Below are 72089 nucleotides of genomic sequence, written 5' to 3'. Positions count from 1 at the left end.
AAGGAGTAAGCGTCTTTTAATTTCATGGCTGCAGTCACCATCTGCACTGATTTTGGAGCCCCCCAAAAATAAAGTCTGACACTGTTTCCACTGTTTCCCCATCTATTTCCCATGAAGTGATGGGACTGGATGCCATGATCTTCGTTTTCTGAATGTTGAGCTTTAAGCCAACTTTTTCACTCTCCTATTTCACCTTCAAGAGGCTTTTTAGTTCCTCTTCACTTTCTGCTATAATGGTGGTGTCATCTGCATATCTGAGGTTATTGATATTTCTTCCGGCAATCTTGATTCCAGATTGTGCTTCTTCCAGTCCAGTGGTTCTCATGATGTACTCTGCATAGAAGTTAAATAAGCAGGGTGACAATGTACAGCCTTGACATACTCCTTTTCCTATTTGGAACCAGTCTGTTGTTCCATGTCCAGTTCTAACTGTTGCTTCCTGACCTGTATACAGATTTCTCAAGAGGCAGATCAGGTGGTCTGGTATTCCCATCTCTTTCAGAATTTTCCACAGTTTATTGTGATCCACACAGTCAAAGGCTTTGGCAAAGTCAATAAAGCAGAAATAGTTGTTTTCCTGGAACTCTCTTGCTTTTTCCATGATCCATAGGATGTGGGCAATTTGATCTGTGGTTCCTCTGCCTTTTCTAAAACCAGCTTGAACATCTAGAAGTTCACGGTTCACGTATTGCTAAAGCCTGGCTTGGAGAATTTTGAGCATTAGTCAAAATTAGAATTTTGAGCATTAACTATATGCATTAGTCCTGAATAATTAATTTCAAATTGGAAATGCATTGCTGGTGCTAAGTCGCTTCAGTCATATCCGACTCTGTGGGACCCCATAGATGGCAGCCCACCAGGCTCCACTGTCCCTGGGATTCTCCAGGCAAGAACACTGGAGTGGGTTGCCATTTCCTTCTCCATGGAAATGCATTAGTGGTGCTTAAAAAAATAATTACTGCACCTGAATCAATGTACCTAGGGAGTTGACCTTTCTGAAGGTAAAATATAATTTAGAATTTAAAACATGAACAACAAATATATTATTAGGCATATTTGCAAGTTGAAAAAGAGTTGTGAGTGTCTATTGAAATATGAACACAAGCAATTCAAGTTTTGCAAGTAATTTAGACTTTGAAACTGATAGCACAACTGCAATAAAATGACTATCTGGCTTGAAAGATTTAATAACTGCAGAAAGAACCTCTATTTCAGAACACACTGGGGATGTAAACTGGTTTATTCCATTGTGCTGCTGCATGAGGGCTAATAAAATAGAAACAACAGAGCACTTTTAGAATATGATTCCAATGCAGTGTTCATATACAACTCAGTTTATTGAACAATTTAAGTGTGACGCCTGGAAGCCAGAATGAAAATATCTTTCACTGGTCAGTCCTGAAGTGTGGGTGTGAAGAGAAATTAAGGAGAAGAATCAGAAAATAGACACTTACCACATTATACTCTTATCTGCCATACCTCTATTCATGGCAGTTTCAATTGTTTTTTCTCTAGTGTCCATAAGAATCTTAGTCACAACACATCAACACAAAAGACAATTGAAAGGAGTCTTTGTGTGTACATACATGTATATATATACATATATGCACATATACCTCTACATATATGTGTGTGGATATAGGGATATACTTATGTATACACATATACATACATATGCATGCATATATGTGTGTGGACATATGAATACATATATAATCTAAATTGGAAGTGGTTATTGTTAGAATGGGAAAGACTAGAGATCTCTTCAAGAAAATCAGAGATACCAAAGGAACATTTCATGCAAACATGAGCTTGATAAAGGACAGAAATTGTATGGACCTAACAGAAGCAGAAGATATTAAGAAGAGATGACAAGAATACACAGAAGAACTGTACAAAAAAGATCTTCATGACCCAGATAATTACAATGGTGTGATCACTGACCTAGAGCCAGACATCCTGGAATGTGAAGTCAAGTGGGCCTCAGAAAGCATCACTACGAACAAAGCTAGTGGAGGTGATAGAATTCCAGTTGAGCTATTCCAAATCCTGAAAGATGATGCTGTGAAAGTGCTGCACTCAATATGCCAGCAAATTTGGAAAACTCAGCAGTGGCCACAGGACTGGAAAAAGTCAGTTTTAATTCCAATCCCCAAAAAAGGCAATGCCAAAGAATGCTCAAACTACCACACAATTGCACTCATCTCACATGCTAGTAAAGTAATGCTCAAAATTCTCCAAGCCAGGCTTCAGCAATATGTGAACTGTGAACTTCCTGATGTTCAAGCTGGTTTTAGAAAAGGCAGAGGAACCAGAGATCAAATTGTCAACATCTGCTGGATCATCGAAAAAGCAAGAGAGTTCCAGAAAAACATCTATTTCTGCTTTATTGACTATGCCAAAGCCTTTGACTGTGTGGATCACAATAAATTGTGGAAAATTCCGAAAGAGATGGGAATACCAGACCACCTGATCTGCTTCTTGAGAAATTTGTATGCAGGTCAGGAAGCAACAGTTAGAACTGGACATGGAACAACAGACTGGTTCCAAACAGGAAAAGGAGTATGTCAAGGCTGTATATTGTCACCCTGTTTATTTTACTTATATGCAGAGTACATCATGAGAAATGCTGGACTGGAAGAAACACAAGCTGGAATCAAGATTGCCAGGAGAAATATCAATAACCTCAGATATGCAGATGACACCACCCTTATGGCAGAAAGTGAAGAGAAACAAAAGCCTCTTGATGAAAGTGAAAGTGGAGAGTGAAAAAGTTGGCTTAAAGCTCAACATTCAGAAAACGAAGATCATGGCATCCGGTCCCATCACTTCATGGGAAATAGATGGGGAAACAGTGGAAACAGTGTCAGACTTTATTTTTGGGGGGCTCCAAAATCACTACAGATGGTGACTGCAGCCATGAAATTAAAAGACGCTTACTCCTTGGAAGGAAAGTTATGACCAACCTAGATAGCATATTGAAAAGCAGAGACATTTCTTTGTTAACAAAGTTTCGTCTAGTCAAGGTTATGGTTTTTCCTGTGATCATGTATGGATGTGAGAGTTGGACTGTGAAGAAGGCTGAGGACCGAAGAATTGATGCTTTTGAACTGTGGTGTTGGAGAAGACTCTTGAGAGTCCCTTGGACTGCAAGGAGATCCAACCAGTCCATTCTGAAGGAGATCAGCCCTGGGATTTCTTTGGAAGAAATGATGCTAAAGCTGAAACTCCAGTACTTTGGCCACCTCATGCGAAGAGTTGACTCATTGGAAAAGACTCCTATGCTGGGAGGGATAGATGGCAGGAGGAGAAGGAGACGACAGAGGATGAGATGGCTGGATGGCATCACTGACTCGATGGACGTGAGTCTGAGTGAACTCCGGGAGTTGGTGATGGACAGGGAGTCCTGGCATGCTGCGATTCATGGGCTCACAAAGAGTCGGACACGACTGAGCGACTGATCTGATCTGATCTGATTGTTATGACCTGAATATTTCTGTCCCACCCATATTCATATGTTCAAACTCTCATTCCCCAACATGATACTGTTAGGATATGAGGCCCTGGGGAGGCAATTAGGTTTAGATGAATCATCAGAGTGGAACCCCTATGAAGGGATGAGTGTCCTTACAAATCTCCCCCTCTCTCAGCACCCATCATGAAGAGGGGCAGCTGTCTGCTGTATAGCCAGGAGGAGGAGAAGGCTCACCTTGAACCCAGTCTGCCAGCATATTGATCTTGGACTTTCTAGTCTCCAGAACTGAAAGAAATAAACATCTCTTGCTTAAGACACACGATCTTTGGTATTTTGTTACAGAGACTCAAACTGAATTAGACAGCAATGCTTATACAAATTGAGTATCTCTTCCATGCTATTTGTCTGGAACTAAAGACATTTTTTAAAATGTATTTATTTATTTTAATTGGAGAATAATTATTTTACAATATTGTGATGGCTTTTGCCATAATTAGTAAGAATTGACCATATGTATATAAATGTCCACTCCATCCTGAACCCCTCTCCCATCTCCCTTCCCACCTTACCCCTCCAGACTGTCACAGAGCACGTGTATTGGTTGCCCTGCTGCATACATCAAACTTGCACTTGTTTTTAAAGGCAATTAAAAAAAAAAAAAAAAACTGAAATGCATTAATCTGAATTCTAGAATGAAATATTTATCTTTCCATGTAATATATTATTATTTTTATAGTTTCATTTTACTCACATGTGAATCAAGATTTTACTCTATAAATTTTAAAGTAGCTTCTTGGTTTATAAATATTTGATTTTTATGAGTAACACTCATAGAAAATGAATTAGTATCTTTTAAAAATTCTTGGGCATAATAAAATGTAGTTTCTCAAATTTTGAACAGAATCTCCCTCCAAATATCAGAAAATAAGTTATAATTTGCTTCAAGATTTTGCTTTTATTCTGCTGCTGCTGCTGCTGCTGCTAAGTCACTTCAGTTGTGTCCGACTCTGTGCGACCCCAGAGACAGCAGCCCACCAGGCTCCGCCGTCCCTGGGATTCTCCAGGCAAGAACACTGGAGTGGGTTGCCATTTCCTTCTCCAATGCATTAAAGTGAAAAGTGAAAGTAAAGTCGCTCAGTCATGTCCGACTTTTAGTGACCCCATGGACTGCAGCCTACCGGGCTTCTCCATTCATAGGATTTTCCAGGCAAGAGTTCTGGAGTGGGGTGCCATTGCCTTCTCCGCCTTTTATTCTACCATATATCAATAGATGTGTCTATACTTGACTAGGGCTTCCTTGTGGCTCAGCTGGTAAAGAATCTGCCTGCAAATGTAGGAGACTTGGGTTCCCCCTGGAGTTCAATCTTCTCCTGGGAAAATCCCCTGGAGAAAGGAAAGGCTACCTACTCCAGTATTCTGGCATAGAGAATTCCATTGACTGTATAGTCCATTGGGTCACAAAGAGACGGACATGTATGAGCAACTTTTATATGCATGAGCAGTGTTGAGGTTATAGTACTTTGATAAAGAACATATATTTATCTACTTCCAAAGTTTGAAAGTGACTGAGCTGCATTATTGTTAAGCCACTTAAAGGAAAAGGCTTTGATCTGAGGCCAAACTAGATTCCTGCTGTATCTTGTTTATCCCAGCACACTCACTCCCTACCCTTCCTAAGTTATTCATTTGAGTAATACATCTGAAATTAAAACTGAGTGTTTAGGCCAAACATATATCCTGGACTTTTGCCTCACAGATACTTGGGGAGAGAAAATACCAAAGAAAATAATTGCTCAGTTTCTGTAGAGGTTGATTGGGTTACCCTCCCACCCAAGTAAGAAACATGGTTCAGTAGATCTCACTCAACAATCAGTAACTGCCAATTTTCCTCCTGGTCCAAGATAAATAAAAGGGTGAGTGAAGTGTCTAGCATTCTTGCCACCTCTTCTTAAGATCCTCTGCTTCTGTTAGGTCCATACCATTTCTGTCCTTTAATGAGCCCATCTTTGCATGAAATGTTCCCTTGGTATCTCTAATTTTCTTGGAGAGATCTCTAGTCTTTCTCATTCTATTGTTTTCCTCTATTTCTTTTCACTGATCACTGAGGAAGGCTTTCTTATGTTTTCTTGCTATTCTTTGGAAATCTGCATTCAAATGGGTGAATCTTTCCTTTTCTCCTTTGCTTTTTGCTTCTCTTCTTTTCACAGCTTTTTGTAAGGACTCCTCAGACAGCCACTTTGCTTTTCTGCATTTCTTTTTCTTGGGGATGGTCTTGATCCCTGTCTCCTGTACAATGTCATGAACCTCCATCCATAGTTTACCAGGCACTTTGTCTATCAGATCTAGTCCCTTAAATCTATTTTTCACTTCCTCTGTATAATCAATAGGAATTTGATTTAGGTCATAGCTGAATGGTCTAGTGGTTTTCCCTACTTTCTTCAATTTAACTCTGAATTTGGCAATAAGGAGTTCACGATGTGAGCCACAGTCAGCTTCCAGTCTTGTTTTTGCTGGCTCAGATAGGCAGATGACACCACCCTTATGGCAGAAATTGAAGAGGCACTAAAACCCTCTTGATGAAAGTGAAAGAGGAGAGTGAAAAAGTTGGCTTAAAGCTCAACATTCAGAAAACGAAGATCATGGCATCTGGTCCCATCACTTCATAGGAAATAGATGTGGAAACAGTGTCAGACTTTTTTTTTTTTTTTTTGAGCTCCAAAATCACTGCAGATGGTGATTGCAGCCATGAACTTAAAAGACGCTTACTCCTTGGAAGGAAAGTTATGACCAACCTAGATAGCATACTGAAAAGCAGAGACATTACTTTGCCAACAAAGGTCCGTCTAGTCAAGGCTATGGTTTTTCCAGTGGTCATGTATGGATGTGAGAGTTGAACCGTGAAGAAAGCTGAGCACCCAAGAATTGATGCTTTTGAACTGTGGTGTTGGAGAAGACTCTTGAGAGTCCCTTGGACTGCAAGGAGATCCAACCAGTCCATTCTGAAGGAGGTCAGCCCTGGGATTTCTTTGGAGGGAATGATGTTAAAGCTGAAACTCCAGTACTTTGGCCACCTTATGCGAAGAGTTGACTCATTGGAAAAGACTCTGATGCTGGGAGGGATAGAGAGCAGGAGGAGAAGGGGACGACAGAGGATGAGATGGCTGGATGGCATCATTGAGTCGATGGACATGAGTCAGAGTGAACTCCGGAAGTTGGTGATGGACAGGGAGGCCTGGCGTGCTGCAATTCATGGGGTCACAGAGTTGGACACGACTGAGCGAGTGAAATGAACTGAACTGAACTGAGGGCTTCTCCATCTTTGGCTGCAAAGAATATAATGAACCTAATTTCAGTGTTGACCATCTGGTAATGTCCATGTGTAGAGTCTTCTCTTGTGTTTTGGAAGAGGGTGTTTGGTATGACCAGTGCATTCTCTTGCTAAAACTCTATTAGCCTTCGCCCTGCTTCATTCCAACTCCAAGGCCAAATTTGCCTGTTACCCCAGGTGTTTCTTGACTTCCTACTTTTGCATTCCAGTCCCCTATAATGAAAAGGACATCTTTTTTGGGTGTTAGTTCTAAAAGGTCTTGTAGGTCTTCATAGAAGAGTTCAACTTCAGCTTCTTCAGTGTTACTGGTTGGGGCATAGGCTTGGATTACCGTGATATTGAATGGTTTGCCTTGGAACGAACAGAGATCATTCTGTCGTTTTTGAGACTGCATCCAAGTACTGCATTTCAGACTCTTTTGTTGACCATGATGGCTACTCCATTTCTTCTAAGGCATTCCTGCCCACAGTAGTAGATATAATGGTCATCTGAGTTAAATTCACCCATTCCAGTCCATTTTAGTTCACTGATTCCTAGAATGTCTCTTGCCATCTTCTATTTGACCACTTCCAATTTGCCTTGATTCATGGACCTAACATCCAGGTTCCTATGCAATATTGCTCTTTACAGCATTGGACCTTGCTTCTATCACCAGTCACATTAACAACTGGGTATTGTTTTTGCTTTGGCTTCATCCTTTTATTCTTTCTTGAGTTATTTCTTCCCTGATCTCTAGTAGCATATTGGGCACCTACAGACCTGGGGAGTTCCCCTTTCAGTATCCTATCATTTTTCCTTTTCAAACTGTTCATGGGGTTCTCAAGGCAAGAATATTGAAGTGGTTTGCCATTCCCTTCTCCAGTGGACCACATTCTCTCAGATCTCTCCACCATGACCCTCCCATCTAGGGTGGCCCCACACAGCATGGCTTAGTTTCATTGAGTTAGACAAGACTGTGGTCTGTGTGATCAGATTAGCTAGTTTTCTGTGATTATGGTTTCAGTGTGTCTGCCCTCTGATGCCCTCTTGCAACACCTACCTTCTTACTTGGGTTTCTCTTACCTTGGACGTGGGATATCTCTTCATGGCTGCTCCAGCAAACCACAACCACTGCTCCTTACCTTGGACGAGGGGTATCTCCTCACAGTCACTTCTGACCTTGGACATGGAGTAGCTCCTCTCAGCCCTCCTTTGCCCGTGCATCAGTGTGAACAAAGCTAGTGTACATGATGAAAATCCAGCTGAGCTATTTCAAATCCTAAAACATGATGCTGTGAAAGTGCTGCACTCAATACGCCAGTAAATTTGGAAAACTCAGCAGTGGCCACAGGACTGGAAAAGGTCAGTTTTCATTCCATTACCACAATGCCAAAGAATGCTCAAATTACCACACAATTGCACTCCTCCCGCACACTAGTAAAGTAATGCTCAAAATTCTCCAAGCCAGGCTTCAATAGTATGTGAACCATGAACTTCCAGATGTTCAAGCTGGTTTTAGTAAAGGCAGAGGAACCAGAGATCAAATTGCCAACATCCACTGGATCATCAAAAAAGCAAGAGAGTTCCAAAAAAAATATTTATTTCTGCTTTACTGACTATGCCAAAACCTTTGACTGTGTGGGTCACAATAAACTCTGGAAAATTCCTTAAAAGATGGGATTGCCAGACCACCTGACCTGCTTCTTGAGAAATCTGTATGCAGGTCAGGATGAACCAGTTAGAATTGGACATGGAACAACAGACTGGTTCCAAATAGGAAAAGGAGTTTGTCAAGGCTGTATATTGTCACCCTGCTTATTTAACTTATATGCAGAGTACATCAAGGGAAATGCTGGGCTGGAAGAAGTACAAGCTGGAATCAAGATTGCTGGGAGAAATATCAATAATCTCAGATATGCAGATGACACCACCCTTATGGCAGAAAGTGAAGAAAAACTAAAGAGCCTCTTGATCAAAGTGAAAGAGGAGAGCAAAAAAGTTGGCTTAAAGCTAAACATTCAGAAAAGTAAGATCATGGAATTTGGTCCCATCACTTTTTGGTAAATTCATGGAGATACAGTGGAAACAGTGGCAAACTTTATTTTTTGGGGCTCCAAAATCACTGCAGATGGTGACTGCAGCCAAAGTATCCTTACTCCTTGAAAGAAAAGTTATGACCAACCTAAACAGCATATTGAAAAGTGGAGACATTCCTTTCTCAACAAAGATATGTCTAGTTAAGGCTATGATTTTTCCTGTAGTCATGTATGGATGTGAGAGTTGGACTATGAAGAATGCCGAGTGCCAAAGAATTGATGCTTTTGAACTGTGGTATTGGAGAAGACTCGTGAGAGTCCCTTGGACTACAAGGTGATCCAATCAGTCCATCCTAAAGGAGGTCAGTCCTGGGTGTTCATTGGAAGGACTGATGTTGAAGCTGAAACTCCAATACTTTGGCCACCTGATGCGAAGAACTGACTCATTTTGAAAGACTCTGATGGGAAAAAGATTGGAGGTGGGAGGAGAAGGGGACTACAGAGGATGAGATGGTTGGATGGCATCATTGACTCTATGAAAATTAGTTTGAGTAAACTCCTGGAGTTGTTGATGGACAGGCGTGCTGCAGTCCATGGGGTCACAAAGAGTTGGACATGACTGACTGAGTGAACTGAACTGAAGAGTCTAGTAGCATCGCTCTAGCAGATGTTGCTTAACTGGAAAAATAAGGAGCAGGTAAGACAAGTATGCATCTCCTGCTCAGTGGAAGGGATTCTTCCATCAGGGTCTAACTTCAATATGGCCAAGACTACCCTGAAAATCATGTGTGTGTGCATGTGTATGTACATGAAAGCATGCATGTTTCTGAGATTCCAGAGCTTTAGTTATAGTCTCAGTGGAGTCAGTTGTCACCAGTTATTGAAGATACACAGATATGTCCTATTGAGTCGTTTATTTATTCTGCTGTTCAGTAAAATTAAATGGTTGGAATAATTTTTTCCTTTGTTGAACCCAAATGAATATATCAAATTTTTCAGATATTTTGACATGGAGCAGTAACACAGTCCAGATCTAATTATTTATATTTAAATTTTCTTAGTTGATCTCAGGTATGTGTAAATTCTGTACAATATGCTGGCCTTTTCCCTAAATGTGATGTTTGCACCTGTATCTCACACAGAGTGGAGTCATTTAGTTGATTAGCCAGGCCTACCTGTAAATGTTAATATGAACTCAAGTCTTTATGGTAATTTTACACAAAAACTCTTTGTTAATCATTTACATGAATAAAGAATGGCATGTTTCAAAGCAGGCACAGAAGGATTCTGAGAGATTAATAGAAGTAAATGTGGGTTAGTGGTTACCATGTTGAAATAATTAATACCCTCCTTGCCATCCTCTCACCCTCCACTGCTTTCTCCTCCAGGTGTTTTTATCAAATAAAAGTTCATGTGCCTCACTCACCCAGTGAAACAACATGTCAGAGACTGAAGTAGAAAAAAATTTAGTAATCAACATGCCACCTACTCCAAAAATGGGAGATTTGGTTTTCTCAAATCCTTCTTGCTGGCTGGCTGGCTGGAGCATAAGGGTTTCAAAGACAAAAAGGGTAAAGGGGAGGGATCTTTGTGTTTTGTTTGTTCTTTGATTTTATTGACGTATATTTGATTTACAATTTTTGTTAATTTCTGCTATACAGCAAAGTGATTAAGCTATATATATATATATATACACACACACATTCTTTTTAAAATATTATTTTCCATTTATCATAGAATATTGAATATAGTTTACCATAGAATATTAAATATAGTTACTTGAGCTATACAGTAGGACCTTCCTTGCTGTTTATCCATCCTATATATAATAGTTTGTATCTACTAATCCCAAACTCCCACTCCAACCCTCCCCACTGCCTTCCCATTTGGCAACACTAAGCCTTTTCTCTATGTCTGTGAATCTGTTTCTTTTCCACAGATAGATTCATTTGTGCCATATTTTAGTTTCCACATATAAGTGATATCATATGGTATTTGTATTTCTTTAACTGACTTCAGTTAGTATGATCATCTCTAGGTACATCCATGATACTGCCCATGTGTGCATGCTTAGTCAGTTCAGTCATGTTTGAATCTTTGTGATCCTATGGACTGTAGCCTGCCAGGCTCCCCTGCCCATGGGATTCTTCAGATAAGAATACTGGAGACGGTTGCCATGCCCTCCTCCAGGGGATCTTCCTGACCCAGGGATTGAACCTGCATCTCCTACATCTTCTGCATTAGCAGGCACGTTCTTTACCCCTAGTGCCACCTGGGAAGCCCTTTGTTGCTGCAAATGACTATTGTTTTTTTTCTTTTTATGGCTAAGTAATATTCCATTGTATATATGTATTACATCTTCTTTATCCATTCATCTGCTGATGGACATTTAGTTTGTGTCCATGTCTTGGCTACTGTGAATAGTGCTGCTACAAACATAGGTGTGAATGGGTCATATTTTTGGCTCTATTTTTAGTTTTCTGAGTAATCTCTAGACTGTTCACCATAGTGGTTGCCCCAGCTTACACTCTCATCAAAAGTGTAGGAGCGGTCTTTTCTCAAGGAAAGAAGTCCTTTGGATTTCAGCTTTTGGTTAAGGTCTCCCTTGCAGATTTCATGTCCCTATCATGTGACCAGATGATTGTGATTGATCTATGTGCTCAGGTAAATCAAATTAGAGCCTACGATGGATTAAGTATTTCAATTCCTGGTTAGCTGTACTGTTATTTTCAAGGTCATTTAGTTTCCTTTGTTTCTGATTCCCTCACTTCCCTAATTAGTAACTGTTAGAGTCTGTTCTTTGCAACTCAAGGCAGACAGGACTAGGAGATGAAAGCTTTTTTCTACAAACAAGAAATGACGGTCAGGGAGGGTATTTGGTACCTGGGAGGGCCCCCAGGGTTCTGCTCAATTTCAGTATTATTCAACTTCATCATCCTTTAGAATGAAGATGCACAGAGGAATTTTTGTTACACAAACTAGGGTACTTTTCCTCTTCATATTCAAGTATGACATTATTTATATAATTGTAGATGAAATGTCAGGACATTTTCCCCATGCATTCACTTTGACAAACATTCATTAAATAGCTGCTATCACCTGTGCTTTAGCGCGCCCGTCGCAGCCACCTGCCCTTTAGCGCACCTGTCGCAACCGAGACTACCAGACTGCGACGGCGCAGGAACAGCCGAGAGGAGTTACCCTGCGTCCGAGGTCAGGGACAGCGACAAGAGGAGTTACCCCGCGTCCGAGGTCAGGGGCGGTGGCACAGAGGAGATACCCCACGCCCCCATTCCCGAGGCCAAGGGTGGCGGCCGGGAGGAGCAACCCCACGCCTGAGGCCAGGGGCGGTGGCCCGGAGGACCAACCCCATGTCCAAGGAGCCGTGGCTGCACGGGCGCAGGAGGGCCTAGAGGAGCTATCCCATGCTGAAGGTCAGGAAGGTCAGCGGTGAGGAGATACCACTCATCCAAGGTAAGGAGCAATGGCTGCGCTTTGCTGGAACAGCCATGAAGAAATACCCCACGCCCAAGGTAAGAGAAACCCAAGTAAGATGGTAGGTGTTGCAAGAAGGCATCAGAGGGCAGACACACTGAAACCATACTCACAGAAAACTAGTCAATCTAATCACACTAGGACCACAGCCTTGTCTAACTCAGTGAAACTAAGCCATGCCCATGGGGCAAACCAAGATGGGCGGGTCATGGTGGAGAGATCTGACAGGATGTGGTCCACTGGAGAAGGGAATGGCAAACCACTTCAGTATTCTTGCCTTGAGAACCCCACAAACAGTATGAAAAGGCAAAATGATAGGATACTGAAAGAGAAACTCCCCAGGTCAGTAGGTGCCCAATATGCTACTGGAGATCAGGGGACAAATAACTCCAGAAAGAATGAAGGGATGGAGCCAAAGTAAAAGGGATACCCAGCTGTGGATGTGACTGGTGATAGAAGCAAGGTCCAATGCTGTAAAGAGCAATATTGCATAGGAACCTGGAATGTCAGGTCCATGAATCAAGGCAAATTGGAAGTGGTCAAACAAGAGATGGCAAGAGTGAATGTCGACATTCTAGGAATCAGCAAACTAAAATGGACTGGAATGGGTGAATTTAACTCAAATGACCATTATATCTACTACCGTGGGCAGGAATCCCTCAGAAGAAATGGAGTGGCCATCATGGTCAACAAAAGAGTCCGAAATGCAGTACTTGGATGCAATCTCAAAAACGACAGAATGATCTCTGTTCATTTCCAAGGCAAACCATTCAGTATCACAGTAATCCAAGTCTATGCCCCAACCAGTAACACTGAAGAAGCTGAAGTTGAACAGTTCTATGAAGACCTACAAGACCTTTTAGAACTAACACCCAAAAAAGATGTCCTTTTCATTATAGGGGACTGGAATGCAAAAGTAGGAAGTCAAGAAACACCTGGAGTAACAGGAAAATTTGGCCTTGGAATACAGAATGAAGCAGGGCAAAGACTAATAGAGTTTTGCCAAGAAAATGCACTGGTCATAACAAACACCCTCTTCCAACAACACAAGAGAAGACTCTACACATGGACATCACAAGATGGTCAACACCAAAATCAGATTGATTATATTCTTTGCAGCCAAAGATGGAGAAGCTCTATAGAGTCAGCAAAAACAAGACCAGGAGCTGGCTGTGGCTCAGACCATGAACTCCTTAGTGCCAAATTCAGACTCAAATTGAAGAAAGTAGGGAAAACCACTAGACCATTCAGGTATGACCTAAATCAAATCCCTTATGATTATACAGTGGGTGTAAGAAATAGATTTAAGGGCCTAGATCTGATAGATAGAATGTCTGATGAACTATGGAATGAGGTTCGTGACATTGTACAGGAGACAGGGATCAAGACCATCCCCATGGAAACGAAATGCAAAAGAGCAAAATGGCTGTCTGGGGAGGCCTTACAAATAGCTGTGAAAAGAAGAGAAGTGAAAAGCAAAGGAGAAAAGGAAAGATATAAACATCTGAATGCAGAGTTCCAAAGAATAGCAAGAAGAGATAAGAAACCCTTCTTCAGCGATCAATGCAAAGAAATAGAGGAAAACAACAGAATGGGAAAGACTAGGGATCTCTTTAAGAAAATCAGAGATACCAAAGGAACATTTCATGCAAAGATGGGCTCGATAAAGGACAGAAATGGTATGGACCTAACAGAAGCCGAAGATATTAAGAAAAGATGGCAAGAATACACAGAAGAACTGTACAAAAAAGATCTTCACGACCCAGATAATCACAATGGTGTGATCACTGACCTAGAGCCAGACATCCTGGAATGTGAAGTCAAGTGGGACTTAGAAAGCATCACTATGAACAAAGCTAGTGGAGGTGATGAAATTCCAGTTGAGCTATTCCAAATCCTGAAAGATGATGCTGTGAAAGTGCTGCACTCAATATGCCAGAAAATTTGGAAAACTCAGCGGTGGCCACAGGACTGGAAAAGGTCAATTTTCATTCCAATCCCGAAGAAAGGCAATGCCAAAGAATGCTCAGACTACCGCACAATTGCACTCATCTCACACGCTAGTAAAGTAATGCTCAAAATTCTCCAAGCCAGGCTTCAGCAATATGTGAACCGTGAACTTCCTGATGTTCAAGCTGGTTTTAGAAAAAGCAGAGGAACCAGAGATCAAATTGCCAATGTCTGCTGGATCATGAAAAAAGCAAGAGAGTTCCATAAAAACATCTATTTCTGCTTTATTGACTATGCCAAAGCCTTTGACTGTGTGGATCACAATAAACAGTGGAAAATTCTTAAAGAGATGGGAATACCAGACCACCTGATCTGCCTCTTGAGAAATTTGTATGCAGGTTAGGAAGCAACAGTTAGAACTGGACATGGAAAAACAGACTTGTTCCAAATAGGAAAAGGAGTATATCAAGGCGGTATATTGTCACCCCGTTTATTTAACTTCTATGCAGAGTACATCATGAGAAACCCTGGACTGGAAGAAACACAAGCTGGAATCAAGATTGCCGGGAGAAATATCAATAACTTCAGATATGCAGATGACTCCACCCTTATGGCAGAAAGTGAAGAGGAACTAAAAAGCCTCTTGATGAAAGTGAAAGTGGAGAGTGAAAAAGTTGGCTTAAAGTTCAACATTCAGAAAACGAAGATCATGGCATCCGGTCCCATCACTTCATGGAAAATAGATGGGGAAACAGTGGAAACAGTGTCAGACTTTATTTTTCTGCGCTCCAAAATCAGTGCAGATGGTGACTGCAGCCATGAAATTAAAAGACGCTTACTCCTTTGGAAGGAAAGTTATGACCTACCTAGATAGCATATTCAAAAGCAGAGACATTGCCAACAAAGATTCGTCTAGTCAAGGCTATGGTTTTTCCTGTGGTCATGTATGGATGTGAGAGTTGGACTGTGAAGAAGGCTGAGCACTGAAGAATTGATGCTCTTGAACGGTGGTGTTGGAGAAGACTCTTGAGAGTCCGTTGGACTGCAAGGAGATCCAACCAGTCCATTCTGAAGGAGGTCAGCCCTGGGATTTCTTTGGAAGGAATGATGCTAAAGTTGAAACTCCAGTACTTTGGCCACCTCATGAGAAAATTGACTCATTGGAGAAGACTCTAATACTGGGAGGGATTGGGGGCAGGAGGAGAAGGGGACGACAGAGAATGAGATGGCTTCATAGCATCACTAACCCGATGGATGTTGGTCTGGGTGAACTCCAGGAGTTGGTGATGGACAGGGAGTACTGGCGTGCTACGATTCATGGGGTCGCAAGGAGTTGGACATGACTGAGCGACTGATATGGTCTGATCTGATCTGATGTAACAGGTGCTGAGCAAGGTTCATTGAGTACAAAGGTGAATGAAAGATCTCAGCCTCAGAGAAGAGCACAGCTCAGCTGTGTCCTCCCTGTGTTTACATGTACAGAATTATTTTCCAACTGTGAGGTATATATAATAAGAAATATGAAGTATATTTTATACAAAGATTTAAAGCACTCATGTTTACAAAGATAATAATAATAGGACAATAAATATGAAGCAGAAATATTTTTTAGTCATCGTCAATTTTTTTGCATGGAAAAAGAAAATAAAGACTATATATTTCTATGTAATATATTCAGATGAGGTGCAATATCTATCAGCAAAATTCTAATTTTTACTTATTTCCTGAGTTGAACCGAGGTATGTAGAAGCCAGCTGATTAAAGTCAAATGATGAAGTGACAGTTGGTCAGGAAATGAAAAACAAGGCATGTTCAACCTTTAAATCCTCCATTGTAACCACCTGAAAACCCAAACACACTTGACAACAATATAAGACCGCAGTTATTAATTTCCTACCTTTACAGTCAAATAAAATAATAAAAAATAATAGTAAATAGCAATTATTATATATTTGTGAAATCCTACAGACAGGACTATCCTCATGTCTTCTTGCTCCAAAACTCAATACAAAGTGGCGGAAATGAGCAATTGCAATTCAATGAAATATATATATATATATATATATACACACACATATATACACATTCTATTTTATTTATTTTTTTAAATTTTATTTTATTTTTAAACTTTACAATATTGTATTAGTTTTGCCAAATATTGAAATGAATCCACCACAGGTATACCTGTTTTCCCCATCCCGAACCCTCATCCCTCCTCCCTCCCCATACCCTCCCTCTGGGTCGTCCCAGTGCACCAGCCCCAAGCATCCAGTATCGTGCATCGAACCTGGACTGGCGACTTAAAGAAATACAATAAAAATGTCCCCAATTATTTTATTATTTTCGTTGCAATGGTGAATGGCGCACTGGGACGGCCCAGAGGGATGGTATGGGGAGGGAGGAGGGAGGAGCGGGAGGGAGGAGGGAGGAGGGTTCGGGATGGGGAACACATGTATACCTGTGATGGATTCATTTTGATATTTGGCAAAACTAATACAATTATGTAAAGTTTAAAAATAAAATAAAATTAGAAAAAAAATAATTCTGTTTGATGAAAAAAAAAAAAATGTCCCCAATATATCATCAGTTAAGGCAGTTTGTGAAGAAACTGTGACTATATAGAACCATATTGTATTCTGTAGATAGAATAAGAAATATAAAAATAAAAAAAACAAAAGTGGTTTAAGTAATTACTATTGTATATTATCTTATATTAAATCCTAATGACATTTACAGTAGTAATGTTTTCATACAGCTCTTAAGCATAGTCCAATAAGAGAATGTTTTAGATGAGAGAAGGAAGACATCAAACTTGGAAAAGCTGTCTTTTGAGTGCCGTGGGGACTAGAGATAATGGTCTGGACTGCCCAAGTAGTTCTACCTGTACACATATAACAAGTGGAAAGGACATACAATGCATGTTTGGCATACTTGTGGTCTCTGGAAGGGTGGAATGTGTCTGGGATTTGGATTTAAACACATACTTCTCTTTTTACTAAAGAATTTGACTTTGACTTAAGCTTTTTTCATTTTTGTGAGTGATTAAAAAAACAAAACAAAACAAAACTGGGGCTCTGTTGCGTAAGTGCTGTGCTAAGCAATTTGGAATCCAGGGTGTGTGTTGTAACTAAAGCTGACCCTGTGTCCTGGGCAGGGAGAGCCCAGCAGTGGTGCTGGGAGCTCATTCTTGTGCTGCTGTTCTGTTTTCATTCTTTGGGCCCCTAAGGTTTTGTTTTACAGGACATGAATTTGGAATAGAAACAACCACCAGCCTCTGTTGAGAAGGCTTTTGTGTCCAAGGGAGTGGGAAAGGGAAAGGGACAGGCTGCAACCTCTCCTGGCTGATGTAGCAGCCATAGCAGTAGACACACTATAATCTCCCCTTTTGTGTCTGGCCCAATGGACACAGCCTTGATGCATCAGTAATGCCGCCACTCTTCAGGTGGAGCTCACGCATAAGTACTACACATGACGCATGACCAAGCCAGTACCTGGTGACACATATGCGCAGTACTACAAATGATCTCAGCTGTTACATAGTCATTATTTACAAAACACGGGGCAAGAGAGCCTGAAGCTTCCCCCTTGGCTAATTTGCTCTCTCCCCACACTCCACCTCTTCAGGGCCTCTTGTCTCACATTTTAAGCACAGCCCATCTTCTGTGATATTCATTTGATGAGTAACACTGACGCTTGAACTTAAATCTTGCAATGATAGTAGATGCTGAAACAACAGTTGCATCCCCAACACATAGCAAAACCAAGCTTACTGACTACATAGTTCAATAAAGAAAATAGACTTAATTTAGATAATTATTCCCTTCAGAGTTCTGACCCTTACATGGGAAAAACCTAAAGAAAATCAATGCTTCTGTTCATGCTTTTGTTGGAATTGTGTCTAGAAATCCTTAATTGGCCAGAATTTGAAATATAATTTGATTGTTAGCATGATGCCACCACATGTGTAGTATTGAGAGAGTCAATTCCTAGGCAGATTGAGAAGTCCAGGGATCCGCAAGCAGAGAGGGGTCTGGAATTCTCAAGGAGGAATTAAGGACATTTTTTTTCCCCTCTGTACATTCCTTAGGATTATATAACAATAATGTATCCTGCTTGAGGACAGTCTCTGGAAAAAACCTTCTGGCTAATTCTGTTATCTTAAAATGTAAATTATGGGGATGGGTCTAGTGGGGTCTTTACAACCTCCAGACATTCTTTTGATTCACTGTAATAAGTAATTAAAAGGTATATAACTTCATTGCTAAAACTAGCAAGGGGTTACTCTTTCTGCCCCCTTCTGATGTCTATGTCACAAGCTTTCTCTATCCCTTTTATACTTTAATAAAACTTTACTACACAAAAGCTCTGAGTGATCAAGCCTTGGCCCTGGATTGAATTCTTCTTTTCCAGAGGCCAAGAATCCCAGCGTCTTTTGTGGTTCAGCAACAACTTTCAGTATATCACAACAAATTCTGTTAATATGAATTCTTTTGATTTGTTTTTCTCAAATCCTCATTATAAAATTAGATTATCCAGTTTTGTGACCATAGTTTTATGTGGAAACCTTTTGAACATTTGACTGAGTTAACTAATAAATTCAATTACTCATTGAATCAAAGTACATAAAAGTCAATAGCTAAATTGGTTGGATTAGTTAAAGATATTTAATGGACTGACACCTTTTTTGTTCATTTAATTATTATATTTGACATATAACATGTTAGTTTCAGGTCTATAACAGTGATTCAATATTTGTATATATTGCAAAATGATTACCAAAATCCTGGTTAACATCAGTTTCCTTACATCAGTTCAGTTCAGTCACCCAGTCATGTCCAACTCTTTGTGACCCCATGAATCGCAGCATGTCAGGCCTCCCTGTCCATTACCAACTCCCAAAGTTTACCCAAACTCATGTCCATTGAATCGATGATGCCACCCAACCAACTCATCCTCTGTCGTCCTTTTCCCCTCCTGCCCTCAATCTTTCTCAGCATCAGGGTCTTTTCCAATGAGTCAGCTCTTCGCATCAGGTGGCCAAAGTATTGGAGTTTCAGCTTCAACATTAGTCCTTCCAATGAACACCCAGGACTGATCTCCTTTAGGATGGACTGTTTGGACATCCTTGCAGTCCAAGGGACTCTCAAGAGTCTTCTCTAACACTACAGTTCAAAAGCATCAATTCTTTGGTGCTCAGCTTTCTTCACAGTCCAACTCTCACATCCATACATGACCACTGGAAAAACCATAGCCTTGACTAGACGGACCTTTGTTGTCAAAGTGATGTCTCTGCTTTTTAATATGCTATCTAGGTTGGTCATAACTTTCCTTCCAAGGAGTAAGTGTCTTTTAATTTCATGGCCGCAGTCACCATCTGCAGTGATTTTGGAGCCCAGAAAAATAAAATCTGACACTGATCCACCGTTTCCTCATCTATCTCCCTACATAGTTAAACTTTTTATTATTTTTTATTTTATTTTTTTACTTTACAATATTGTATTGGTTTTGCCATACATCAACATGCATCCGCCATGGGTGTACATGTGTTCCTCATCCTGAACCCCCCTCTCACCTCCCTCGTATGCGAGACAGTAAAAGAGACACAGATGTATAGAACAGTCTTTTGGACTCTGTGGGAGAGGGAGAGGGTGGGATGATTTGGGAGAATGGCATTAAAACATGTATAATATCATATAAGAAACGAATCGCCAGTCCAGGTTCCATGCAGGATACAGGAAGTTTGGGGCTGGTGCACTGGGATGATACTTATTATTCTTAAGAAGAGAGCTTTTAAGATTTAACTATCTTAGCAGGTTTCAAATATGCTGTGTTATTGACTGCTGTCATCATGTTGTACATTTTATCCCCATAATTATTTACTTTATAACTGGATATAAAAGTTTGTACCTGTTGATGTCCTTCACTCCTTTTGCCCACCCCAACTCCCTACCTCTGGCAATCACCAATCTGCTCTCTGTATCTATAAACTTGGTTTTGTTGTTGTTGTTTAGATTCCACGTAGAAGTGAGATCTCATATCATTCTCTGTTTGATTTATTTCACTTAGCATAATGCCCTCAAATTCCACTGATGTGCTCAAAGGTAGGAAAATTGCATTTTTCATAACTGAATAATATTCCACCATGTGTATATGTATGTATTCTACATTTCCTTTATCCATGTACCCATTTAAAAAAAAATTATTTATTTGACTGCATTGGGTTTTAATTGTGGTGCATGGGATTTTCTTTGTGTCTTGTGAGACACTCTGTCACCTGGAAGTCATGTTGCAGTCTTTGCCTTCATGGGGCTAGAGGAGACACACACCATATGTGGAGTGCCTTTATCTTCCCTGACCAAGTCCAGTCCACAATTTTTCCTTGTGAAATTTCAGGAAAGCCTCCACAGGGGCAACTCCATCCTTGCAGGATTTTCTATTAAGGACCCGCAACATCCCCACAGGCACCTAGCCCACCCCTTCAAGTTCAGTTCAGTCAGTCAGTCATGTCCAACTCTTTGTGACTCCATGGACTTTAGCATCCCAGGCTTGCCTGCCCATTACAAACTCCTGAAGCTTGCTCAAACTCATGTCCATCGAGTCGGTGATGCCATCCAACCATCTTATCCTCTGTCATTTGCTTCTCCTTCTGCCTTCAATCTTTTCCAGCATCAGGGTCTTTTGCAATGAGTCAGTTCTTCCCAGGGCCAGTGGCAGTTCATGCTGCATTGTTTGGCAAATGGGAACTCACCACCTATAATGCCTTTTCAATGCTATCTGATTAAATGTCCACCACTTTCCAGTCTTCCAGCAGAGCCCACAGCGAGGGGATCACAGCCACAAGATACTACATGCTATATGGTGGTCAATGGCTTCCCCCATCCAGTGGAGCCTCAGGCTCTCCGATCTGCTGGGTGTCCTGTTGACTTTTCCAATTGTATTGCTGATCCTGTTCATGATGTCAGTTGTCTCCCTGTTCACCCTGTCTACACTGTTCACTGAACCCAGAATAGGCAAGGTGCAAGCTAAGAGTCTGGAAGGAGACGCGAGGAGCTGTAGGAACTGCAGACATATATATTGTCTCCTGGCTGATGCAGCAGCCATAGCAGCAGCCACAGCATAACCTAACACAACAGAACCTCTCCTGGATAACACAGCAGCCATAAAAGTATTCTCTCCTGGCTGATGCAGTAGCCATAGCAATAGACGCGCTATGTTCTCTCCTCTTGTGTCTGACCCAATAAACACAGCCGTGATGCAGCAGAATGCCTTGATGCTTCAGGCGGAACTCACACGTGTAAGGCACATTACCTGTGGCCAAGCTAGTACTTCATGACGTGCATGCAGAGTGCTATATATGACTTCAGCTGTTCAGTTCAGTTCAGTTCAGTTCAGTCATTCAGTCGTGTCCGACTCTTTGCGACCCCATGAATTGCAGCATGCCAGGCCAGCATCACCATCTCTTGGAGTTCACCCAAACTCATGTTCGTCGAGTCGGTGATGCCATCCAGCCATCTCATCCTCTGTTGTCCCCTTGTCCTCCTGCCCCCAATCCCTCCCAGCATCAGAGTCTTTTCCAATGAGTCACTTCTTCACATCAGGTGGCCAAAGTATTGGAGTTTCAGCTTCAGCAGCAGTCCTTCCAATGAACACCCAGGACTGATTTCCTTTAGGATGGACTGGTTGGACTTTCTTGCAGTCCAAGGGACTCTCAAGAGTCTTCTCCAAACACCACAGTTCAAAAGCATCAATTCTTCAGCACTCAGCTTTCTTCACAGTCCAGCTCTCACATCCATATATAACCATGGAAAAACCATAGCCTTGACTAGATGGACATTTGTTGGCAAAATAATGTCTCTGCTTTTGAATATGCTGTCTAGGTTGGTCATAACTTTCCTTCCAAGGAGAAAGTGTCTTTTAATTTCATGGCTGCAATCACCATCTGCAATGATTTTGGAGCCCCAAAAAATAAAGTATGACACTCTTTCTACTGTTTCCCCATCTATTTGCCATGAAGTGATGGGACCAGCTGCCATGATCTTCGTTTTCTGAATGTTGAGCTTTAAGCCAAGTTTTTCACTCTCCTCTTTCACTTTCATCAAGAGGCTTTTTAGTCCCTCTTCACTTTCTGCCCTAAGGGTGGTGCCATCCGCATATCTGAGGTTATTGATATTTCTCCTGGCAATCTTGATTCCAGCTTGTGCTTCTTCTAGCCCAGCGTTTCTCATGATGTACTTTGCATAGAAGTTAAATAAGCAGGGTGAGAATATACAGCCTTGACGTACTCCTTTTCCTATTTGGAACCAGTCTGTTGTTCCATGTCCAGTTCTAACTGTTGCTTCCTGACCTGCATATAGGTTTGCCAAAAGGCAGGTCAGGTGGTCTGGTATGCCCAACTCTTTCAGAATTTTCCACAGTTTATTTATCTCAGCTCTTACATAGTCATTATTCACAAAACATGGGGGAGAGAGAGCCTCAAAACACTATCTTGGCTAATTTTCTCTCTCCCCACACAGAGAAACATAGGAAAGTAAGTAAATGAACCAAGGAGATGAATTGGGGAACTCTGAAACCCTCCTTGATGAGGGAATGAGGACTTGGCATGTACTTCTTTCTCTTTTCCATGTTCATGTATACAAAGTCACATCCTGTCAACCAGCAAATCCCCACACCTGTTTATTTTTCTTCTTTCTCTTCATCCCTTCCTTTTCCCTTCCTTTCTGTCTGGTCTATTTTCCAACTGTCTACCCTCTACCTCCTTAAATCTAACTTTTAACAGAGTGTCAGAAGAATCTATGGAATTAAAATATCTTGGTCTTAAACTTTTGTGTAACATTCTGTGAATCCAGTTAGGTAATAACTCCACAATGCTGAGCCTTCAAGAGCTCACACACACACAAGAAAGGAGTGCACCTAGAAAGAAAATTTGAAAACTGTTTTGAGTGGGAATCACGATGGTGTGATCACTCACTTAGAGCCAGACATCCTGGAATGTGAAGTCAAGTGCGCCTTAAAAAGCATCACTACGAACAAAGCTAGTGGAGGTGATGGCATTCCAGTTGAGCTATTTCAAATCCTGAAGATGATGCTGTGAAAGTGCTGCACTCAATATGCCAGCAAATTTGGAAAACTCAGCAGTGGCCACAGGACTGGAAAAGGTCAGTTTTCATTCCAATCCCAAAGAAAGGCAATGCCAAAGAAAGCTCAAACTACTGCAGAATTACACTCATCTCACATTCTTGTAAAGTAATGCTTAAAATTCTCCAAGCCAGGCTTCAGCAATACATGAACCGTGAATTTCCAGATGTTCAAGCTGGTTTTAGAAAAGGCAGAGGAACCAGATCAAGTTGCCAACATCTACCAGATCATCAAAAAAAGCAAGAGAGTTCCAGAAAAACATCTATCTCTGCTTTATTGACTATGCCAAAGCCTTTGACTGTATGAATCACAATAAACTGTGGAAAATTCTGAGATGGGAATACTAGACCTCCTGACCTGCCTCTTGAGAAACCTATATACAGGTCAGGAAGCAACAGTTAGAACTGGACATGGAACAACAGACTGGTTCCAAATAGGAAAAGGAGTATGTCAAGGCTGTATACTGTCACCCTGTTTATTTAACTTCTATGCAGAGTACATCATGAGAAACGCTGGGCTGGAAGAAGCACAAGCTGGAATCAAGATTGCCAGGAGAAATATCAATAACCTCAGATATGCAGATGACACCACCCTTATAGCAGAAAGTGAAGAGGAACTAAAAAGCCTCTTGATGAAAGTGAAAGAGGAGAGTGAAAAAGTTGGCTTAAAGCTCAACATTCAGAAAACGAAGACCGTGGCAGCTGGTCCCATCACTTCATGGGAAATAGATGGGAAACAGAGGAAACAGTGTCAGACTTTATTTTTTTGGGCTCAAAAATCACTGCAGATGGTGATTTCAGCCATCAAATTAAAAGATGCTTACTTCTTGGAAGGAAAGTTATGACCAACCTAGACAGCATATTAAAAAGCAGAGACATTACTTTGCCAACAAAGGTCCATCTAATCAAGGGTATGGTTTTTCCAGTGGTCATGTATGGATGTGAGAGCTGGACTGTGAAGAAAGCTGAGTGCTGAAGAATTGACGCTTTTGAACTGTGGTGTTTGGAGAAGACTCTTGAGAGTCCCTTGGACTGCAAGGATGTCCAACCAGTCCATCCTGAAGAAATCAGTCCTGGGTATTCATTGGAAGGAGTGATGCTGAAGCTGAAAGTCTAATACTTTGGCCACCTCATGTGAAGGGTTGACTCATTGGAAAAGACCCTGATGCTGGGAAGGGTTGGAGGCAGAAGGAGAGGGGAACAACAGAGGATGAGATGGCTGAATGGCATCACCGACATGATGGACATGAGTTTGGGTGAACTTCAGGAGTTGGTGATGGACAGGGAGGCCTGGCGTGCTGTGATTCATAGGGTCTCAAAGAGTTGGACATGACTGAGTGGCTGAATTGAACTGAACAAAGGGAAATTTTATTATGGATCCTTTCGTTTGGGGTGAGGACCACAGGTGCATGCTTTGGTGGTGTGCATCCCACCTCAAGTCAGAAAATTCTAAAAGCCTAGTAGTCCTCTAGGTACTTTTTTTGGCTTCAATAAAATATTCTGAACTTTGAAGAAACTTTGAAAATTCCTTAGGAGTTATAATTTTTCCTTTTAAATTTTGATTATTTATTTATTTTTGGCTGTGCTGAGCCTTCATTGCTGTGGAGGCTTTTCTCTATTAGCAGAGAGTGAATGCAATATTCTAGTTGTGGTTGGAGGGTTTCTCATTTGGTGGCTTTTCTTGTTGCACAGCACGGACTCTAGGGTGATCAGGCTTCAGTAGTTGTGGCCCCAGAGCTCTAGAGTCCAGGCTCAATAGTTGTGGTGTATGGGCTTAGTTGCTCCATGGTGTGTGGGACCTTCCCAGATCAGGGATCAAACCCATGTCTCTTGCTTTGGCAGGCAGATTCTTTACCACTGAGCCCACCAGGGAAGCCCTACAATTGTTTTTAATAGTGAACTTCACATTGCATGAAGTATTTATACCATAAATAAATGGTATAAAATGATAAAATTGCTTTAATTGTATATTTTGGATGTTTGCTGAACTCCTGTTTTCTTTTTTTAAAATTTTATTTTATTTAACTTTACAATATTGTATTGGTTTTGCCATATATCAAAATGAATATGCCACTCCTGTTTCATAACATTGTATTAAAACTCTATCTAAGATGAATGAACCTACAGCCTATTATACAGAGTGAAGTGAGTCAGAAAGAGAAAGATAAATATCATATTCTAATGCATATATATAGAATCTAGAAAAATTGTACTGAAGAATTTATTTACAGGGCAACAGTGGAGAAACAAACATAGCGCATAGACTTATGGACATGGGGAGAGGGGATGAGAGGGTGAGGTGTATGAAAGACTAACATGGAAACTTACACTACCATATGTGAAATAGATAGCCAAAGGGAATTTGCTGCATGGCTCAGGAAACTCAAACAGGGGCTCTGTATCACCCTAGAGGGGTGGGATGGGGAGGGAGACAGGAGGGAGATTCAAAAGGGTGGGGTATATATGTGTGTACCTGAGAGTTGGACTGTGAAGAAAGCTGAGCACCGAAGAATTGATGCTTTTGAACTGTGGTGTTGGAGAAGACTTTTGAGAGTCCCTTGGACTGCAACGAGATCCAACCAGTTCATTCTAAAGGAGATCAGCCCTGGGGGATCTTTTTTTTATTATTTTATTTTATTTTTTAACTTTACAATATTGTATTGGTTTTGCCATATAGCAACATGAATCCGCCACAGGTATACACATGTTCCCCATCCTGAACCCTCCTCCCTCCCTGTACCATCCCTCTGGGTCGTCCCAGTGCATCAGCCCCAGGCATCCAATATCATGCATCGAACCTGGACTGGCGACTCATTTCATATATGATATTATACATGTTTCAGTGTTCTTTGGAAGGAATGATGCTAAAGCTGAAACTCCAGTACTTTGGCCACCTGAGGCGAAGAGCTGACTCATTGGAAAAGACTCTGATGCTGGGAAGGATTGGGGACATGAGGAAAAGGGGATAACAGAGGATGAGATGGCTGGATGGCATCACTGACCCGATGGACATGAGTTTGAGTGAACTCCGGGAGATGGTGATGGACAGGGAGGCCTGGCGTGCTGTGATTCATGAGGTCACAAAGAGTTGGACACAACTGAGTGACTGAACTGAACTGAACTGATGGCTGATTCATGTTGAGATTTGACAGAAAACAACAAAATTCTGTAAAGGAATTATCCTTCAGTAAAAAACAAACTAATAAAAAAAGTATCATCTTGGGACAAAAATGATATCAGAAAGTAAAAAAAAATAAATTCTACCTGAGAGACACTGAGATGATCAAAAAGAGACTTTGACTTCAAAAGTCAATAATCTTCTTCTGGAGATAAGACTGTCACAGAGCAATGAAGAAGAGACTTTGTCACTAAGGAGAGAATAGATTTTTAAACAAATAAAAAGAAAAATGGTGATCAAAAGCACAGAGGTTGGAAATTTTCAGCATATTCAGGAAACCAGTGTTCCTGGCAGAAGACCTCCAGAAGCTCTAGTGGCTTTCACAGCAGAATGAATGTAATGACCTGAAGAAACCCTTTTTAAATTCCTGGGTACCCAGATTCTAAATATTTTATCATTCACAGGCGAGACCTCACACCATTCTCCTCAGTAGATGATGATACCTCATTTCAATTTGCTTACTTTACACAATCCTCAGGAGTTTGTTAACTGTATTGTGCCAAGAAGAAAGCATGATGACATCAGAGCAGTGAATCTGTGTAAACTTCATCTTTAACCTTAAGGAACTAGCTGGTCCCAGGAGCCTGTAGGCCCTGCTCTGGGCCATGAAGGAATGGATTGCACCTCATTGCATTCATGAAACATATTCATCTGCGGCTGAAGCTATGTATGAGAAACCACCATTGTAAATTATTTCACATGAAACTTTGCATTGGGCAGAGAAATTATTAAGTGTTTAACATAGGTTTTGACTTATATGTGTAATTTTTTAAATTAAAGTGGAACTTTTCTTACTGCACATGTAATTTTTGGATGTGCAATCAAGGCATACCATGTTCTATTGTAAAGTGTGAAGCACTGTTGTAAAGTTTAAAGCAAGGCTGGAAAGAATAGAATAGGGTGCGATCCTTGTAATATTTTAATTCAAAAAAATAGTATAATAAGAATCACAGTGCCATAGGCAGAATGTAGATTGTAGATTGAGATCAGTTACATTTGCTGATCTTGTCTCTTGTTAATATATCCCTTATGTTAAGCTGAGATCCTTATAACAATCTTAATTTTGTATTTCCCCTGTAAGGCAGTAGACCAAGTTAATTAAACTGAGGAAAGAAATATTTTATTGGATATTTTTGCCAGGTTAAAATCGGCAATTGAATGGAAGCAAAATTACAAGAAAAGGAAATCAGAGTCTTCCAGGGTATATACTGTGAGAAGAAAAAAATAGGGATAATCCCTTCAAATCAAAAGCTATCTTTGGCATAAACAATGTATTTGGAAATTTCTTTCTATTCATAATGAACTAGAGATTGCTGATCTTTAAGAAAAAGTCATATAAAAGTATAGTGGGTGGGATGTAAACATTCAAGTGAGATAACAGAGGGTCTTGAAGATCAGACTTGGAGGAGTTTGAATGATGGAGTTACAGGAGGTGAAGTGATGGCAGTGAGCCTGCAATAATCTCTTTCTACTGCGCCTTTATGAACTACAGATGCTGCAAAATTAAGTTACTGTTTCCTGTGCTACCACGTCGCTAGGATTCTTTTTGAAAATTAGGTTCTATCAGTTTGATGCACTTGTGTGAATTTTGGAACTATGGGTTTTTCTGTGATAATGTCCAACTCTCTGGCTTCATGCATGCCAAGCAGATGACAGTACAGTGGTGTGTTCCACGGGGGTCCAGTTTCCCACTACCCACCTAGGCAGACTCCCCTGGGAAGCCAGTGTGACAGTGTTCTTTTGAAGGTCATTTCTCAAGGCCTGATTCTTACCTGTGAAACCATTTTGTTCCTTTTATTAAATTAACAGAACTTAGAGAGGTTTCTGTGTCTTGTAAAAGAAGCATGGAATTTTCTAGACACTGAGGAGATCCTGGATATTTGAAGGCTTTTGAATGCATTATATAATATCATATACTACATTAACATTCACTTTATCAGCCAGTTAAGACTAAATTGCTTTTCACACTGGACAGTGTAGGCAGGCACCCAAGAGTGTTGAGTGGGATTAGGAAATACTACTGTGGGAGTAAAAACAGATGGAGTCCCCAAGACAACTTGCACTTTAGGAGGAGAGTGCTGACCCCAGGCTTGATGTCTAAGGGTTGCCGTCTCCAATGCAGTAGACTAATGAGAGGGAGACACAGTGCAAATGTCTTCAACCACAGGAACAGACCAGTTGGAAGGAGCTTGATCCCTTCATTCTTGCCTAAACAATTGTAAGTCATTTTTCTCTGCAAATGGAGAAAGAAAGAAAATACACAGCAAATTTGTGTTTGTGAACTATTCTGGATTTTAGCTGCCTTGTCTGGCTGAGAAATCAGAACAGTGAAGGGAAGAAGCAATGACTAATAGGTTGGAATTACTTTTCAACTGCTTGAACAACATTATGTCTGAAAGAATTGATTGTGGATTATAAATTTTAAGTACTGCAAGTTCTTCAGGAGAAAATGCTAAGAAGGAAATAAATTAGTGGATTCCAATTCATCAGTTTTTCTAACTCACACCCTAGGATCAGGGTGAAAAAAAAAAAAGTTGAATACATTCTGTGGCAACCATATCAAAGCAACATTAGACTGTTGACGTCAACATATCCACAAGCAGAGAAATGAAAGAAGCTAGCCATCATCGTGAGAGTATTTGTTCAGATTTCCCCACCCAGTGTTTCTATGTCAGCAAGAAGGGCAGTGGACATGGAGCTGCCTGGACACTGGCTGGAACGTACCGTCCCTCACCTGATGTGACCGGAGCACAGAATGCCTCATCAGAGGCTAGTGTTTGTGGGGTAGGAGCCACCTCTTCCCATTCTCCCTCCTGTGTAGGGTTCATAAGACCTAGTTACATTCACCTAGTGTGTTAATTCTCACCCGTGGAAAAGAAAGAACTCCCCATTTATATATTTAAAGGCTTTCCTGCGGCGTGAAATCTTGTGGGTTCAAAGTGGGCATGGAGCCCAGGAGACTGAGACTCAGTAGGTTTCTGTGCTCCTATTAAAAAGTTGTATTCTCTAGCCCAGAAAATAGAAGCCTTCAAACTTAAGGATAAATACTTTATAAGAACTAAAATTACTTCAGACTAAGAAGAAGGAAGTTATACATTAGTTATGATGGTTTTCACTATTAAAAAATAGCCAGTAAAGCTGAAACTAGTAGGATAAGGAAAAAAGTAACATAAACTCCAAAAAGTTTAAGAAATTCATTATTGGTTGAGGGACGTTTTTAGTATGGTGTGTAGAAAAATAAATGAGGATCATTGTCTTTATATTAAAAAATATACATATCTAATGTATATTGTTGTGGCAGTTTGAGGGCTGGTTAGAAAAGAATTTCCAGGCACAGAGCATTTCAGAAGGAAGTGAATTTATTAGGAACAAAGAGCAGAGATACTGGGGGTACTGGGAGCACAGCCTGCTGACCTCTTGACATGCCAGGGAAAGTAGGCAGGATGATGCTAAAACACAGGGGTGGCTCAAGGGAGAGCCAGTGGTTCTCATGGGTCACTGCTGCTAAGTCGCTTCAGTTGTGTCCGACTCTGTGCGACCCCATAGACGGCGGCCCACCAGGCTTCCCCATCCCTGGGATTCTCCAGGCAAGAACACTGGAGTGGGTTGCCATTTCCTTCTCCAATGCATGAAAGGGAAAAGTGAAAGTGAATTCGCTCAGTCATGTCCGACTCCTCGAGACCCCATGGTCTGCAGCCTACCAGGCTCCTCCGTCCATGGGATTTTCCAGGCAAGAGTACTGGAGTGGGGTGCCATTGCTTTCTCCTCTCATGGGTTAGTAGCCATTTTTTATAGTCTCAAGACAAAAGAAATTCCTGCTAGAAGGTTGGCATCAGGTGATTGATTAGGGCACTATAGGGTGAGCACTGGAGTGAGCAGACAATTCTTACCTTTGTGAATGCATGAGCATAGTTGGCATTTACTCTGTATCTTCATGCATGCTGTCCGATCTCTCTATGCCTCAGTTTTTTATCTGTCTTATATCCCCCAATTTCTTCTCTCCTTCACAGATATGCACATAATAACATCTACTATTAATTGATAATTTTTTTGCCCAGTATGAGGTCAGGAAACCTCTAGTGATGATCAAGGGATGCTTTTGGCAATACTAACAAAGGAATTCAGTCGGTTTTGAATGGGACCTTGGTTCTGGGCTCTACTTCTGTGCAAGGAAGCACTCCTTGGTGCTTGCTCCACTCCTTGGTGCAAGGCCTTGTGCTTGTGGCCTAGGGCAGGACTCCACATATTGGTTAACAGATATCCTTTGGAACAAAAGCTCATAAAATGACTGCAAGTTACTCTGTGCATGTCTGAGTGCATGTGTGTGTTTCTATTTCAGAGTTGCTTCTAGGTATTAAAAATTAACTGCCATTTTAATCAGAAGGAAAAAAGATCATCTATTTGTCTGTATTAAGAACAAAACTACCCATATGGGTATTTTTTCTTATGCAATTAACTTTTAAAGTGGGTACTTAGAGGAATTAGCTGCCATAAATCCAAACTCTTTTTAGTTTACATTTAAAAATTTCATATAGAACGGTTAAATGACTTCTTTAAAGACACAAATAGTTGATGTTAACACACAATTCTTACCTTTGTGAAGCATGAGCATAGTTGGAATTTGCTGTGTATCTTCATGTATGCTGTGTAATCTCTCTATGCCTCAGTTTTTTATCTGTGTCTTATATGCCCCAATTTCTTCTCTCCTCCACAGATTAGCACATAATGCACATAATAATATCTACTATTAATTGATAAATATGAATTAACTTATTGCCAATTTTGTGCTTTTCAAAAATATACAATTTAATATGGCTATTTTTAAATTAAATTATTTTATATTGCTTGTTTTAAATAGTGAAAATATTTTCTTACAGTTATTAGAACATTTTTTTAATAAGCTAAAATAACTAGTCACCAAACTGTGTATAAGTATATATAAAGAAAACCAACTGATGTTAATGTCAGTATATTTTCATTATTTTTACTCCACAGTAATTTTAAAACCATATTTTTAAAAATTTACTTTAAATTACATAACTCATTTATCTTTATTCTGAAAATCCAAATGATAAAAAATAGAAGTCTTTTTGAATGCAATAATAAGATTCTATGGTTTTATCATAGTTATGATGGCTATTGAGGTTTCTTTTAGGTATCATTTATCAAGTTAGAGAATTTTCCTAACTAAACTCTTAATGATTTTTATTTTTTAAATAGAATTAGTCTTTTAAAAATATTTTTTCTACTTTTATTGGTAATTCTTGTTAATTATATTCACAATTTCTTTTTTTTTAAATTTTATTTTATTTTTAAACTTTACATAATTGTATTAGTTTTGCTAAATATCTAAATGAATCCATCACAGGTATACATGTGCTCCCCATCCTGAACCCTCCTCCCTCCTCCCTCCCCATACCATCCCTCTGGGTCATCCCAGTGCTCTAGCCCCAAGCATCCAGTATCGTGCATTGAACCTGGACTGGCATCTCGTTTCATACATGATATTTTACATGTTTCAATGCCATTCTCCCAAATCTTCCTACCCTCTCCCTCTCCCACAGAGTCCATAAGACTGTTCCATACATCAGCATCACTTTTGCTGTCTCGTACACAGGGTTATTGTTATGATCTTTCTAAATTCCATATATATGCGTTAGTATACTGTATTGGTGTTTTTCCTTCTGGCTTACTTCACTCTGTATAATAGGCTCCAGTTTCATCCACCTCATTAGAACTGATTCAAATGTATTCTTTTTAATGGCTCTGCCTTATGATCCAGCAATCCCACTGCTGGGCATACACACTGAGGAAACCAGAAGGGAAAGAGACACGTGTACCCCAATGTTCATCGCAGCACTGTTTATAATAGCCAGGACATGGAAACAGCCTAGATGTCCATCAGCAGATGAATGAATAAGAAAGTTGTGGTACATATACACAATGGAGTATTCACAATTTCCTATTGTTCAAAAATTTGTGCTTTTATAGGATAAAACCCAATCAGGTCAAGGTGTATTCTTCCTCCAATATACACAGTAGAACTAGATTAAATATGCTGATATTTTATCACTTTTCAATTAGAATATTTTATACTCTCGAGTAAGATTCATTTTATATTTCTGGCACATTCTATGCTCTTCTTTAGTTGTTTTACCATGGTTGCTCTTTTCTTTTGTGAATTCTTTCTTTTAACTCATCTTTGATTGGTTGTATTTTGCCATCAATAATATTTTAAACAACAGTTACTGGGCTTTTAATAATCAAGTTGACATAAGTTGCCTTTATATTACTGAAATTCAAAAACAGATAATTTATTTTAAAATATTTATCATTGTTTTTCTTTCTACCATTTTTGTAGGTGTGCACTTATTAGCTCAGTGATTTCTGTTTTCTTTCATTTCTGTCATGTAAGAAAACAAAACATGTCTTTGACTTGTAAATAGCTGCTGCACCCATTGAATGTGTACAACTTGATGAGTTTGGGGATAAGAAAGCAAGGGAGGCATGGATAAATTGGGAGATTGAAAATGACATGTACATACTACTATACATAAAATAAATAACTAAGAATGATCTATGATGTAGCACAGTGAACTGAACTCAATACTCTGTAATGACCTATGCGGGGAAAGAATCTTAAAAAGAGTGGGTATATGTATATGCATAACAGATTCACTTTGCTGTGCACCTGAAACTAACACAATATTGTAAATCAGTTGTATGTCAATAAAAATTTAAAATAAAAGCAATTAAAAAATGTGTACACTTGTGAAATCATCACCATTGAATAGTGCCTGTAGCTGGTGACACTGTACTTTATACTTAAAAAATTTTGAGGTGTCAAATCTTGTGTCAATGTTCTTACTACATGTCTTTGTTTGTTTAGGGTGCTATTAAAAAGTTCCAGAGACTGGGTAGCTTGTAAACAGAAGAAATTTATTTCTTACACTTCTGGAGGCTGAAAGTCCTAGGTCCCAGGGTCTGCATGGTGAGGTTGTGATGAGATCCTCTTCCTGGTCACAGATGGTATCTTCTCTCCAGGTCCTCACAGGGCAGTAGGATGAAGGGGCTCCCTGCTGGATCTTTTATAAAGATATCACTCCCATTCATAAGGGCTCCACATTCATGACATAGCTTTCCAAAGGTTCTAATTCCTGATACTATTGTCTTGGAGCTTAGGGTTTCAACACCTGACTTTGGGGACAAGGATACAAATATTTTGCGTGTAGAACCACAAAGAGTAACCATACTGATAAGGAGGAAGGAAGGACACCTAGGATGTGTCTAGACTGGCTCCTCCATCAGCCTTCTGGGATGTAAATTCATCTCCCCAGGACCTGTAAAACTTCTAGAAAAATGTAGAAGAGTGTTCTGAGAAACTTGTCATGATTGACTCAGACAAACAGTTGAGTGGATGAATCCTTCTCATGAAGCCTGAGGAAATGTAAAGAAATAGTGTGCTGCTGCTGCTGCTGCTGCTAGGTCGCTTCAGTCGTGTCCGATTCTGTGTGACTTCATAGATGGCAGCCCACTAGGCTCCCCCGTCCCTGGGATTCTCCTGGCAAGAACACTGGAGTGGGTTGCCATTTCCTTCTCCAGTGCATGAAAGTGAAAAGTGAAATTGAAGTCGCTCAGTCGTGTCCAACTCTTCGCGACCCCATGGACTGCAGCCTACAGGCTCCTCCGTCCATGGGATTTTCCAGGCAAGAGTACTGGAGTGGGGTGTGGAAAGTATACAAAAAAGCCATGAACACCAAGATGGCTTTGTAACATGCAGAAAGCAGTGTAACATGCAGAAGGCTGATGGAGGAGTCAGTCTAGACACACCCTAGGTTTCCTTTCTTCCTCCTTATCAATCAGTATGATTACTCTTTCCCTAGAAATGTCATTTATTTATTTATCTTTTTCAATTTTGTGTGCCCTTTTTGTATTTAACATCTTAAATTGTCTTTCATTATAAAAATTGTAAAAATGCTTTCTTGGTGGCTCAGATGGTAAAGAATCTGCCTGCAATGCAGGAGACCTGAGTTCAATCCCTGAATCAGGAAGATCCCCTGGAGAAAGGAATAACAACCCACTCCAGTATTCTTGCCTGGAGAATTCCATGGAGAGAGGATCTTGGTGGGCTGTAGTCCATGGGATCACAGAGTCAGACATGACTGAGCTACTAACACTTTCACTTCACACTTGCAATTACAATAGAGTTGAACAGCTAGAAGGGAGAGCTCTTGTACCCATGATGGCAGCAGAGTCCAAGAGGAGGAAGACAGACTCTTCATGCCTAGGAAAAGCTCAGTGAATAGGAGACAGCCTCAGTCAAGCTCAATCCCTACAATGGACCCTTTGTTTACTACAGCTACGTGATTCCCCTTCCCTCTCTGTAGAATAATGTGCCTCTCCTTGTGCAAGAAGACATGCAAGTAGCTCACTATGGTTGTGGACTCCAAACTGCAATTCTTTGCTAATATGAATAAACCCATTTTTTTTTCTGGAGAAATAAATGATTGTCTAATTGTTTTAGGTCAATGGATTTAATATCCATAAAATCTCCTCAAATAAAAAAATCCTTAGATTAATTTTCAAAAGTTTTCAAAAGGATGAATAGCCTATCCATGAGAAATCGAACAGAGCCTGGGTGTAGGTACTGACATTTATAAAGAAACAATTGTTTTAAAGAAAATTGCTGCAGAAAATACTTCATTGCTGCTGGCATCATGGCTCTGTTTTCAAGGCTATGTGAACAATCCAAATGTTATTAAAAAATAAACAGAGCTGGTGTATCTCTATTGAAGACAATCTCTGTGTGGACCAGCCCATGTTAGTGCTGAAGGTAATTGAGTGTCTAGTGTTCTGTATTCAGCCACCTAAAACTTCTTGCACATCACATCTCTCATATGGTGTCATCACTAAATTTAGGAGGGAAGAAAGTCTCCAAATTAGTAATGTGTCACTTAAAACTCCCAGCCTTCTCTTGTTATAGCTTTCCTCCAGAAGCTCACCTTACCTTCTGTAATAATCACCAGGACAAATCACTTGTTTCTTGTTAAGCTTTTATCTCCATGAAGTGGTGACAATGAACACTTTTCTATAAGACCTTCTTGGCAACCATCCCACCATGCCTGCTGGCCTGTTCTGATCTCATTCCATATGTCCACAATTTAAGTGGCAATACAACTGTCTCTGAATTGTATGGCCCTGAGGGGCACAATTCTGTGTTACCTGCTTTTGGAAATAATCTTTTCAGCCTATTTCAATTTTCACATTAAAGAACTGTCTGCCTGAGAGTTGATGATTGTAGGCTTGTAAGGACAAGATCAAACAGAAGAAGATAGCTGGCAGGAATCACATGTGAGAATCTGATTCTGCATACATAATAACCTCTTTGTTCTCTTTTAATAAATTTGAAGCCATAGGTAGTAATATTGACTCAGATATGGCCTGCAGTCAACTATTCCTACACTCATTTTAGTGGAATATTTAAATTTAATACCTTGTAGAAAGTACTTTCTTAGGTGTATCAGTAGATATTTATTAAAGACTTAATCTCTAAATGAGTTTCAGTCTAGAAAACTTCCCATTTAATGAATGTCAGAGGAAAATAAATAATTTTTGTCTCGATTAATGACTTTGAGCATTGATTTTCTCACAGGGAAAACTTCATTTTCTTTAACTGAAATTAATGTAAATGTTTTTCTTTGGCTAATCTGTCAAGTATGATTATTTTGTTTTCATTTGAAATTGTCTAGAATAAGTTTCTGTTGATTTAGTAATTCTTTGGTGGTGAAACAATTTTTCCTGTCAGCATATTGATAAACAAAGAAATAAAGATTTACTGCCATTGTTAACAATTGATTTTTCTATTTATTGTAAAACAATTAAAAGCAAGTCTATTTTTAGTCATTACTAGATTAATAAATATAAATTTTAACATTCAAACCTAGTAAATTGAAAGATTTGTTAGCCTAACCTTTAAATCAGCAATTTTACAGTATATTTCCCTGTTTATACTTTAAATATGTCTAGTATGCTAATGAGTGAAGAACAAAATTGCTCATTGATTATTGTTTTCCATAACCATAGCAGCAATTTATTTTAAATTTAGTCACAAAGATATCTTAGTTTATTTTTATTGCTACCCCTTTTTCCTAGATGTAATTCCATTGGGGGGAAAAAATTGCTTTAACTTCAAATTTCACAGTAATGGTTATGCAGCTCAAGACTTTTATTACATTTTTAAAAATGAAGTATAGTCGAGTTACAATATTGAGTTTCAAGCTGTACAACTTATTTTTACAGGTTTTCCTCCCTTTAAAGTCATTACAAAACATTTTCTGTATATTCCTGTGCTGTAAAATATATCCTTGTTGCTTATTTATTTTATACATAGTGTTTGCTAAGTCACTTCAGTTGTGTCCGACTCTTCACAACCCTATGGACTGTAACCTTCCAGGTTCCTCTGTCCATGAGATTCTCCAGGCAAAAATACTGGAGTGGGTTGCCACGCCCTCCTTCAGGTGATCTCTCTGACCAAGGGATCAAACCCACGTCTTGTGTGGCTCCTGCATTGCAGGCAGATTGTTTACCACTGAGCCACCAGGGAAGACCTTACTCATAGTAGTTTGTGTCTAATAATTCCATCCTACTGTCTTGCTTTATTTACCCTACCCTTTTCCATCCTAGTACTTACGATTTGTTCTCTATATCTGGGAGACTCTGTTTTGTTATACACATTTTTTTATTTTTTAGATTTTGTGTAACTCATAATGCAGACTATTTGACTTGCTCTGTCTGACTTAGTTCAGACTAAGCATAATACCTTTTAAGTCCATTCACACTGTTACAAATGACATATTTTCATTATTATTTATGGCTGAATAATATTCCATTGTATATATGTACTGCTGCTGGTGCTGCTGCTAAGTTGCTTCAGTCGTGTCCAACTCCTAGTGACCCCATAGACTGCAGCCCACCAGGCCCCTCCGTCCATGGGATTTTCCAGGCAAGACTACTGGAGTGGGTTGCCATTGCCTTCTTCCATATATGTACTACACCTTCTTTATTCATTCATCTGTTATTGGACACTAATTGTGAATAGTGCTGCAATGAACACTGAGGTACACGTTTCTTTTCAAATTAATACTTTCATCTTTTCAGGATATATGCCCAGGAGTGGAATTGCTGAAACATATAGTAGCCCTATTTTTAGTTTTTTTAAGGAATTTCCATAATGTGTTAGTGGCTGCTGCTGCTTCTGCTGCTAAGTCACTTCAGTTGTGTCCGACTCTGTGCGACCCCATAGACGGCAGCCCACCAGGCTCCCCTGTCCCTGGGATTCTCCAGGCAAGAACACTGGAGTAGGTTGCCATTTCCTTCTCCAATGCATGAAAGTGTAAAGTGAAAGTGAAGTCACTGAGTCTTCTCTGACTCTTAGCGACCCCATGGACTTCGGCCCACCAGGCTCCTCCATCCATGGGATTTTCCAGGCAAGAGTGTTGGAGTGGGGTGCCATTGCCTTTTCCGTTAGTGGCTGCACCAATTTACAATCACACAGTTCACTAGGTTTCTCTTTTCTCCACAACCTTGCCAATATTTGTTGTTTATAAACTTTTTGATAATAGCCATTTTGACAGATGTGTTGTGATATCTGACTTGTCTCTCCTTGATGCTTAGCAATGTTGAGCATTTTTTCATGTGTCTGTTTGGCATCTATTGGAAAAATATATATTCAGGTCTTCTGCCTATTTTTTACATTGAATTGTTTATTTTATTTGATGTTTTATTAACTGTTTATATATATTGGATGCTAAACCCCTTTTGGTCATATCATTAGCAAATATTTTCTCTCATTCCATAGGCTGTCTTCACTTTGTTGATAGCTTCCTTTTCTGTGCAAAGGCTTTTCATTTTAATTAAGCCCCATTCATTTATTTTGTTTTTATTTTCTTTGGCCTTAGAAAATATCCAAAAAATATTGCTATGATTTATGTCAAAGAGTGTTCTGCCTATGTTCTCTTCTAAGATTTGTATGGTTTCAGTGTTACATTTAGGTCTTTAATCCATTTTGAGTTTATTTTTGTGTATGGTAGAATTTTCTAATCTTATTCTTTTACATGTAGCTGTCCAGTTTTCCCAGCACCACTTATTGAAAAGGCTATATTTTCTCTTTTGTATATTCTTCCCTCCTTTGTCATACATTAATTGCCCATAGATGCCTGGGTTTATTTCTGGGCTCTATATTCTGTTTCATTGATCTATGTGTCTACATTTGTGCCAGTACCATGATGCTTTGATGACTGTAGCTTTGTAATATAAAGTCAGGAAATGTTATACCTTTGGCTTTGCTCTTTTCTAATCAAGATTGTTTTAGTTTTCCAGGACCTTTGTTTGTTTGTTTTTTACTTTTTCTCTTCTTCTTCTTTTAGCTTTAAATGTCTTCTGCTTAAATCCTATTATTACTTATCAATTTCTCTAATTTATGAATCTCCATAGCATATGGTAACAGCTTTGGATTATGGTGAGAACTCACACACTCTGCTCTGCTATCAGTTCAAGGTCCACTCGATGTGTGGTTACCTATGGAAGAGCAAAAGTAGTGGAGTGAGAGGCCAAACTGAAGGCAATAGTCATGGGTCAGGGATGGGAAATAAAGCATACTGTCAGATGGAAAAGATAGTTTGCAAAATGTAGCAACAAAACCCAGCCAAGTTGGCAGAATTGCCAGCAGAGAATAAAAATATATGAGTTTAGGGAGTTTGAAGGACAGGGCGGGGTTTGTGAAGGTAAGTGTGCTCCTGCAGCCCAGAGTCAGTCCCATCAGGATAATTTCATTTGGTCTTAGTGAAGACTTGACTCTCCAAGGTCTTCAATAGAAGGTGAAGGTTTACATTGATAAGGATGTCTGTGTTACAGATAGTTTAACTTGTCCAGTCTCAATTGCCTGCAGGTCAGACTCTGACTTCAAAATTCTCAGTTTAAACAATTTATTAAGTGCTGTTTCCTTATACTTTTCAGTCTTATGTAAGTCTTCGTTGCTTTTTTTTTTAGACCTGAGGGTTTTTTTTTTTTTTTAATGAATGAGAGTGATTTGCTAATTTATTTATTTGACCATGCTTTGCAGCTTGTGAGATCTTAGTTCTCCAATCAGGGATTGAACCCAGGGCCATGGCAGTGAAAGCACTGAATCCTAAGCAGTGGACCACCAGGGAAGTCTCTCATTACATTTTTTAGTGATTAAAATTTTTTTTTTTCTTATTGAAATAGAGTTATAGACTGAGTGCAAATATTTGACAGAGGGCACCATACACCCTAGCCAAGCTTCCCCCAATATCAGCATCATATATAATTGTGGTAAATTAGTTAGCAAATTAATATTGGTACAATAACACTAAACTATAGACCTTTTGCAGATCTCAACAGAATTACCATCAAAGTTCTTCTGTTCCATTATCTGACCCAGAATCTCATGTTGCCTACAGAGGTCAAGTCTCCCCTGAGTCTGTGAAAGTCTTTTATCCTCCCTTGCTTCTCATACTTTTAAAGAAGTCTGGCCAGTTATTCCACAGAATGTCCCTCAGCATGGGTTGTCTGATGATGCTTTATTGTCATTGGATTGAGGTTATGCATTTTTGACATGAATGCCACAGAAACATCACACTGTTCTCAGTGTATTGTTTCTGGGACACATGATCATAATGTGTCTTAACATTGTCCAGCTGGTTAAGAAAACATTTGATCATTAGCTCCAGTCTAAAGCTGCTAGTTTTCCCATTGTAATTCTTAACCGTCTTGGAGCAGATATTTTCAGTTCAGTTCAGTCGCTCAGTCGTGTCCAACTCTTTGCTACCCCATGAAATGCAGCACGGTAGGCTTCCCTGTCCATCACCAACTCTCAGAGCTTGCTCAAACTCATATCCATCGAGTCAGTGATGCCATCCAACCATCTCATCCTCTGTTTTCCCCTTCTCTTCTTGCCTTCAATCTTTCCCAGAATCAGGATATTTTCCAATGTGTCAGTTCTTCTCTTCAGGTGGCCAAAGTATTGGAGTTTCAGTTTCAGCATCAGTCCTTCCAATGTATATTCAGGATTGATTTCCTTTAGGATTGACTGGTTGGATCTTCTTGCAGTCCAAGGAACACTCAAAAATCTTCTCTGACACCACAGTCCAAAAGCATCAATTATTCAGACTCAGATTTCTTTGTAGTCCAACTTTTGCATTCATACAGGACTACTGGCAAAACTATAGCTTTGACTAGATGAACTTTTGTTGGCAAAATAATGTCTCTGGTTTTCAATATGCTGTCTAGGTTGGTCATAGCTTTTCTTCCAAGGAGCAAGTGTCTTTTAATTTTATGGGTGCAGTCACCATCTGCAGTGATTTTGGAACCCCTCAAAAAAATAAAATCTGTCACTGTTTCCATTATTTCTCTATCTATTTGCCATGAAGTGATGGGACCGGATGCCAGGATCTTCATTTCTGAATGTTGAGTTTTAAGCCAACTTTTTCACTCTCCTCTTTCACTTTCATCAAGAGGCTCTTTAGTTCTTCTTCACTTTGTGCCATGAGAGTGGTGTCATCTGCATATCTGAGGTTACTGATATTTCTCCCAGCAATATTGATTCGAGCTCTTGCTTCATCCAGCTTGGCCTTTCATATGATGGACTTTGCATATAAGTTAAATAAGCAGTGTGACAATATACAGCCTTGACATACTCCTTTCCTGATTGGGAACAAGTCTGATGTCCAGTTCTTGCTCACTGGAATATGAATGTAGTGGCTGATTCTCAGGCAGCCACCTTGAATCTGAAGCAACACAATAAAAACAGTAGAACAGAAAGAAAAAACCCTGGAACTGAAAATCAGGGGGCCATAAAACCAGGTCCAAATTCTGACTTTGTACTTCTACATGTGAAAAATCTTAAATTATATTCAAGTCACTTTTTAAAATGTAGCTGAAACTTTTCTGATATATTATGTCACTAATCACTTTGTCAACCCATATTAGGTATCTAGTAAACATTCCACACAAGCTAGAATCAAGATTGCCCGGAGAAATATCAATAACCTCAGATATACAGATAACACCACCCTTATGGCAGAAAGTGAAGAGGAACTAAAAAGCCTCTTGATGAAAGTGAAAGTGGAGATTGAAAAAGTTGGCTTAAAGCTCAACATTCAGAAAATGAAGATCATGGCATCTGGTCCCATCACTTCATGGGAAATAGATGGGGAAACAGGGGAAACAGTGTCAGACTTTATCTTTTTGGGCTCCAAAATCACTGCACATGGTGACTGCAGCCATGAAATTCAAAGATGCTTACTCCTTGGAAGGAAAGTTATGACCAACCTAGATAGCATATTCAAAAGCAGAGACATTTCTTTGCCAACAAAGGTCCATTTAGTCAAGGCGATGGTTTTTCCAGTGGTCATGTATGGATGCGAGAGTTGGACTGTGAAGAAAGCTGAGCGCTGAAGAATTGATGCTTTTGAACTGTCGTTTTGGAAAAGACTCTTGAGAGTCCCTTGGACTGCAAGAAGATCCAACCTAAAGGAGATCCAACTGCAAGGAGTCCATTCTAAAGGAGATCAGCCCTGGGTGTTCTTTGGAGGGAATGATGCTAAAGCTGAAACTCCAGTACTTTGGCCACCTCAAGCAAAGAGTTGACTCATTGGAAAAGACTCTGATGCTGGAAGGGATTGGGGGCAAGAGGAGAAGGGGACGACAGAGGATGAGATGGCTGAATGGCATCACTGACTCGATGGACGTGAGTTTGCGTGAACTCCGAGAGATGGTGATGGACAGGGAGGCCTGGTGTGCTGCGATTCATGGGGTCTCAAAGCGTCGGACAGGACTAAGTGACTGAACTGAAACATTCCATAAGGTGTATATTTTACCAGTTATATAACTTATTTACAACCTCTTATTAGATATTTTCTCCTATCCATTACTAAATGATATAAACATTGCTAGAATTAAGTTGAAAGTATGTAAGATTTCATCTGCATTTCATAATAATTGCCTAAGATAGACTGTCTGAAATAGAATCACAGGTCATCAGTGCTCATTTGAGATTCTTGGGCCAGGTGTGTTCAAAATTGAGGAATTTTGTAGTTTTATTTATAGCCTATATTAATGACACTTTCATTAAAGTCTAAGATAGCAACCTCCCTTATCAAACACATTTCTATTTTTGCAGTAGACTATGTACACTATTACACTAAATAGGTTTGGTTTTGTGGCAAAAGATTTAAGAAAAAAAATGTTTCTTAGAGATTTGGGGACTTTGTAATCATGGATAAGACTTTTACTTGGTCAAATGTTATGAATGATTTTTATACAAATATGTGTTACACTCTTTGTTATATTAACATAAATATTATTACATAAATATATTTGTAGTAACTTTTCCAAAAGCTTGAACCAAAGTAAACTTTTGTCAACAGTATGTGAATATCAATTTCACTATAACATTACCAGGGCTGATATTTTCTCTTTTTTAATTCTCTTTCCCCAAAGTGAAAAAGTATATCTTTTAGTTTAGAATTCTGTGATTACTAGTAAATAATGGTTATTTCCAATTCTTATGTTGTAACTTATCTGATAATATTTTATTCAAGGTTTTTGATTGGTACTTGGACATTTTTAACATTTTGAGTGAGGTTTAACATAATTTTTTCAGATAATTGGCCTACTTTATTATTTTTATTTTAAATGACCTTATAAAGTCTTAAAAATATAAATATAAAACATGCATGATTTTTCTCATTTTTTCCCTTTGGCTTAGAATTCTTTCCTCTAAAATAGATTTGATATTTATGCTTAGTTCCAGTTCAGTCACTCAGTCATGTCTGACTCGTTGTGACCCCATGGACTGCAGCATGCCAGGCTGCCTTTTCCATCATCACCAACTCCCACAGTTTACTCAAACTCATGTCCATTGAGTTGGTCATGCCATCCAACCATTTCATCCTCTGTCATCTCCTTCTCCTCCTGCCTTCAATCTTTCCCAGCATCATGGTCTTTTCAAATGAGTCAGTTCCTCTCATCGGTTGGCCAAAGTATCGGAGTTTCAGCTTCAGCATCAGTCCTTCCAATGAATATTCCGGACTGATTTCCTTTAGGATGAACTGGGTGGATGTCCTTGCAGTCCAAGAGACTCTCAAGGGTTGCCTCCAACACCACAGTTCAAAAGCATCAATTCTTTGGTGCTCATCTTTCTTTTATGCTTAAGGCTATTCTAACTTTTAATTCTAGATTGTTAACTAACCCTTTAATTTTTCTGGAACTTCAAATTTTTGGTTTAATACATAAAGACAGAATTTAAATTGCACCCCAATAGTTTTTAACTCTACCATCATTTTTTTTTATAATTCTCACCATTCTGTTACATTTGTAATGTTTTGCTAATTGTGTTTTACAAACCCAAGTGAAAAGAGGCAAGCTGCTAGTTCTACATTGTGGCCATTGTCTTCATCAGTGGGGCATCCAGAGTCCTCTCTGCTCCCTCTTCCTTCTAGGGGATGTTTCTCGAGTTTGTGCCCCATTAGGGAAAAAAAGTTTTATTGTTGGAACATAAATATTTAACAGGTAAATCCTATCTGACTCCAAGGTTGAAAGGAAAAGTCTTATCCTGGAATGTGGAACACAGGGTACCCATTTAGTGCCCACATGGGACTACAAAAAAATTTGACATATTTATAGACTTGGGTGATATCAGGACTGAATTTTGTTCCCCCTAAATTCCTAGGTTGAAAAGCTCACATCTGTATCTAATAATGTGACATGTATTCGGAGATAGGATATTTAAAAAGGTGATCTAAGACCTCCCATCCCTAAGTCACAGACAGTGTGCACAAATAGAGAAGAGATTGACTTCTTGTCCTTAATCAGGTGGGTCCTGAGATGGCTTTAAATGATGGCTTTCAATAAATGGAAAACGGGACATGTGACAGGGTAGCTTTGAGTCCCAGGGGTAGGCTTGTGTTATTGAGACAGGTATCTGTTTAGATTCATTTTTAATTTGTTTCTATGATCTTTTAAACTGAATTTTATCAATATAGAATTACGTGGTGGACCACTGAATTGTGGTGGACCACAAAATTAATAAATCTGAGCTAACACCAAGAACTGAAATATTATTTAATAGATATTTTAAATACTATGTTAAGCTATAGATAGCAAAATAGGAGATTCCTTGTGCCTTATAGTTGTCTCATTGTGAGCCTAAACTGTTGATGTCACAAATCTCCATATTATATATCACTTAGAATTGGACTTCTACTAAATAAGTACTAGAAAAATTAAAGCATGCTATATTGAACCTTATTTAGGCTATTTTCCTATAAATATTACATGTAAAATGGATATTACTAAACCAGTTTGATCAGATTCTGGACATTCAGGAGAAAAGAGCTTTTCATTCCTTTTCTTAACAGAGAGAATAGAAGTGCCAGGCTTAATCCAATATAACTGACTTTTAATATTAAAGGAATTTAAACTTCAATAAAATGAAACTATTAAGCAGATTAAGAAATAATATAAGAGTTGAGTCTCACTTGAAGTTGGACAACTACTTTGGGTTACACACTTAAGCTGTTTTGCCTATTTTTTAACAGCAGACTAGTCTTGCCTAATCATTTTCTTTTACAACTACAAAAGAGGTCATAGCTGGAAAATAAATTTCATGTCTCTTCATTGCTATCTTTTCCATCATTTTAAGCAAAGCACTATAAAAAATCGGAGATATTCCAGTGCTCATGAATATGGTAGAATTAGTTTGTGTTTTATTTCATAAGACAAAAGTAATTGAGTAAAATACTTTAACTAGAAGAAATGATTAAATTTAAACCACAAAAATTATTTAATTTCAACAGGTATCTTGTGGTTGTCATGCAATCTCTGTTATAAAGCTATGAGTATAGTCTAAAGGGTTTTGTCCCTGAACTTAATTGGTTTGCTAAACAACAGGTAAAATATGACAGAGGCAGTCTCTATGGCAGGCCAGTTGAAAGGACCAGCCCGTCCTGGTGTCCTATGGGGTTGCATTCTTCTTCTTCTTCTTTAAGATTTTTTAAAAAATGTGGACCATTTTTAGAATATTTATTTAATTTTGTTACAATATTTTTTCTGTTTTCTCTATTGGTTTTTTGGTCACAAGTCATGTGGAATCTTAGCTTTGCAAGAAGGGATGGAATGCACACCTCCTGCATTGGAAGGCAAAGTTTTAACCAAGAGACCACCAGGGAAGTCCCTGGAGTTGTGCTCCTAAGTAGCATGTGGCATACACAGAATGGGTAGGATATACCATATATGGGATAAGATCTACAAAATGATTCTTTAGGAGTTCTTATGATAGTAAAGAACAATAATAATTAACACAAAAGTAATAAGCAAAAAATACAATCTTAATAATCTCCAAGCAGTATTATTTTGAAAAATTGATGTCCATAATAAAAAATGAAATTTTATTTAAGTGACAAATGTCTCAGTAAAGGCAAATATATATCTGTAAATATATATTGAGTACTTACGACTGACTGGGGCTTCCCTGGTGGCTCAGAATTAAAAACTCCATCTGCCAATGCAGTAGATGTGGGTTTGATCCCTGGGTTAGGAATATTCCCTGGGGAAGGAAATGGAAACCCACTGTAGTATTTTTTCTTGGGAAATCTCATGGACAGAGGAGCCTGGTGGGCTCAGTCCATGGTGTCAGGAAGAGTTGAATATGACTTAGCAACTACACAATAACAACAACACCTGAATTTATGTCATCAATTTGAACTTTTAAAACACTCAGTAAACAGCTCAAAAAGAAAGATGACCACTTTTACCAATTTCTGATAACATATTACCTTGTTCCTAGGTCTGTCTGTAATCATTCACCTTTATTCCATCCTTAATTAAAGCAAAACAGAGCTTTTCATACAGAATCTTTTATAGACTTAAATTAAATGACATTTAACATACTAACTGCATCCCTTTTTACCTGGGAGGAAACCTGTACAAATACCTATAATGTAAACCATTTAGGTGGCTTCCCTCTGACAATTATAGCTGTCCCAAGAAAGTCAGGGAGACAGTAGTACCAGAAGGACTAGTTCAGTTTAGTCATTTCACTCACTCAGTCATGTCTGACTGAGAAGTCCCCATGGACTGCAGCATGCCAGGCTTCCCTGTTCATCAACAGTCCTCAGAGCTTTCTCAAACTCATGTATATCAAGTTGCTGGTGCCAACAAACCATCTCATCCTCTGTCATCCCCTTCTCCTCTTGCCTTCAATATTTCCCAGCATCAGGGTCTTTTCCAGTGAGTCAGTTCTTCTCATCAGGTGGCCAAAGTATTGAAGTTTCAGCTTCAGCATCAGTCCTTCCGATGAATATTCAGTACTGATTTCCTTTAGAGTGGACTGGTTGGATCTCCTTGCAGTCCAAGGGGCTCTCAAGAGTCTTCTCCATCACCACAGTTCAAAGGCATCAATTCTTCAGCACTCAGCTTTTTTTATGCTCTAACTCTCACATCTGTACATGGCTACTGGAAAAGCCATAGCTTTGACTAGATGAACCTTTGTTGGCAAAGTAATGTCTCTGCTTTTTAATATGCTGTTTAGGTTGGTCATAGCTTTTCTTCCAAGGAGCAAGCATCTTTTAATTTCATGATTGCAGTCACCATCTGGAGTCACTTTGAAGACCCCAAAAATACAGTCTGTCACTGTTTGCATTGTTTCCCCATCTATTTGCCATGAAGTGATGGGACCAGATGCCATGATCTTAGTTTTTTGAATGCTGAGTTTCAGGCCAAATTTTTACTCTCCTCTTTCACTTTCATGAAGAGGCTCTTTAGTTCTTTGCTTTCTGCCATAAGGGTGGTATCATCTTCATATCTGAGGTTATTGATATTTCTCTCAAGAATCTAGACCATCCAGGTATGACCTACATCAAATCCCTTGTGATTATACAGTGAAGTGACAAATAGATTCAAGGGATTAGATCTAGACAGTGCCTGAAGAACTATGGATGGAGGTTCATGGCATTGTACAGGAGGCGGGATCAAGACCATCCCCAAGAAAAAGAAATGCAAAAAGGCAAAACGGTTGTCTGACGAGACCTTATAAATAGCTGAGAAAAGATGAGAAGCTAAAGGCAAAGGAAAAAAGCAAAGATAAACCCTTTAGAATTCAGAGTTCCAAAGACTAGCAAGGAGAGATAAGAAAGTCTTCCTCAGTGATCAATGCAAATAAATAGAGGAAAACAATAGAATGGGAAAGAATAGAGATCTCTTCAAGAGAATTAGAGATGCCAAGGGAACATTTCATGCAAAGATGGGCTCAATAAAAGACAGGAATGGTGCGGACCTAACAAAAGGAGAAGATATTAAGACCTGGCAAGAATACACAGAAGAACTGTACAAAGAGGACCTTCATGACCCAGATAATCACAATAGTGTGATCACTCACCTAGAGCCAGACATCCTGGAATGTGAAGTCAAGTGGGACTTAGGAAGCATCACTGTGAGCAAAGCTAGTGGAGGTGATGGAATTCCAGTTGAGCTATTTCAAATCCTGAAAGATGATGCTGTGAAAGTGCTGCACTCAATATGCCAGCAAATTTGGACAACTCAGCAGTGGCCACAGGACTGGAAAAGGTCAGTTTTCATTCCAATCGCAAAGAAAGGCAATGCAAAAGAATGTTCAAACTACCACACAGTTGCACTCATCTCACATGCTAGCAAAGTGATGCTCAAAATTCTCCAAGAAAAGCTTCCACAGTACATAAACCATGAACTTCCAGATGTTCAGGCTGGATTTAGAAAAGGCAGTGGAACCAGAGAGCAAATTGCCAACATCTGCTGGGTCATCCCAAAAGCAAAAGAGTTCAAGAAAAACATCTACTTCTCCTTTATTGACTATGCCAAAACCTTTAACTGTGTGGATCACAACAAACTTTGGAAAATTCTTCAAGAGATGGGAATACCAGACCACCTTACCTGCCTCCTGAGAAATCTGTGTTTAAGTCAAGGATCAACAGTTAGAATTATGCATGGAATGACAGACTGGTTTCCAAACATTGAAAGGAGTACATCAAGGCCGTATATTTTCACACTGCTTATTTAACTTCTATGCAGAGTACATCATGTGGAATGCTGTGCTGGATAAAGCACAACCTGGAATCAAGATTGCTGAAGGACTAGTTGTTTACTATCCAAGTGTGACACCATCTAATCTCCTGTAACAAAATAGGCTGCTTGCTCTCAAGCTAAGACCAAATCAAGTTCATGTAGAATGTTCTATTTGAGATATAAATATTTAAATTTAGAAAAAATCATTACGTATCAATTACATATCAATAAAATTTCTCCATAATTCATGTTTATATAGTTGTTCTCTTCATGTGTCCAATGATAAGAAAATATGGCTTTAAAAAATTGCTTGCCTGAAAAAAAAATGCCAATATTGAGATATCATGCATTGTAATCCTCTTGTATTTTTAATTTGTTTGTATTTTTCCTTCAGTAATCTTCAAGTTTTTCCTCTTCATTTTTTTTTTTAATTTAACAACCTATTTTTAGAGCCTAGAATTCTGTTGGTATAAGCCAAGGTGTCTTAGATGGAATTGCTGTTTAATACTTTACTCCCAAAACTAGCAGGTTAAAACATATTTATCATCTCATATTTGTGGGTCAGAAATTCAGACACAGCAAGCTGACTGTCTCTGTTTTAGGTCTCAGGAGGTCAAGCTGTAGGTGGGGCTGTGGGTCCTTCTATAAGTCAACTTCAGGGAGGATCCACCATCAGGCTTACCACATTCCTTATGAGGTCTTTTTTTGAAAAGGCAGCTGTATTCCTCCAGGAAGAGTGAACAGAGAGTGAGACAGTGCCCAAAACAGAGGCCACAGTCCATTTCCAGCCTCACCTGTAAGTGCCTTCCTATTCCCTCAGCCAAATTATGTTCGTTAGAGGCAAGTCAGTGCATCCAGCATAAGTAAAGACCCGGGGTTACACATGGTACAGCTACCAGGAGGTGGTGATCATTGAGGATCACTTGTTCTAGAGTCTGCCTTCCTTTAAGGAGCTTATTCTACAGATAATTTCAACTTGGGATATTTTTGTACTTAACATAACATGTTCATAGCATATTTACTTGATGAATAGATTAATGAATAAACAGATATTTTGTATTGCAGTATTTTTATGATAAGAATCACATGCATCTTAAGAGATCAAGTTCCTGCAATAGCATATGTAAGTTCCTTGTAATATTTCCACTTCCAGTGTTTTGCTTGGCTTTCAGCAATCATCCCTCACTAGCAACAGAACAAGAAGAGTGTTTCACAGAGAGCTTTAGAGTAGTCTTGTCCTAGTTCAAACTTGTGGCTCAGTGGTAAAGAATCTGCCTGCAGTGTGGGAGACACAAGTTTGATTCCTGGGTTGGGAAGATCCCCTGTACAAGGGAATGGCACCCCACTCCAGTCTCTTGCCTGGAGAATTGCATGAACAGAGGAGCCTGACAGGCTACAGTCCATGAGGTTGCAGAGTCGGCAGACTGAGCGACTAACACACTGTCCTCTTTCACTTGTGTCTGAGTTCCCCTTCCACACTAGGGGGTAGGATAAGTTGGAGGAATATTAGTTTGTCTTTGTCCACCTGATATTTTCATTCCTCCCATTAAAACCAATAATCATACGATCTTATTTATGCATGCATGCATGCTAAGTCGCTTCAGTTGTGTCTGACTCTTTGGGACCCCATGGACTGTAGCCTGCCAGGCTCTTCTGTCCATGAAGTTCTCCAGGCAAGAACACTGGAGTGGGTTGCCACGTCTTCCTCCAGGGGATCTTCCCAACCCAGAGATTGAACCCACTTCTCTTATATCTTCTGTACTAGCAGGCATGTTCTTTAACTCTAGTGCTCCCTGGGAAGCCTGATGTGGCTTATATGCAGAATCTAAAAAGTAATAAAACAGATTATTCACAAAGAAGAAACAAACTAATAGATTTATAGAATGAACTTATGGTTATCAGGGAGGAAGGGTTGATGAAGAGGGATGGTGAAGGGTTTTGGGACTGATAAGTACACACTGCTGTATTTAAAACAGATAGGCAACAAACACAGGGAACTTTGTTCAATATTCTGTAACATTCTGAATGGGAAAATAATTTTAAAAGGACTTGAAACTAACTCAACATTATAAATCAACTAGGACTGACTAGTTTGATCTTCTTGCAGTCCAAAGGACTCTCAGGAGTCTTCTCCAACACCACAGTTCAAAAGAATCAGGTCTTCAGCACTCAGCCTTTTTTTATGTTCCAACTGTCACATCTGTACGTGACTACTGAGAAAACCATAGCTTTAACTATACAGATCTTTGTCAGCAAAGTGATGTCTCTGCTTTTTAATAGGCTGTCTAGTGTTTTCTTTACAAGGAGCAAGGATCTTTTAATTTCATGGCTGCAATCACTGTCCACAGTGATTTTGTAGCTCAAGAACCTCGCCAGTCCAGGTTTGATGCACGATACTGGATGCTTGGGGCTGGTGCACTGGGACGACCCAGAGGGAGGGTATGGGGAGGGAGGAAGGAGGAGGGTTCAGGATGGGGAACACAGGTATACCTGTGGTGGATTGATTTTGATATTTGGCAAAACTAATACAATATTGTAAAGTTTAAAAATAAAATTAAAAAAAAATAAAAGAAAATAAAATATGCCATTGCTTACATTTTATCCCCATCTATTTGCCGTGAAGTGATGGTACCGGAGGCCATATCTTAGTTTTTGGAATGTTGAGTTTCAAGCCAGTTTTTTCATTTTCCTCTTTCACTCTCATCAAGAGGTTCTTAAGTTTTTATACCTTATCTACTTTGTTCACATCAATTCAGTCACTTAGTCTTGTTCAACTATTTGTGACCCCATGGACTGCAACATGCCAGGCTTCCCTGTCCATCACCAGCTCCCACGGCTTGCTCAAAGTCATGTTCATAGTCAGTGATGCCATCCAACCATCTTATCCTCTGTCATCCTCTTCTCTTGCCTTCAATCTTTCCCAGCAGCAAGGTTTTTTCCAATGGGTCAGTTCTTCACATTAGGTGGCCAAAGAACTGGAGTTTCAGCTTGCACACCAGTCCTTCCAATGAATATTCAGGACAATTCCAATATTTAGGATTGTCTGGTTGGATCTCCTTACAGTCCAAGGGGGCTTTGAAGAATCTTCTCCAACACTACAGTTCAAAAGCATCAATTATTTGCTGCTCAGCTTTCTTTATAGTCCAACTCTCATATCATACATGACCACTGGAAAAACCATAACTGACTAGATGGATCTTTGTTGGCAAAGTAATGTGTCTGCTTTTTAATATGCTGTCTAGGTTTTTTTTTTTTTTTGTCTTTTAATTCATGACTACAGTCACCATCTGCAGTGATTTTGGAGACCCCACAAAAGAAAGTCTGTCACTGTTTGCATTGTTTCACCATCTATTTGCCATGAAGTGATGGGACCATGAAGTGATGCCATGATCTTAGTTTTCTGAATGTTGAGTTTTAAGCCTGGAGAAGGCACTGGCACTCTACTCCAGTACTCTTGCTTGGGAAATCCCATGGATGGAGAAGCCTGGTAGGCTGTAGTCCATGGGGTCGCTAAGGGTCAGACACAACTGACTGACTTCACTTTCTCTTTTCACTTTCATGCATTGGAGAAGGAAATGGCAACCCACTCCAGTATTCTTGCCTGGAGAATCCCAGGGATGGGAGCCTGGTAGGCTGCTGTCTATGGGGTTGCACAGAGTCGGACATGACTGAAGTGTCTTGGTAGCAGCAGAGTTTTAAGCCAACTTTTTCCAGCCTCTTCTTTCACTTTCATTAAGAGGCTCTTTAGTTCTTCTTCACTTTCTTCATAAGGGTGGTGTCATCTGCATATCTGAGGTTATTGATGCCTCTCCCAGCAATTTTGATTCCAGCTTGTGCTTCATCCAGCCCAGCATTTCACATGATGTACTCTGCATATAAGTTAAATAAGCAGTGTGACAATATTCAGCCTTGACATACTCCTTTCCTGATTGGGAACCAGTCTGATGTTCCATGCATAGTTCTAGCTGTTGCTTCTTGATCTGAATACAGATTTCTCAGGAGGCAGGTAAGGTGGTCTGGTATACCCATTTCATGAAGAATTTTTCACAGTTTGTTGCGATCCACTTAGTCAAAGCCTTTGGCATAGTCAATAAAGCAGAAGTAGATGTTTTTCTGGAACTCTCTTGCCTTTCTGATGATCCAAGAGATGTTGACAATTTGATCTCTGGTTCCTCTGCCTTTTCTAAATCCAGCCTAAGCATCTGGAATTTCACTGTTCACGTGTTGTTGAAGCCTTACTTGAAGAATTTTGAGCATTACTTTGCTAGCGTGTGAGAAGAGTGCAATTATGTGGTAGTTTGAACATTCTTTTACAGTGCTTTTCTTTGGGATTGGAATGAAACCTGACCCTTTTCCAGTCCTGTGGCCACTGCTGAGTCTTCCAAATTTGTTGTCATATTGAGTGCAGCACTTTCACAGCACCATCTTTTGGTCTTTGAAATGGCTTAATTGAAATTCCATCACCTCCACTAGCTTTGTTTGGAATGATGCTTCCTAAGTCCCACTTGACTTCACATTCCAGGATGTCTGGCTCTTGGTGAATGATTACACCATCGTGATTATCTGGGTCTTTCTTCTTGGCTTTGGCCAAATAAGAGTTTTCTCCCTGGTTAAACACTCGAAGGAGCTATTCAACACCATTAGTATATTTGCATCAATGTTGCTGATAGTGAAAATGAAGTCAATTAAATGATTTATCTAAAAATGCTCAGGACCCAAAATAAATGATACTGGTATTTTTATCAAATAATATATGCACACAAAGTTGGACAGTTGTCCTCATTTTTCTTTTGTTGCCTCATGTTCACTATTTTATCTAAAAGAGAAAGTCCCTCAAAGAATCATTTTGTGGTTATATAAATGAAATATTTCTGGAAATTAACTCTATGCAAAAGAGTATTACATCCAATTCAGATATTCAATGAAAAAGTATTCACCCTTGAAAGGGCAAGCTCTTATAAATGGAGCCTTAGATGACTGTTAGCAGGAAGTCAGCCATCTGTGTACTTTCTGCCAAAGCAAAGTCATTTATGAGGAGCTGCAAAGAAAGAAAAGAATGTCCTTCACTACCGTTATTTACAGCATCTATGAAAGAAAGGCGACTTGGCAGGTAGGAAGCCACTTAGGGATACATACCACGTTTTTATGTGGGAGGAAAAGAGGACACATCACTTTCCCTCTCCTACCCCTACCTTGTACTGTATCATCTACTCTTTCCCCTTAGCCCCACCAAGGAGAAGCACTTCAGGGATATATACATGTATGGTGCTTTTCCTTTGTTACCAACACATAGCTCCAAAAATTGTGTGAGCAGACACCACATCCCTGTAAAGTTGTTTTTCTATCACTCACAGAATGCTCTCGACTCTCTGAATTGAAGCTCAAACCTAACACCTGTAAAGCCTGTACAAGAGAGCCCTTCTGTCAGTCACACCAAGGATTCCTGCAGCACTGCGTCTGTCCAGTTCTTTTCATTCAGCGGTAAAGAAATGGATAGAGAGCTATATACTCAGTTTACAGGCTTATCTTATGATGACAAACACTAGGGAACCTGGAAGAATTTCTAACATGACTATATGGCTCAGTTTTATCAAAAGAGATACTATTTATTCTAACCAAAAATAGGTTTGTAAGAAATCTTTAAGTTGAACTCTATCAAAACTGTATTATTTTAATTAAGGGGAAATCTAATTTAGCCCATGTTATTTCATATATATATATATGTATTTCATATATATATATATATATATATATGTATTATATATGTGTGTGTGTGTGTGTATGTATAATTTAAAAATCATTTGGGGGATGTTAAAGCAGCCAGGGAGAAAAAAGTAATTGTCATTATACCACTGGAAGGGAATGGAACATTGTTTAATCTCATTATCTTTGGTTAGACTAAATGTGTGAGTTTAATTACCTATTAAAATTACAAGCTATACTGATCACATAAGTCTCTAGTTACTTGTAAATAACAAAATTGTATTTTATAAAGTCTTCCAAGCAGAAGATCATTCTTCAGTTTAATTCAGGAATAATTATCTGAAACTCAAGAGTAAAAATAAAATGCCATTCACATTCACAGAAAAAAAAAAAAAACACAGTTTATTTTTTTAAATATGTTTTGTTTACTCTCAAAAGTAAAGTGAGAACTGAAATACATACACAATTAAGAATATATCTTTTAATTAAATAAATCTGCTTGTTTGATTATATTGCCCAAGTATTATACTGTTATTGTGTTTCATTGCATTATTTACCCAGCTTTAAGTACAATTGACAAATAATAATCAACATATATTTAAGTGCAAAACGTGATATTTTGATATACTTATATGTTTTGATATATTTATATGTATACCACAATCAAGCTAACTATCATAGACATCACCTCACCATTGTTGCCTTTTTTGTTACTTAGAACATTTAAGATCTACTCTGTTAGTAAATTTCAAGCATACAGTGCTGTATTATTAGCTATAGTCAACATGCTATGCACCAGACATTTAGAACTCATTTATTCTGCATAATAGAAATTCTGTACCATTTGGTCAAAATATTCTCTTTCATCCAATCTCCCAGCCCCTGGCAATCACCATTTTACTCTTTTTTTTTTTTAATGCATTTGAAAATTTAAGATTCCACACATAAGTGAAATCATTCAGCTTTTGTCTTTCTCTGCCTAGCTTATTTCACTTAGGATAAAGTCCTCCAATTTCATCCAAGTTGTTACTAATAGCAGGATTTCCTTCTTTTTCAAAAGCTAAATACCCACTGTATGTATATGCCACATTTTTGTTTTCCATTCATCCACTGAAAAAACAAAGGTTTTTTCCCATATCTTGGCAATCTGCTTATTCATTATTGATTTATTCATGTTTTCTCTTCTGTCCTAATTCAGTCTTAGGAGCTTGTATGGTTCCAGGAATTCATTTCTTCTAGATTTTCAACTTATTGGCATACAGTTGTTGATAGTAATTTCTTATGGTCCTTTATATTTCTATGGTATCAGCAGTGATGTCTCCTCTTTCACTTCTGATGTCATCTCTTGGTAGCTTAGCTAAAGGGTTGCCAATTTTGTTATCTTTGCAAAAATTGTTTGTCAATGATTTTTTTCTATTGTTTTTTAGTCTCCATTTCATTTATTTTTGCTCTAATATTTGTTATTTCTTTCATCTTGATAACTTTGTGCTTAGTTTGTTCTTTTTCTATGTATAAAGTTAGATTATATATTTCACATCTTTCTTTTTTCATAACATAGGCATTTATAACTATAAGCTTCCCTCTAAGAGCAGCTTTAGCTGCACCCCATACATTTCAGTGTGTTGTGTTTCTATTTTTGTTTCTCTCAAGACACTTTTGATTTCCATTTTGATTTCTCTAACCCATTGATTGTGTAGAAGTGTGCCATTTAATTGCACATATTTGTCAATTTTCCTCCTATTATTGATTTTCAGTTTCACACTACTGGAGTATGGATTAAATATTCTCAAATTTGTTAGGACTTACTTTGTAGCATAGCATATGATCTATCATGGAAAATGTTTCATATGCACTTTAGAAGACAGTATATTCAGCTGCTTCTGGGTGGAATGTTTTGTATGTCTGTTAGGTTCATTTGTTCTGTGGTGTTATTTAACCTGCACTTTCCTTATTGATTTTTCTCTCTGTATGATCTACCCTTTTTTGAAAGTGAATGTTGAAGTAGCTCCCTACTATTATTTTATTGACGTCTATTTCTTCCTTTAGTTCTGTTAATATTTGCTTTACATATTTAGGTGCTGCAATGTTATGTGTATATACATTTACACTTGTTAAAATATTCTTTTGATTAATTGATAACTTTATCATTTTATAGTGACTTCTTTGTGTCTTGTAACAGATTTTTGAATGAAAGTCTATTTTATGTAATATAAGTATAGTGACCCCTGCTACCTTTTGGCAACCATTTACATGAAATATCTTTTTCCATCCTTTCAGTCTTTTTGTCCTTAAAGTAGAGGTGAGTCTCTTCTAGGCACCATATTGTTGCATCTTGCTTCTTAATTCATATTTTGATTGGGGAATTCAAACTATTAACATTTAAAGTAATGTTAAGTAAGAAGGTAATGATTTACTATTGCCATTTTGTTGTTTTCTGGTGCTTTATAATTTCTTTACTCTTCTCTTGCTATCATCCTTTATGATTTGCTGATTTTTTTGAAGTGGTATATTTGTATTCCTTTCTCTTTCTCTCTCTATCCATTTTTTGTGTGTCTAATTGAAATTTCTTCTTTGTGGTTACTGTGCTTAGTCGCTCAGTCATGTCCGAGTCTTTGCATCTTCATGGACTATAGCCCATCAAGCTCCTCTGCCCATGGAAATTCTCCAGGCAAGAATATTGGAGTGGTTTGTCATGCCCTCCTCCAGGGGATCTTCTCAGTCTAGGGATCAAACCCAGGTCTCCTGCATTGCAGTTGGATTCTTTACTGTCTGAGCCACCAGGGAAGTCTGTGGTTACCTTGAGGCTTACACAAAACATAACAGTCTATTTTAAACTGGGGGCAATTTATCTTTAATCATATTTTAAAAACTCTATATTTTACTTCTCCCTCACAATTCTTAGGTTATTGATGTCACAAATAATAGCTTTTAATATACCATAAACATTAGCAAGTTATTATAGCTATAGTTATTAGTTATTTCTAATACTTTTGTTTTAATTTTTTGTCCTGGAGTTAAATGTAATTTACACACCACCATTATAGTATCAAAGCACTCAAAATTTGACTGTCTGTTTACCTTTACCAATGAGTTTTATACTTTTACAGTTTTCTCATGTTTTTGCTTTCGTTTCAACCTGAAGCACTACCATTTAGTATTTCTTGTATAGTAGGTCTAGTGGTGATGAAATTCCTTAATCTTTGTCTGGAAAAGTCTTTTTCTCCCTTTCATTTCTGAAGGGCAGCTTTGCTGGGTATAATATTATTGTTTGCTGGTTTTACTTTCTCTTTCAGCCCTTAAATATATCAAACCACAGGTGATGGTGCTCACTAAAGTGTTCTGTGTAGGTAATCACATGCAGACAGAAAAGAGGAAGATCACAGTGAACTAAAAAATTAGGCTCTAATTATGGATACCAAGGAGGAATGAAGGGTAATTTATCTCTGTTGGGAACTCTGACAGAAGTAAATAAAGCAGGCAATCATTAAAGAGGTGAAGTTTTCATAAAACATTACAGTGGCAGTTCTGTCAGAAGATTCCTTTCATCTTTTGTTTTCTATCTTGTTTTCAGGCTGTGAATTATAAAAATATGCAGACAACAAAAGGAAAAGTTGGAATTATGAAAGTTACTTAGCCTTATCATAGACTTTTATAGCCTTACAGGTAAAGAGAGTGAGAATAAAATATGGACATGACCCTGATTATGCTATAGAATAAATTTTCAAGATTGCAATAAAGGAGCTATAGTGTTTTAATCAGCTAATTTATGAATAGAAGACACTTTTATGTAGTTATAAAGAGTATCGTTTGGATTGAATGTAAGCATGCACCAAACATTTTTACATATAATATATTATTTGTTCTCACAATAAGCTTAAAAATTCAGTATTGTCTACATTTCAAAAGTGGAGAAACAGATTCAGGGAATGTCTGCAAATTAAAAATAACCATACATCTAGTAAGTTTCAAAATGATTATTTAAACCCAAATTTCACCTCTTTATCCCTAGAACTTGAAACTAGTGATCTATATGTACTTTAAGCAGGAGACTACTTTTGTCTTTTTTATTGTGTTGCATTCACCATTCAAATAATATGCATGATCAATCATATAATTATGATTAAGCTGATTCTTTGCTTTATCCTCAAAGAGATGCATACCTTTCCTAATATTCCCATCCTGACTGGTATCAAAGATATTAGTCAAAGATAGTCCCAGTCTTTCTGATTTGAATGTATGTTTTAGGTTATCTGATCTACCAGGTACCTATAAGATATCAATCATCACAAACTCTAAGCTAGTAGACATGTCACTAAGTTGTTATGTACTCTAATGATTTGTGTTTCCCATGTAGCCTACATATTACCTGAAGGCCATCTATCAATAATACAGTTAAGTGAAATTTTTAAATAAATTAACTGAAACCTGTGTTGAACATATTAATTAGTATTGAAATGTATATAATCTTACTATTATACCTACATAATTGCTCAACACCAGGGTTAATTTTTTTTAATAAATATAAAAATTTCCTCCCACAGCTGCATTTAATTCCTTCTGAAAATGTGAGTGGATAAGAGAGAAGATGAGATATTTTTCAAATATACAAGGGCATTTCTTTAGTAATAATTTTTTTTAAGTAACTCTGACTTCTCATGTTGTTTTCATACCTCAGTGTTTTTCACTAACTATGAGGGAAAACTAATCATAACTTTAATTTGGACATTTCTATCACAGTCAAATTCATTAAACTGGATAGGACTGAACAACATTAAAAGGATCAAGGAGCAAAAAGAGACTCCACGTTCTAAAATCCTAATCCAAGATGATGTTTTGTGAAGGTTTATTTTCTGAGTTTATAAAAATGGGGTATTCTAAAAAATATATAGATTCTCTTATGGAAGATACTGTCTTCACTTTTGCCAGTATATTGAGCATATATCTTCCCCCAAATAGTCTCTGAATTATTCCATTTATAACAAATACATGTCAGTATGTCTCCCAGAGAAGAAAGTAGGGGAAAATATTATATGCTTTCATTAAAAATTAATAAAAAATTTAAATGATGTATAATAACAAATTCTAAAAATAAGAATTAAAAAAAGTAATTACAGTGCAGTGGATTGAACCATGTATTAAATATCTGTATTTTTTAAAAAATCACTCTCATTCCAAGTGGAGGATGGCAGCACAAGTCAATATTAACTCTCAATTGCTACTAACAAAACACAGTGCAAATTTTTTTTTAAACTGTGAATAACAGAAGTGACCAAAGGTAGATTGACAAAAATTATCTTTCACTATTATGTACACAAAAATGGATTTTTTTTATGGAAAGAGGACATTCTGCAAATGTGTATATAAATACCATTTTGTGAATTGATCTCAATACTTAAAACTACTTTACTACTTAACAGGCACAATAATTACTGTGATTAACATGTGTGCCTCTAAAGACAAGCAGAGGAATCACATAATTCATATAGAAGCACTTAGCTATCCAACTATTTCAATTTTTTAAAATTCCACACTAGGATGACATCAATGAGATGTCAAAATAAAAGTTTTCAGACTTCATCCCAGGGAAACAGACTTCATCCCAGGGAAACAGTAATTTTGCAACCACTCGCAGATGAGAATAACTGTGTGGGAACCTGGGGGTCCAGCATGTCATTAGAGTGAAAAAAATCAAAGAACAAAATATATGTAATTAAAGAGGATAGGAAGAACGGTTTCATTTTGCCAGCATCACACGTTTTCTAAGGCAGTAAATTTTGATATCAAGAGAGATGTCTTTGGCCTGTGGTTTCTTCCACAGCAGAAAATGAACATGTGATGAGCATCTACCTTTCCTATCCACACAGATCCAGCCCAAGAGGCCCAGTTCTTTCCTTCCCCATCCAGAACACTAACAAGATCATCATGGCTGAATAGTCTGGAGAGCTAGGAGCATGGAAAAATAGATTTTTTTTTCTTTTTTATTTATTTTTTTTTCTAATTTTATTTTATTTTTAAACTTTACATAATTGTATTAGTTTTGCCAAATATCAAAATGAATCCACCACAGGTATACATGTGTTCCCCATCCCGAACCCTCCTCCCTCCTCCCTCCCCATACCATCCCTCTGGGCCGTCCCAGTGCACCAGCCCCAAGCATCCAGCATCGTGCATCGAACCTGGACTGGCAACTCGTTTCCTACATAATATTTTACATGTTTCATTGCCATTCTCCCAAATCTTCCCACCCTCTCCCTCTCCCACAGAGTCCATAAGACTGTTCTATACATCAGTGTCTCTTTTGCTGTCTCGTACACCGGGTTATTGTTACCATCTTTCTAAATTCCATATATATGCGTTAGTATACTGTATTTATGTTTTTCCTTCTGGCTTACTTCACTCTGTATAATAGGCTCCAGTTTCATCCACCTCATTAGAACTGATTCAAATGTATTCTTTTTAATGGCTGAGTAATACTCCATTGTGTATATGTACCACTTCTTTCTTATCCATTCATCTGCTGATGGACATCTAGGTTGCTTCCATGTCCTGGCTATTATAAACAGTGCTGCGATGAACATTGGGGTACACGTGTCTCTTTCCCTTCTGGTTTCCTCGGTGTGTATGCCCAGCAGTGGGATTGCTGGATCATAAGGCAGTTCTAGTTCCAGTTTTTTAAGGAATCTCCACACTGTTCTCTATAGTGGCTGTACTAATTTGCATTCCCACCAACAGTGTAAGAGGATTCCCTTTTCTCCACATCCTTTCCAGCATTTATTGCTTGTAGAACTTTGGATCGCAGCTATTCTGACTGGCGTGAAATGGCACCTCATTGTGGTTTTGATTTGCATTTCTCTGACAATGAATGATGTTGAGCATCTTTTCATGTGTTTGTAGCCATCTGTATATCTTCTTTGGAGAAATGTCTATTTAGTTCTTTGGCCCATTTTTCGATTGGGTCATTTATTTTTCTGGAATTGAGTTGCAGGTGTTGCTTGTAAATTTTTGAGTTTAGTTGTTTGTCAGTTGCTTCATTTGCTATTATTTTGTCCCATTCTGAAGGCTGTCTTTTCACCTTGCTTATAGTTTCTTTTGTGCAGAAGCTTTTAATTTTAATTAGATCCCATTTGTTTATTTTTGCTTTTATTTCCAATATTCTGGGAGGTGAGTCATAGAAGTTCCTGCTGTGATGTATGTCAGAGAGTGTTTTGCCTATGTTCTCCTCTAAGACTTTTATAGTTTCTGGTCTTACGTTGAGATCTTTAATCCATTTTGAGTTTATATTTGTGTATGGTGTTAGAAAATGTTCTAGTTTCATTCTTTTACAAGTGGTTGACCAGTTTTCCCAGCACCACTTGTTAAAGAGATTGTCTTTTCTCCATTGTATATTCTTGCCTCCTTTGTCAAAGATAAGGTTTCCATAGGTGCATGGGTTTATCTCTGGACTTTCTATTTTGTTCCATTGATCTATATTTCTGTCTTTGTGCCAGTACCATACTGTCTTGATGACTGTGGCTTTGTAGTAGAGCCTGAAGTCAGGTAGGTTGATTCCTCCAGTTCCATTCTTCTTTCTCAAGATTGCTTTGGCTATTTGAGGTTTTTTGTATTTTCATACAAATTATGAAATTATTTGTTCTAGCTCTGTGAAAAATACCCTTGGTAGTTTGATAGGGATTGCATTGAATCTATAGATTTTTTTGGGTAGTGTACTCATTTTCACCATATTGATTCTTCCGATCCATGAACATGGTATATTTCTCCATCTATTAGTGTCCTCTTTGATTTCTTTCATCAGTGTTTTATAGTTTTCTCTATATAGGTCTTTAGTTTCTTTAGGTAGATACATTCCTGAGTATTTTATTCTTTTCATTGGAATGGTGAAGGTATTGTTTCCTTAATTTATCTATTTTCTCATTATTAGTGTATAGGAATGTAAGGGATTTCTGTGTGTTGATTTTATATCCTGCCACTTTACTATATTCATTGATTAGCTCTAGTAATTTTCTGGTGGAGTCTTTAGGATTTTCTATGTAGAGGATCATGTGATATGCAAGCAGTGAGAATTTTACTTCTTCTTTTCCAGTTTGGATTACTTTTTTTCTTTTTCTGCTCTGTTTGCTATGGCTAAAACTTCAAAAACTACGTTAAATAGTAGTGGTGAGAATGGGCACCCTTGTCTTGTTCCTGACTTTAGGGGAAATGCTTTCAATTTTTCACCACTGAGGATAATGTTTGCTGTGGGTTTGTCATATATAGCTTTTATTATGTTGAGGTATGTTCCTTCTATTCCTGCTTTCTGGAGAGTTTTTTTTTTTATTATAAATGTATATTGAATTTTGTCAAAGGCTTGCTCTGCATCTATTGAGATAATCATATGGCTTTTAGTTTTCAATTTGTTAATGTGGTGCATTACATTGATTGATTTGTGGATATTGAAGAATCCTTGCATTCCTGGGATAAAGCCCACTTGGTCATGGTGTGTGATCTCTTTAATGTGTTGTTGGATTCTGATTGCTAGGATTTTGTTAAGAATTTTTGCATCTATGTTCATTAGTGATATTGGCCTGTAGTTTTCTTTTTTTGTGGCATCTTTGTCAGGTTTTGGTATTAGGGTGATGGTGGCCTCATAGAATGAGTTTGGAAGTTTACCTTCCTCTGCAATTTTCTGGAAGAGTTTGAGTAGGATAGGTGTCAGCTCTTCTCTAAATTTTTGGTAGAATTCAGCTGTGAAGCCATCTGGACCTGGGCTTTTGTTTGCTGGAAAATATCTGATTACAGTTTCAATTTCCATGCTTGTGATGGGTCTGTTAAGATTTTCTATTTCTTCCTGGTTCAGTTTTGGAAAGTTGTACTTTTCTAAGAATTTGTCCATTTCTTCCACGTTGTCCGTTTTATTGGCATATAGTTGCTGATAGTAGTCTCATGATCCTTTGTATTTCTGTGTTGTCTGTTGTGATCTCTCCATCTTCATTTCTAATTTTATTGATTTGGTTTTTCTCTCTTTGTTTCTTGATGAGTCTGGCTAATGGTTTGTCAATTTTATTTATCCTTTCAAGGAACCAGCTTTTGGCTTTGTTGATTTTTGCTATGGTCTCCTTTGTTTCTTTTGCATTTATTTCTTCCCTAATTTTTAAGATTTCTTTCCTTCTACTAACCCTGGAGTTCTTCATTTCTTCCTTTTCTAGTTGCTTTAGGTGTAGAGTTAGGTTATTTATTTGACTTTTTTCTTGTTTCTTGAGGTATGCCTGTATTGCTTTGAACTTTCCCCTTAGCACTGCTTTTACAGTGTCCCATAGGTTTTGGGTTGTTGTGTTTTCATTTTCATTCATTTCTATGCATATTTTGATTCCCTTTTTTAATTTCTTCTGTGATTTTTTTGTTATTCAGCAGCGTGTTTTTCAGCCTCCATATGTTGGAATTCACTATATTTCAATTATACATCAATAAAAGTGAAAAGATAATGCAAAGTAAAAATTAAAATATTGATACACAGACAGGAGTTATGGGATTTCCCCTATGCCTCATCACATTCTTAAGGCAGAAACAGTAAAATTTTTAAATAATTTTATAGTCCCTCTAAATGAAAAAGGACATAATACAAAGCTTTGTAATAGCAGGAATATTTACCAATTCTAATTTTAGGGGAAATATAAGGAAAATAACCATAAATGTTTGGTAGCTACAATTTGTCCTCAATTATTCTGCTTGTCCTTATTAACCAAGAAAGAGCAAAAATAAACTATGAGGAAGTACTTGTGAAAAATTAAATAGTCTTGGAAATATCAGAATATCTCACCAGTTGAGGGGTAAATTGTAAAAGATAGGTGCATTCTGCATACCTTATAAGAGATTATATTTTTCAACTATTTAAATTATTTCATTATAGAATAAAACATAATTACTATTAACTTCTAAAGAGATAATATATCATAATAGAAAACAAAAGTAATACATTAGTTTAAAAAGAGACAAATAAGACATGATCCTGTTCTAAGTCAGCCTGCAATCCAAGGTAGACTCAGGCAAATACAAACAGAAAAATAAACAAAAATCTACAATTATTGCCTGACACCTGTTAAGTTGGCTATTATAAAAAAAGAAGAGCGAAGCTGGAGATACCACACTCCCTGACTTCAGACAATACTGCAAATCTATGGAAGTCAAAGCAGCATGGTACTAGGACAAAAACAGACACATAGATCACTGGAACAGAATAGAAACCCTAGAAATAAAATCATGGATTTATAGTAAATCAATCTACACCGGAGGAGACAAGAATATGCAATGGAGGAAAAACATTTTCTTCAATAAATGGTGCTGAAAAAATTTAACAGCTATATGTAAAGGAATAAAATGGGAGCATTCCCTCATATCATATACAAAATAAATGAAAAATGGATTAAAGACCTATATGTAAGACTTGAAACCATAGCACTATTAGAAGAGAACATAAACAGAACACTCTTTGACATAAATGATAGGAATATTTTTTGGATCTATTTCCCAAAGCAAAATAAACAAAGCAAAAATAGGCAAATGGGTTAGAATTAAACTTAAGGGCTGTTGCATTAAAAAAAAAAATCATGGACAAATGAAAAGACAACCTACTGAATGGAAAAAAAAATTGCAAACAATATGCTTGATAAGGCATTAATAAGTAAAATATGTGAACAACTGATACCACTCAACATAAAAAAACAGCCCAATTTTTTTTTAAAGGGCAGAAGGCTTGAATAGACATTTTTCTAAAGAATACATACCAGTGGCCAAGATGCACATGAGAAGATGCTTATGTTGTTAATCATCAAAGAAATATAGCTCAAAAACACAGTAAGATATCACCTCACATCTGTCAATATGGCTACCACCAAAAAAAAAAAAAAAAAAAATCTACTAATAACAAATACTAAAGAGGGTGTGGAGAAAGGAAAACCCTTGACACTGTTGATGGGAGTTAAATTGGTAAAGCCACTGTGGAAAACAGTATGGAGGCTCCCTGAAAAAGTAAAAATAGAACTACCATATTATCCAGCAATTCCACCCTTGGGCAAATATCCAAAGAAAAGGAAAACTTTAATTTTAAAAAGTTCATAGCATCATTATTTACAAAAGCCAAGGTATGAAAGAAACCTAAATGTCCATTGATAGATTAATGGATAAAGAATATGTGATATACATATAGATTTGATACAGATAAAGACAGAAATAGATAGAAACATTACTCAGTCATAGAACAGAATGAAATTCTGCCACATGCAATTATGTGGATAGACATAGAAGGTATTACATTTGGTAAAGTAAGTCAGAGAAAGATAAATTCTCCATATTTAAACTTATATGTGGGAGCTAATAAATAAAGTAAGCAAATGTATGTAAAGAACAGTAGTAGACTCATGAATGTAGAAAACAAACTAGTGGTTAGCAGTAGGAGACGAAAGAGAAAGTGGCAAGGTAGGGATTTGGGATTAAGAGATACAAACTACTATGCATAAAGTAGATAAGCAAAAAGGATAAATATGTACACAGGGAAATACAGCAATTGTTTTGTAATAACTTTAAATAGAGTATGATATATAAAATATCAAATTACTAGATTGTATATCTGAAGCAAATATAATATTGTAAATCACATATACTTCAATAAAAAAAAGAAAAAGTGGTAAAGGATGAAATATTTTCAACCATAAAAAGAAGGAATCCTACCATTTGGGATAACAGGGATGACCCTAGATGATTTTATGCTCAGCGAAATATGTCAGATCCAGAAAGAAAAGTACTTCATGATTTCACTTATATGAGGAATGTTAAAAAGTCAAACTCACAGAGCCAAAGAGTAGCAGTATGGTTTTAAAGAGCCAGTTGGGGGAAAGCATAAGAGAAGACATAAATTCAAGGGTACAAACTTTCAGCTAAAAGATGGATAAATTCTGAAGGTCTAAGTGCAGCAGCATGGATCACAACCTTGTCATGGTGAAGGGGCTTGCATAACTCAACTATGACCTGTGGCATGCAGGGTCATCCAAGACAGACAGGTCATAATGAAAAGTTCTGACAAAAGTGGTCCATTGGAGAAGGAAATAGCAACCCATTCCAATATTCTTGCCTGGAGAAGCTCATGGCAAAAAAAAAAAAAAGAAAGAAAGAAAAAGAAAAAAAAGACGACACCAGATGAGCCTCCTGGGCCAGAAGGTCTCCAATATGCTACTGAGGAAGAGCGGAGGGCAGTTACTAATAGCTCCAGAAAGAATGAAGTGACTGGGCCAAAGTAGAAATGACACTGAGTTGTGGATGTCTGTTGGAGAAAGTAAAGATGGATACTGTAAAAAGCAATACTGCATAGAAACTTGGAATATTAGGTACATAAATCAAGGTAAATTAGATGTGGTCAAGCAGGAGATGGCAAGATTGAACATTGGCATCTTAGGAATCACTGAACTAAAACGAATGGGAACAGGCAAATTTAATTAAGTTGAACATTATATCTACCACTGTGAGTAAAAATGCCCATGAAGAAATTACCCCTAGATTAGAAGAAATTAGGATTAGCCCTCATAGTTAATAAGAGTCTGAAATGCAGTACTGGTATGCAACCTCAAAAAAGACAGAATGATCTTGGTTCATTTTCAAGGCAAACCATTCAACATCACAGTGATATAAGTCTATGCCTCAACCACTGATGCTGAAGAAACTGAAGTTGACTGGTCTATGAAGACCTAAAACACCTAGCTGCTGCTGCTGCTGCTAAGTCACTTCAGTCGTGTCTGACTCTGTGTGACCCCCTAGACGGCAGCCCACCAGGCTCCCCTGTCCCTGGGATTCTCCAGGCAAGAACACTGGAGTGGGTTGCCATTTCCTTCTCCAATGTATAAAAGTGAAAAGTGAAAGTGAAGTCACTCAGTGGTGTCCAACTCTTAGCGACCCCATGGACTGTGGCCCACCAGGCTCCTCTGTCCATGGGATTTTCCAGGAAAGAGTACTGGAGTGGGATGAAAACACCTAGAGCTAATATCAAAAATAAAGACCTCCTTTTCATCACAGGGGAAGGCAAAAGTAGGAAGTCAAGAAATCCTTGGAGTAACAGGTAAGTTTGGCCTTGGAATACAAAATGAAGCAGGGCAAAGGCTAACAGAAGATGGAGAAGTTCTTTACAGTCACTAAAAACAAGACCTTAAGCTGACTGTAACTCAGATAGCTCCTTATTGCAACATTCAGGCTTAAATTAAAGAAATTAGGAAAAGCCACCAGGCCATTCACATATGATCTAAACCAAATTCTTATACAGTGGAGGTGATTAATAGATTCAGTGGATTAAGATCTTGTAGGCAGAGTGCCTGAAGAACTATGGACAGAGGTTCGTAACATATATAGCAGTCAGTAACCAAAGCCTTCTCCAAGGAAAAGAAATGCAAGCAGGCAAAGTGGTTTTCTGAAAAGGCCTTTCAAATAGATGAGGAAAAGAAGAGAAGCAAAAGGCAAGAGAGAGAGAGAGGGAAAGATGTAACCAACTGAATGGTGAATTTCAGAGAAAAGCAAGAAGAGATAAGAATGCCTTTTTCAATGAACACTGCAAAAAAAAAAAAAAAAAAATAGAGGAAAACAGTAGAATGAGAAAGGCCAGAGATCTCTTCAATAAAATTGGAGATATCAAGAGAACATTTCATGCAAGGGTGGGCTTGACAAAGGATAGAAATAGTAAGGATAAATTACAATGACCCAGATAACCATGATGGTGTGGTCACTCACCTAGAACAGGACATCCTGGAGTGTGAATTCAAGTGGGCTTCAGGAGGCATTACAATGAACAAAGCTGGGTGAGGTGATAGTATTCCAGCTGAGCTATTACAAATCCTAAAATATGCTATTACAGTGCTGCACTCAATATGTCAGCAAGTTTGGAAAACTCAGCAGTGGCCACAGGCCTGGAAAAAGGTCAGTTTTAATCCAAATCCCAAAGAAGGGCAGTGCCAAATAATGCTCAAACTACCAGACAATTGTGCTCATTTCACATGTCAGTAAATTTATTCTCAAAATCCTGCAAGCACGGCTTCATTAGTATGTGAACTGAGAACTTCTGGATGTACAAGCTGGATTAAAAAAGGTAGAAGAACCAGAGATCAAATTGCCTACATTCATTGCATCATGAAGAAAGCAAGGGAATTCCAGAAAAAACACCTACTTCCACTTCACTGACTACGTGAAAATATTACTGTGTACATGACAACAAACTGGAAAATTCTTAAGGAGATGGGCATACCAGATCATCATACCTATCTCCTGAGAAACCTGTATGCAGGTCAAGAAATAGCAGAACCGGACATGGAACAGTGGACTGGTTCCAAATTGGGAAAGGGCAATGCTGTATATTGTAACCCTGCATATTTAACATATATGCAGAATACATCATGTGAAATGCCCAGCTGGATGAATCACAAACTGGAATCAAGATTATTGGGAGAGGTATCAATAACCATAGATATGCAGATGATACCACTCTAATGGCAGAAAGTGAAGAGGAACTAAAGAGCCTCTTGATGGGGGTGAAAGAGAAGAGTGCAACATCTGATTTAAAGCTCAACATTAAAAAAAAAAAAACAAAAAACTGAGATTGTGGCATCTTGTCCCATCACTTCATGACAAATAGTAGATGAAAATTGGAAGCAGTGACAGATTTTCTCTGCTTGGGCTCCAAAATCACTTCAGACAGTGACTGTAGCAAAGAAATTAAAACATACTTGATCCTTGGGAGGAAGGCTATGAGAAATTTCGACAGCATATTAAGAAGCAGAGACATCCCTTTGTCTACAAAGGTCCATATAGTCAGAGCTATGGTTTTTCTAGTAGTAAAGTATGAATATGAGAGCTTGATCATAAAGAAGGCTAAGCACTGAAGAACTGATACTTTCAAGTTGTGGTGCTGGAGAAGACTCTCGAGAGTTCCTTGAACCACAAGGAGATTAAACCAGTCAATCTTAAAGGAAATCAACCCTGAATATTCATTGGAAAGACTGTTTATGAAACTGAAGCTCCGATACTTGGGCCACCTGATATGAAGAGATGACTCATTTGAAAAAACTCTGAAGCTGGGGAAAACTGTAGGAAAAGAAGAAGGGATAGTAGAGGATGAGATGATTAGATAGCATTACAACTCAATGGGCATGAATTTGAGCAAACTCAGGGAGATAGTTGAGGATAGAGGAGCCCGGCTTGCTACAGTCCATGAGGTCTCAAAGAATTAGACATGACTTAGTGACTGAACAACAACAAAAGTACAGCAGATGATTTTTATTAATAATACTGGATTTTGTATCTGAAATTAGTCAAGGGGACAGACCTTAAAGTTTCTCAACACAAAATAAAATGGTAAATATATGAAGTGTTTGATGTGTTAATTAACTTGAACTTGGTAATTACTTCACAGTGTGTGTGTGTGTACATAAATCATCATGTTGTACCTCTCAGAAAATCAAAGTAAACAGTTGACATCTGTTTATAGTCTTTGTTTTTCTTTCATTAATGGCAATTCTCTCCCACAATTCCATTCATATTTTTTAGAAATCCAACAGAAGTTTTTAAATAAATTCAAATTTGATTTGCTATTTGAACATTAAATTATTATTTAATTTATTTATTTTTAACTGAAGGATAATTGGTTTACAGTGCTGTGTTGTTTTCTGCCATACTTGTATATGAACCACCCATAGGTATACATATGTTCCCTCCCTCCCTGCCTCTTGAACCTCTGTTTTACCTTGCACTTCCTCTAGGTTGTCACAGAGTACTGACTTGAGCTCCGTGCATCATACATCAAATTCCCACAGGCTATCTATTTTACATACACTAATGTATATTTTTCAATGCTACTCTCTCAATTTGTCCCACCCTCTCCTTCCCGGAATGTGTCCATAAGTCTGTCCTCTATGTCTCTGTCTCTATAACTGCCCTGCAGGTCAGTTTAGCAGTACCATTTTTTGAGATTCCATATATATGCATTAATATATGATATTTGTTTTTCTCTTTCTAACTTACTTCCCTCTGTATAATAGCTTCTAGGTTCATGCACCTCACTAAAATTCATTCACTTTTATAGTAGATTAATACTCCACTTTATATATGTACCACAACTTATTTATCCACTTATCTGCCAATGGACATTTAGGTTGTTTCCATGTCCTGGCTATTGTAGATAGTGCTGCAATGAACTTAGGTACAAGTCTTTTAGAAGTGCAATTTTCTCAGGGTATATGCTCAGTAGTGGTATTACTTTGTCATATGGTAGTTTTATTCCTAGTTTTTAAAGAAATCTCCATATTGTTCTCCATAGTAGCTGTATCAATTTGCATTCCCACCAACTGTGCAAAAGAATTCCCTTTCCTCCACATCCTCTCTAGGATTTAAGTTTTGTAGATATTTTGATGATGGCCATTCTGACCAAGTGAGGTGATATTTCACTGTAATTTTTATGTGCATTTCCCTAATAATAAGTGATGTTGAGCATCTGTATATATTGTTTGGGGGAAATTTCAGTTTAGGTCTTCCTATTTTTTTGATTGGGTTGTTTGTTTATCTGAGATTGTGCTGCATGTGCTGCTTGTGTTTTAGGGTTAACCTCTTATCAGTAGCTGGGTTTGTAAACATTTTCTCCCATTCTGAGGATTGTCTTTTTGAGTTTTATATTTTCTGGTCTTACATTTATATCTTTAATCCACTTTGAGTTTATGTTTGTGGATTATGTTAGGGAGTTTTATAATTTCATTCTTTTACACATAGCTGTCCATTTTTCACAGTACCACTTACTGAAGAGACTATCTTTTCTCCATTGTATAGTTTTGCCTCCTTTGTCAAATATTATGTGCCCATAGGTGCATGGGTTTGTCTCTGGGCTTTCTGTCTTGTTCCATTGCTTTATATTTCTGTTTTTGTTCCAATACCATACTGTCTTGATGACTGTAGCTTTGTAGTATAGTCTGAAGTCAGGAAGGGTGATTCCTCTGGCTTCATTTTTCTTTCTCAATATTACAATACCTATTTTGGATTTTTTGTGTTCCCATACGAATTTTGAAGCTTTTTTCTATTTCTGTGAAAAATGTCATTGGGAATTTAATAAGGATTGCACTGAATCTGTGAATTGCTTTGGGTAGTATAGTCATTTTCACAATATTGATTCTTCCAATCCAAGAACATGGTATATCTCTCCATCTGTTTATGTTGTCTTTGATTTCTTTTATTTTTAATTAATTTTTTTTTTTACTTTACAATATTGTATTGGTTCTGCCACACATCAACATGAATCTGCCACAGGCATATGCGTGTTCCCCATCACTGAAACATGTCTTTGATTTCTTTCACCAGTGTCTTATAGTTTGTTGGATATGCTCTTTTGTCTCCATAAGTAGGTTTAATCCTTAATATTTCATCCTTTTTTTTTTCCCAATGGTAAATGGGATTAATTCCTCAATTTCTCTAATATTTGTTGTTAGTGTGTAGGAATGCAAGGAATTTCTGTGTATTGATTTTGTATCCTGCCACTTTACTCAATACTGATTAGCTCTAGTAATTTTCTTATGGTGTCTTTAGGATTTTCTATGTGTAATACTATGTTGCCTGCAGTGAGAAGTTAACTTCTTTTCTGATCTGGATTCCTTTTATTTCTTGTTCTTCTGTGATTGCCATGGCTAACACTTCCAAAACTAGGTTCAAT

The sequence above is a fragment of the Bos indicus x Bos taurus genome, chromosome 23, assembly GCF_003369695.1.
Source record: "Bos indicus x Bos taurus breed Angus x Brahman F1 hybrid chromosome 23, Bos_hybrid_MaternalHap_v2.0, whole genome shotgun sequence".
In the NCBI taxonomy this organism is placed as follows: domain Eukaryota; kingdom Metazoa; phylum Chordata; class Mammalia; order Artiodactyla; family Bovidae; genus Bos; species Bos indicus x Bos taurus.
Note: the sequence above shows the minus strand (reverse complement) of the source record.